This window comes from Clupea harengus, unplaced genomic scaffold (assembly GCF_900700415.2).
Source record: "Clupea harengus unplaced genomic scaffold, Ch_v2.0.2, whole genome shotgun sequence".
NCBI lineage: Eukaryota > Metazoa > Chordata > Actinopteri > Clupeiformes > Clupeidae > Clupea > Clupea harengus.
Genome location: NW_024879837.1, coordinates 1,297 through 63,487, shown reverse-complemented (window position 1 = coordinate 63,487; position 62,191 = coordinate 1,297). Strand labels below are relative to the sequence as shown.

The window sequence follows — 62,191 nt, the reverse complement described above, 5'->3', positions numbered from 1 at the left end:
ACGCTGTAGCAGTTTTGGTTGCCGGTGACTGTCGGCCCATAGTTGAAGACGGTGGGCTGACTGAGGTGTTCCGAAGTGATTACTCGTTAATTTATAAAATGTAGTCTTTAGAAGAAAAACAAACTTTTAATCGCGATTAATGAATTTCAAAATGTGAGATTAATTAGTTAATTTTTGTTTATCTATTGACAGCCATAATAATAATAGAAAAGGAATAATAAATACAAATTTAGACAAGTTTATCAAATATGCAACAAATAATATAACAACCACACACTCACCTCTCCGGTTGGCAGACTCGGTTCAGACTCGGGGAGTGCAGTCACACAACCTGCTGATAGCGACGATACCGGAGTCAGGGCAGTGAAGAGTATAAGTAGGGTGTGAAACAGGTGCGTGAAATGACGTGCAGCTGGGAAGAGTGGACGTGACTGATGATTGGGATGATGTGCAGCTGGGCGAGTGCGAGTGTGCTGAAGGGGCCGGAGAGGGAGTTAAATCTCTCAATGCTGGATGAAAGTCTCCGTGCGGGAGTTTAAAGTCGCTCCAGGGTTTTCATTATGTCAGGTAAGAATACCTTGAGTTTGCAAGGTTTATTTTTGTGGTACATTGTAATACCTGCACTGTAATACTAGTACTCTGCACCATATGTAACAGAGTTCAAAATGTAGTGTATGGTTTTATTAGCCTGGATACCAGACCGAATTTAGCCCCGCCCACACATTTTTTGGTTGGGAAGTTCGGTCTGGCATTACTCCATTGAGGAGAAATTATCTGCGGACAGACATTGCCGTACCAATCAAATTGTCAAGGCGGGCTTTATACGATGATGGACAGATGATCAACAGTAACGTAACCAACCACGTCACCAACACACGAGTTGAATTCGTTTTCAACAAACATGGCTGCCGCTGGAGAGCTGAAATGTATAGATTCGAGTCCATTTAGACATTGACAGTGCATTAATTTTGAAAGAGGAACGGAGAAACGCGATTAAGGCATTTGTCAATCGAAAAGATGTTTTTGCCTTCCTTCCTACGGGATCCGGTAAAAGTTTAATTTATCAGCTGGCCCTGGTCACATACTACGTTGTTCTGATTGGTTGTAGGTAACCAATTGAGCGAAGAGGCATTTTTTTCTCCTGGTTCGGTTGAAACACGCCCCATAATCACAGCCCAATGGCGCGATATCAGACTCATATTCTTACTAGAATTATGAGTATGACATCGTCAGGCTATGGTTTTATATGATTTTCGCCTAAATTAAACTGCCTTGTTTGAATGGGAGCCACCTTTGGCCATATGGTGTACTGCAGATCTGATGCGTGTAGTCCAGTGCTGCATCCCTACCCGATCAGAGAAGCCTATGCTTTTGATCGGGTAGGTTGACTGTACAAAGCACTGTACCTGATATGTTCCCGACTAGCCGTAAACTCCGCTAGCCACGTCCATGCTTTAAATGTACTGTTCAATATAGCATGCATGGATTTAACTGTTTAGTTAAACATGCATTGAAAGTATTATTACGTATTAAGTATTATTATTATTATGACAGCGAATGTTAGCGAGTTTTACCGAACGTTAATTAGCTATCGTTCCATGTGTTCAGACATTCTGTCTGGCGCATTGCTGGCTAGCAAGCGCTGATAGTGTACAATAGGATATTGACGTAGATGTTGCCTATATGTAACGCTTTATATTTTGCTTGTGCAGATGCTGTACGTTCACACCAAAGCCTGAAGGCAATGTTTTGATTTATTTTCTAAAGGTATGTGGCTCCATAATGTAAATAGGTTTGAATGAAGTGCTGTAACTCTGTGCACTTAGGCTACAGTTATGCCCATTCCACTGTGTATGGGAAGTTAAAAGTTTTGTACATATTTTCTATTACTGAAGTAATCAGCAGAGAAGCCTATGCTTTTGATCGGATGCTGTACGTTCACACCAAAGCCTGAAGGCAATGTTTTGATTTATTTTCTAAAGGAAAATAAAAGAAAGTTCAACAGTTTCGCCTCCGTCTCCCCGTTGCTTGACCATCGTAGTATATCAGTTTTCTAAAAGTAAATTGATGTTTAAGTTGATAACTTTGACGAATCCCATGTGTTATGTTATTTTCCATGCACTGTAGTGATCGTACAGCAGTTTGCATGTTTTACAGAACGTTTGTTAATGTTTTCCTTTTCACCGTGAGTTTCTACATTCTTAGATTAACGTGACTAGGCGTACACTCCGCTAGCCACGTCCATGCTTTTAATGTACTGTTTGATCTAGCGTGCATGGATTGAACTGTTAAGGTAAACATGCATTGAAAGTAATATTACTCTACGACTATCATGTGTGTATGTTTAATCTCATTGCTTCGGTATGTGTTTAAGACGAGAGCGAATGTTAGCGAGTTTTCCCGAACGTTAATTAGCTGCACTAATACAACGTTTGTGCAGGTACATGTTTTGAGTTTACCTCAGATGAAGAACTCGGAGGTTATTGTGTGCGGGTAAATTGATTTCTAATTTTGGTGTGTATTTGTGGTTTGTCTGTTGTATAGATACCTCACCCCTCACTCCTGAAATGGTAGTAGGGCAACCCACTCCAGAAGTTGTCAGGAGTTTTGTTCCGGACAAATCTAGGTGGAGCAAGCCACTGAGTTTGTCCCAGCATGAACAGGTATCAATATATACACCTGGTGAAGGGTTGCTGATGACTACATTGATGTGGTCTTGTACTTGTATATAGTTAATGTTGAACTTGTATAAAATGTTTAAAATATATTTGATTATGCTTCTAACAGCTCCAAAACACTCTTGGCATGAGTGATGAGGAGGAGGTGGCATACACTGATGGCATTGCATTAAGGAGAAAGGACTTCATTACACTTGCTAATCCTGTAGAAGTTGACGGAAATTTAAGAATATCATGACATACTAACAGTTTAACAGTGAAGTACAGTGCTTTGTGGTATAATGTCCCTTTTTTCCAATAGGTGCTGAATTTTGGGTTTCCAGCTTCTACAAAGAATAGCTAGTCAACAGGTAGCAAAGATCTTTTTAACAGTTTTGGAACACTCAAGTCAGCATATTTTGCTTACATCCACACTGATACCTAAATACTTTTTAGAACATTGACATCTTTGCTGCTGATTGCCATGTGACTCTCACCTGGTTGCCCCCATATTCAGCAGACCCCATGGATCACCTCCCTGTATGTACCAATATAATGATTTATAGTTATTCTTCATACTAAAGTGTTATCTATATACCATATGCCATGCTGTCTTCATCCTAAAATGCCCCCCCACCCAGTGTTTGTCATGACTTGTGACATGAAAGGAATTCTGCATCAGAGAATCATAATTTTCCACCTGCTGAAATGGAAACACCCAAGCAAGTGCTCATGGCATATGGTAGTTAATATGGTTCCATAATCATTACTCTGTCATTTCTTTTTTTCTTTGGATCTTTTCTCTGGGGTAGTTCCTGTTCAAAACCCCAAGTTACATTTCCCAGCAGTTATCAAATCTGAAGGACCTGCATTGTAGTACAGTGCACATCTGTGATTATAATACTCCGTTTTTCTCCATTATCCATTTTTTGTTTTCAGAGAACTTTCTCAGGAGATAAGTGAGTGTCTGGACAGATTTTTCATGTGACAACCTTGAGGTATGTGAGTGTGTGTGAGTGGAATTGTAACAATTCACAGCTTACCTCTTCTTAAACCTTTTTTGATGTATTTTTCTAACCTTTAACCCGAACACAGGGCATTCCCAAGCAGAGAGGCTCTAATAGTTGTGGGGTGTTCATCCTAATGGTAAGAAATATTGCCATCCTGTGTATAAGGATCCTTGCATAATTCCTTCCTGTAATCTTGTGGTTTGTTCATGGATACTTCAATTTGTTTGTTTACAGTATGCTGTCTACATCGTCTTTGGCCTCTCTTTTGACTTCACAGAGGTGTGTTTTTCAAACGCTTTTTAACATTTCATCTTATAAGGTCTATGTTTCAATTAAAATGTGTGCTTTTCCACAAACTAGTCGGACATGAGCATTGCAAGGCGATGGTGGTCAATTCTGTTGCTGGACAACTTTCCACCAAGGTAACTCCTATTAACTAGGGTTTTTCCAACTGTTTTTAACTTATGAAAAACTTGGACATTTGAACCCTTCTATATGTTGCCATCCATAAGATTTACTTATGTCAAACCTCTGCTGAAGGCTGTCATCTGACAAAAGCAGAAAAAGGAGGCAGATAACCAACACAGCAGGACAGTGTGGTAATATTTTCTTTCTTAAGTTTTTGGACATGTTTCTCTGGACAATTCATGACTTTATAGAGACTGATCTGTTCTACAACATACTTGACATATGTGCATGGCAAGGTTGTGTTAGACGATTTCATAGTATAGTGATTGTTCAATGAAACTCATTTTTGCCTTGATGCAGCAGTGGAGGCCCTGACTGTGGAGGAGTGTCCCCCCTCCTTGTAAAAGACCAACTGTGGAGGTAAGGTAACCTGTCAGGGTGTGGTGTAATATGGGAGCTCCCTTGAATAATGTCAAATCTACTAAACCCTTTTTTTTTTTTTTTTTTTATCTTTCCCTTACTAACCCTATCTTTCCCTTTCCCTAACCCAGACCACAAACATCATGTCAGACCTGACAACTGCAGTGGAGTGGACAAGGCGCCATATGACGCGGTTCCAGGGACGTGTCTCCTTGCCCACAATTATTTATATGACAGAGGTGGAAAAAGAGGATGCAGTGCGCACGCTGAGAACCAGCGATGACCTGGAGGCTAAAGACCCCTTCTTGTTCATATTCACACAACAAGAGGACATGGAGGTGTTTCTCCAAGATTGTGCGGATCAACAGGACCTCGAAGTTCATGCTATGTTCTATGGTGAACTGTAGTGCCTCTGTTACTCTTTAAGTTCTATTTTAAAATGTTATGCGTTTCTGTGCATCAATGTTTCTTGTTTTGATGTACCTTTGTTTACTCTATAAAAACTGCCATATGTTTGTGTGTGTGGTGTGTGGAATACGTTGTTTTTTTGATAAAGCACTATTTTTTTTTATTGTTTCGTCCTGATTAAATGTTCTTACGATAAAAAGTGATTTGTGGTTTTGTTTATGTAGAGCACAGTCTTATTGATTGACACTTTTACACACACAGTCTAGTAACAATATAGGCTAAATCACAATCTGGAGAAAATCACAGAAAATATGGTAAGCACTGAGGCAAAGATCTGATTGTGATGTCAAATATTTAGCTTTTCATAAAATAAATAAATACAGTTTTCGACGCACAGTCGGCATCGAGAATATTTTTGTCTTTAATACCACACACTGGAGTGGAGTTAACATACCCGTAATGTAATTATGCCGGATTGCTCTGTTGTATTATAAATATAAAGGCTGAAATTATCTTTACCACGGTAAAAGCAATAGCCTATTTGACTTTAAAAGGAGCTTGTTCCTTATCGCAGTTCACTGCGATATAACAGTATGGTACATGACACTAGTCATGGGCCTAAATCGAAGCATTTATCCATTCACGCCTGAAAGGCAGCGAGATCTGTCAGCGCGCACTCCTGAGCCCGTCCCTCAGGAGTCTATATCTTGAATCGCGCACCACAGATCAGTCTCTTTGAAAACTTCGCAAGAACGAAGTGCCAGCTCCGAGTATATCCTCTACGCTACCAAAAGTCAAAGAGTTTAGACACTACCCCGACTGCGGGCACACCCGTGTTAAGGGTGACCGCCACCGTCGGTGCATGACCTGCCTCGGCAGGGACCACGCAGAGGTCGCGCTCTCAGGCGCTGACCCTGTCTGTGCCATCTGTGCTAGCCTCATGCTAGCTAAGGCTACCAGGCGCCTTGCGCTATGGGAACCGAGGGGGCTGCACCGGCTCCATCCGGGTGTTGACATTAATTTGGCCTCTGACCCACTCTCCTTTGGCTTATCTCCTTGCATATCTGCTGAGCTGACAGCCATGTCAAAGATAGGTAAATGGGCACATCAGCATGTATTTACTTGTGAAGCTGCTCTGAGACCAAGACAAAGAAAAATGATGTGTAAGCTGACATGTACAAAAGCTCTTAAAGCACATTGCTACGTCTGGACTGCGTCCTGTTACTGTTTCAAGAGATAAAGTCACCTCTGAGCAGCAGGGATAGGAACTGCTCCACTCAAGCTTGTGAAATGAACCAGTCATGTGTATTTGTAGAAAGTGAACTCAAAACCACACAGGAGTGCATTTCATTCTTTAATTGGCTTTGATTCATCACACAACAGAGCACAATAATTCAATATGAAATATCCAACACTCCCTGGAGAAATGGAAATCATTACACTTAGACTATGTACCTACAGGTAGGAGAGCGAGAGACAGAGAAAGAGATAGGCATAACCTTCACTTTGTTAATCAGACACCCAATCATTGCTGAGGACTTTCATATGACAGATATAAAATGTTATGCCAAAATATACAGCTACAAGAATATTGGTGTACAGATGGCTTGTCTCCTCCTGTGCCGTTTCCCTGGGCTTTAGTCCAGCGGTGATCCATATACCTCCACCTCACAGAGAGTCAGGTACTCTGCACGTCCAGGAATCACCACGGTAACATAGCGTCCCTCCATCCCATTACACTCAAAGGTCTCGGAAACTCCACCAGGAATAGAGGAGATTACGGCACACCTGAAAAGGATATAGTTCAAAATAACCTCACATTAATACAGGATCCTTGAGCATAAACTATACCATCCTGTCATTGTTTTAGTAAGTATTCCAAATAGTCTAGTCCTTTGTAGAGGGTAACGGATGTCATAGGGTGCAGTTACAGAAAAATGATGCATGCCAAGGACAATACAAAGAACGGCATGTCAACTGAGAGCTACTGGTGTCAACATGGTGTTGAGATACCAATTATTACCTGGGGTTGTTGATGCCGTTGTTGTCCAAAGAATTTCCAATTCGGATTTCAGCTCCATTCAGTCTACTGGGAGCAGAATCCTTCCTGTTGGTGATTATCACAGAGAAGACTTTATATTTTTGGAGCAAATCCACTCTCCACCAAGGGTTGAGATGAGCTTCTGTGTGAGTACAGGAACCATGGCGATACATGCCGTCACGATTCCCATCAATGGCATTGTATGCGAATCCATTTCCATAAAGGTCTGACTGAGTTGCTTTCCCTCTTAAAGCCACATTCTCACCTGAATGGAAACAATGAAAGAACAATGACAAATGAGCAACTAGGCTAACAATTATGTACAGTTAAGAACCATGCCCTGTCTGAAGTGGTTGAGTATGCTTTTTGGCAATTCAATTGTTTTCAACAAGGTTATCTACTGCTCATATGCTTACATCACATCAGATCAGATTAGCTTTGCTTGTTTTCTGAACAGCTTTGACCATGTGCAGAAAAGTATACTGTATGCGTCATGTGACATCAGAACTCAGATGAAGGTTTTCGGATGAAAGAGTTTATTAATGAATACAGCCAGGGAACAGGACACAAACAGGGCGTACTAAGAAACAAATAGGAGACACTCAGAAGTATGCAAGACAACCTTAAGACAGGACTAGAAAAGAGACAGAACTAGACTAAACAGAATCGCCCTCTGGAACACGTAAACAAGACACTACACTTAACCAAGTGTTTAACAGGACTCAGGAATGTAACTAGAAAGGCAAAATAAAACGGAACCAAGATACACGGTGTCTAACTCCGGAAGACAAACTTTGGGTGTATGGGGAGTAACTATTGAATTTACAGGGGATTGTAAACAAACAAACCAAGACAGAGACTATAATTAAGAATACGAACTTAGGATCACAGAAACAGTCTAACTCTGGCTCAAAACCGCGAGGGCGCAGAACAGAAATACACGGCACGAAGCCAGAAAAGAAACTCACAGAAGACCTGGGGTCGTGAGGCACGGAACTCTGGGAAACGTATGCCTGGGAGCCAGGAGGCACGGAACTCGCTGATGTGGAAGACAGTGGACAGGGAGCTCGTTGGGATAAGCCAGCGGACAAGGAAATCACAAAATCAGAACAGGAGGCAGAATCCTGTAAACCATGGATGAGTCGCGGAGATGGCGACTCGGGCAGTAGATTTGCCCATATAGCGACGAGACCAGACACCGGAGTCAGGGGAGTGAAGAGTATAAGTAGGGTGTGAAACAGGTGCGTGTGATTGTGATCTGGAGAAGTGAAAAGACGTGCAGCTGAGGAGAGTGGACGTGACTGATGATTGGGATGATGTGCAGCTGGGCGAGTGCGAGTGTGCTGAAGGGGCCGTGACCGGAGCGGATGTCAGCACAGACGTGACAGTATGTGTTTAATTGACAGGAAGTAAAATGCCTCTTGAACAAGAAATTTACTTAGATCCCTCTTCCATTTAATTTACCGAAAAATCCGAGCAAGTGTGGGGATACTGAAAACAATTAATAATTGTAATTGTTCTAAAGCTGTTCAGTCTTGACAGACATTTGCAAAGTTGTTTTAATATTGCAACATTTTTACATGCTTTTATTCTAAAAAAAAACTAAATATTTTGTGTATGTTGTGATGTGTGATATATTTACAAGAACAATGCTTACCGTTTGGGGCCAGATAGCCATACACCTCCACCTCACAAAGTGTCAAAATCTTGTTGTTTCCAGGCAAAACGACATTAACATAGCGGCCCTCCAACCCTTTATCCCAGCTGAAGGTGTGGGTTTTCCCAGCTGGGATAGAGGATATAACCTCTGCCCTGAAAGTGAAGTCAAGAGTTAGTGTTGTGTACAAATGTCAAATATTCAGCACAAATATATGAAAACAATGACCTTGTCCGAGTTTGCCTTATGATTAATCACTTTGACAAACATGCCAGGACAGAATATCTACTTATTCATTAATTGGTTGATTAATTACTGAATACAGTGCACTCCTTGTATAACATTGCAACATGTTACAAAATGAACATGTAGTTTGAGTCAAGAGTTTATGGTACATTGTACCTAAAAAAAATAAACTGTTGCCTCAGTGAAGCGGTTCTCTGCCATTCACTTTACAAACCACCTACTGCAATACAGTGATATCAGGGGAAGGAGGCGGAAGAGTAAACAATATTCACTTTTGCATTTGCAGCTGCTCATTGAAATGGACCGTGGGTCTATGCATTAGAAATTCTGAAATAACCTTTCTACCCAGTCACTTTCAATCAGTTAACAACTAGAGCAAATGATAATCTTACAGTGGATTGCCATTGCCATTGTCCAGCAGGGAGCTGCCAATGTGAATCTCAGCTCCGTTCATTCTCTCAGAGCAGCAGTCTCCTCTGTTGGTGATGACCACTGAAGTAATAGTGTACTGCCTCAGTAGATCAACCCTCCACCAGGGATTAGTCTGTGTATCAGTAGCAGTGCAAGATCCATGATGATAATGTGGGTCACGATTTCCATCTATGGCATTTTGGGCATGACCTTCCCCTGCCCAGGGGTTTCCAATCAGGTCTGACTGGGTGGCCTTTCCATACAATGCTACATTTCTACCTGTAAAAAAAAATATTTTTCACATCAATATGACTTGAACAACAACAACAGCGTATCTTATTTTCTTTTCTTTGTTAAGGCAAATCCCAAAGAACAAAGGCTTGACTGTGTAGCCACCCCCCTCAAAGCCATGTTCTATAAGAGGGAATACAGTACATTGATGAATTAGTTAAAAGCAAGACATTGCATATGGATCAACAGTGTATTTTGAAACATTCAATTTTGTAAGATGAAAAAAGGCCATCTGCAGTAGATCACCGGAGAAAGATTCATGGTTTGATCATGGGATAATATTGATTATTAATTATTTTAAATGGATAATGGCTCCACCAATTGGGGAATTAGAGAAATTGGTCAGCAAAACTAAATGTACAGTGTCTAAGAAGTTTTACAGGTGATAGTTGAGTCAAACTATAATATAGTTTATAGTTCCAATATGAAAAATACACTAACATCTCTACATTATATCCACTACATGTGGCTTAATCAGTGTAATCTGAGATGACATGCTATAAAGAAATGAATGCAAAAATAGTCTTCATTATGTATTTATTCTTCATTTTATTTTTGTCTTTACCATATAGAATTTTACATTGTACATACAGTGAATCAAATAAGTATCAGATGTGAAATGCAGACATCCGGTAATGAGAAGATATGTTTTTACCAGTTCCATTGTAACATGGCACTCACCTTTCTCACCCAGCTGAACTCTATGTATTCTGTATACAAAACAGATGTCATGTGTAATGTGGCATCTCACAACCAATAAAAGCTATGGTTTACCTTGATATTCAGCCAGAACTGTCAGTCCAAGTAAATGAAGAAAGCAAAGAGACAAAATCACCCTCATCCTGGCTGTAAAGAAAACAATAATGTATTGTAAGTGTAGTATCGCTACTGAATCTGATATTCGCTATCGCTCAGTCGATACGCCAAAACCCCAGTTTGATATTTGACCTGACCTCACTCGATTAGTAGCCTAAGTAGTTATTATTGCTACAGTATGATGTTAAAATTACAGGGTAAATGCCAAAAATGCCAAACACTGTTCTGGTGAACCCAACAGCCAGAGCTTTTTTATTTTGCTAAAATACAAGAAATTAGCTGTGGCACAATACATATTTACAGTGTCTTTATACATTCAGAAACCGCAATAAATCCCTTCAGTACGAAAGGGATTTATTTTTGGATAATGACGGACAGTACATTATCCCTGACAAAATATGTTAACGCAGTTAACGCAACTTTGATTACTTCCGGTGTGCGTTGACCCGACACGAAACCGCCGTGTGCCTGCAGTCAGATAGGAGAGACCGAGACAGTAGTGGAATATGGTGAGCTGAGGGATTGTTGGGCGGAAAGTTTCTGTTAAAGAGGCAAAATGACGGAACAAACGAAAAAACTAAAGTTGTAGGCTATGTAGCATTTGTCAAGCTGAATTTAGCCATCACGGAAGCAGCTCGTCTTCAAATTATCACTTTAATGCAAAGCACCTGACAAAAAGCAGTCCCAGGTTAGATGGTCGCCAACCCACACCCAACGACTTATAAAAATAACTAGACCAGTCCTTGAAAAGGTTATCAACGCTGTAGCAGTTTTGGTTGCCGGTGACTGTCGGCCCATCAACAACATAGTTGAAGACGGTGGGCTGACTGAGGTGTTCCGAAGTGATTACTCGTTAATTTATAAAATGTAGTCTTTGGAAGAAAAACAAACTTTTAATCGCGATTAATCTAGATTAATGAATTTCAAAATGTGAGATTAATTAGTTAATTTTTGTTCATCTATTGACAGCCATAATAATAATAGAAAAGGAATAATAAATACAAATTTAGACAAGTTTATCAAATATGCAACAAATAATATAACAACCACACACTCACCTCTCCGGTTGGCAGACTCGGTTCAGACTCGGGGAGTGCAGTCACACAACCTGCTGATAGCGACGATACCGGAGTCAGGGCAGTGAAGAGTATATAGGGTGTGAAACAGGTGCGTGAAATGACGTGCAGCTGGGAAGAGTGGACGTGACTGATGATTGGGATGATGTGCAGCTGGGCGAGTGCGAGTGTGCTGAAGGGGCCGGAGAGGGAGTTAAATCTCTCAATGCTGGATGAAAGTCTCCGTGCGGGAGTTTAAAGTCGCTCCAGGGTTTTCATTATGTCAGGTAAGAATACCTTGAGTTTGCAAGGTTTATTTTTGTGGTACATTGTAATACCTGCACTGTAATACTAGTACTCTGCACCATATGTAACAGAGTTCAAAATGTAGTGTATGGTTTTATATGATTTTCGCCAAAATTAAACTGCCTTGTTTGAATGGGAGCTACCTTTGGCCATATGGTGTACTGCAGATCTGATGCGTGTAGTCCAGTGCTGCTTCCCTACCCGATCAGAGAAGCCTATGCTTTTGATCGGGTAGGTTGACTGTACAAAGCACTGTACCTGATATGTTCCCGACTAGCCGTAAACTCCGCTAGCCACGTCCATGCTTTAAATCAGGGGTGCAAACTCGTCACCTTTCGGCGAAATTCGCCGTTTTTGATCCAAAATAGGTCATTTGTGTGATTCGTGTAGATCTGCAATACAAATATTTTTAGGGGGGGGGTCCTCCAAGTAATCTGCGAACGCAAGCTGTCATGAATATTTTTTTCAAACTTGTTCGTTTGGCCAACTCCATGTCACCATGACAGGCACGCTTTTTATTTCGGGTCTTCTGCCTCGATGCCGTAATAGACACGTGTATTACAAGACATGTCTTTCGGGTGAAAGCGTTGGTTTCGAGCGGCCTTTTTAATATGGCATTTACGGTAACGTGTGACGTTGGTACGCTGCAAGAACGTTATACTATCTAACGTAGGCTAACGTGCTAATGTCAGACAGTTGGCTGACAGACGCCTCGCAAATCACATCAACTATTTTTGTTGGTTACAATAACGGTGTTATCGGATAGTACAGTGTCTTTTTCTCGGTAACTTTTGAAAAATCTAAGCGTGAAAACGCCGAAAAATTTACATTTACTTAAAAGACATGGCCGTCAGCCGAGTTTGGTCCGGAGTTTAGCTGCTAAAGTTATCTTCTGTCCTGTCGTTTGAAGCAAACCCTTTAGCTCTGGCATTGGTCTCCCATTATGTATTTATCTATCACTTCACTGGATTGGAAGTCTATTTTCCAGGCTATCGCACGCCCCCTTCATTGAGGCAGAGGTTAGGTTTGCCTCCCCTATGTGCTTTTTCACTGTGGTTTTATGACAGATCAGCAAGACTAAATAGCTTCTTCACATACGTGAAATACATTACATTACCTATTATATGGATACAAACGACATATAATAAAAGTGTCTACAAATATTTCAGTGATGACAAACAATGAGAAAGCAAAAGTCATGCGCTCAACCCAGTGTGTAAGGGATTACACAATCTGAGATGAGGCGCAGCTCGTCGCTGCCTCACCTCGCGAGTCGCCTCTGTTTGAACAGGACATGGTCAAATTCAGCGATTTTGATTATAAAAATGATCGGAATCATACAAAAAAAATTAATTTAAAGCAAAGATCAGTAGATACATATTAATATTTATTTGATCATTATTTGTTTTTTACTTTTCATGAGGTATGTGTATGACCCGTTTTCTACTGCCGGGCGCTTCACTGCAACTGAACAAACTTACCACTCTCCTATTTCAGTTTGGTTTCAGAATGAGAGAATTTTAGGAGGAGGATGCCATTACTGTGGCTCAACTAGGAGTCAGGTGCAAATGGGCCTTGTCCTGACAAGCTAGACTCAAAGAGTAATGTAAAGGGAAAAGAATATGTGTTCCCACTGTCACAGTTTTTCAAGAACACGGAGAAGCTAGGCCATGCCAGCCTCTGTTTATTTTCGGTTCCTATAGTTGGCCCCTTTTTTTTGCTTAATACCTGATGGAGATCTGTGACCTAATGTGCTTTGGTGAAGTAGACTGGAGTGGGTGGTCGGGAGGGTATTGGGGTGGGTGGTTGGGTTGGCCTGTGCCCGTGCAACATTCAACACAGGAATGTTTATGATGAAACTGTAACCAGAGCACAAAATTGTTTACAACAAAGTTATTCATAGATCTAGCCTCATCATTTTGTTGTCAAAGTGCACCAGATTGATGCATTGAACTTTAAAATGTGCAAAATGTTCCTATATATAAAATATATTCCCCCGGGGAGCATGCCCCGGACCCTCCTAGGGGGTTCGCATCGTTGTCACCTTTTTCATCCCTGATGAGTTTGCACCCCTGTTAAATGTACTGTTCAATATAGCATGCATGGATTTAACTGTTTAGTTAAACATGCATTGAAAGTATTATTACGTATTAAGTATTAAGTATTATTATTATTATGACAGCGAATGTTAGCAAGTTTTACCGAACGTTAATTAGCTATCGTTCCATGTGTTCAGACATTCTGTCTGGCGCATTGCTGGCTAGCAAGCGCTGATAGTGTACAATAGGATATTGACGTAGATGTTGCCTATATGTAACGCTTTATATTTTGCTTGTGCAGATGCTGTACGTTCACACCAAAGCCTGAAGGCAATGTTTTGATTTATTTTCTAAATGTATGTGGCTCCATAATGTAAATAGGTTTGAATGAAGTGCTGTAACTCTGTGCACTTAGGCTACAGTTATGCCCATTCCACTGTGTATGGGAAGTTAAAAGTTTTGTACATATTTTCTATTACTGAAGTAATCAGCAGAGAAGCCTATGCTTTTGATCGGATGCTGTACGTTCACACCAAAGCCTGAAGGCAATGTTTTGATTTATTTTCTAAAGGAAAATAAAAGAAAGTTCAACAGTTTCGCCTCCGTCTCCCCGTTGCTTGACCATCGTAGTATATCAGTTTTCTAAAAGTAAATTGATGTTTAAGTTGATAACTTTGACGAATCCCATGTGTTATGTTATTTTCCATGCACTGTAGTGATCGTACAGCAGTTTGCATGTTTTACAGAAAGTTTGTTAATGTTTTCCTTTTCACCGTGAGTTTCTACATTCTTAGATTAACGTGACTAGGCGTACACTCCGCTAGCCACGTCCATGCTTTTAATGTACTGTTTGATCTAGCGTGCATGGATTGAACTGTTAAGGTAAACATGCATTGAAAGTAATATTACTCTACGACTATCATGTGTGTATGTTTAATCTCATTGCTTCGGTATGTGTTTGAGACGACAGCGAATGTTAGAATAAATACTTATAAAGACACTCCGCTTATTCTTTCACGCCAAGTTAATTCCTGCGCAAGTCAGTTAACTTAACAGGTTATGGGCCCAGAGTTGAAGATAAGCGAGCGAGAATAAGTTTAACGCGACGTATAACGCGATAGCTAGCAGAAGAAGAAGCTAGAAGAAATTGGCGGGATGGCTAACCGAGCAACAGGAGTTCCAGCACCCCAGCTTGTATTCGATGGGTCTGAGGAGAAATTTGACCTTTGGGAAACACGGTTCCTAGGATGCTTACACATTCTGAAGTTAAAGGAGACTGTCTTACGAGAACCAGATGAAGCAAGCGATGAAGACAGAAGGAAGAATGCCGACTGCTATGCCGAGCTGGTAAGGCTAATAGATGATAAAAGCCTATCGCTAATCAGACACGAGGCTGCTTATGATGGCAGGAAAGCCCTGCGTATACTCAAAGAACATTATTCAGGGAAGAGCAAGCCACGGATAATAAATATGTACACATCATTAACCAAGCTTCGTATGGCAGACAGCGAGACTGTTACTGACTATTTAATAAGAGCAGAGAACATCATTACAGCATTAAGAGAGGCAGGAGAGACCATGAGTGATGGACTGATCGTAGCCATGACGCTAGGTGGACTACCTGACTCGTTCAAGCCGCTAGCCGTCCATGTGACGCAAAATGAAGATAGCGTTACATTTGCAGACTTCAAAAGAAGACTACGAGTCTATGAGGAATCAGAGAAAATGAAAATGACAGACTCAACTACAGATAATGTGATGAAAACGTATACAAGACAGGGCAGAGGCCACAGCAAGCCACACAGTCACAGAAAAGAAGAAGATGCCAACATTACTTGCTACAAGTGTGGAATAAAGGGACACATGGCGAGAATGTGTTACAGAAAAGTGTGGTGCAGTTACTGTAAGAACAACACGCATGCAGAATCACTTTGTAAGAAAAAGGGGGGACAAGATGGCGTCAGAAAAGTTGCAGAGGGACAAGATGGCGTCAGAAAAGTTGCAGAGGAGCAAGATGGCGGCCAAGACCACTTCTTCAGGCCAAATATGTGAAGAGTGATAGACCACCAGGTAACGTGAAAATGGAAGGCATCATGGTGGATGCGGGGGCGACTTCCCACATCGTGAATGACATCAACAAGTTCAAGAGCTTCGACAACTCGTTCCAGTCAGAGACCCACTCAGTGGAGTTAGCAGACGGAAGCAAGTGCAGTGGAATAGCACAACAGAGAGGAACGGCGGTGATACATCTTCTAGACAACGCAGGACGGCAACACACAGCGCAGCTACGAGATACGCTCTACATGCCATCACGACATCTTCTCAGTGGCAAGAGGAACAAATGGAGGAGCGACAATCACTTTCAAAAAGGGGGACAGTCGCATGGTCACCAAGGGTGGTAGCAGGTTTGACATCCATGAGGATGGAAATTTGTATTACTTACCAACTGTTGAGAAGGATGTTGCTCAATGTAAAGTATGTCATGATATGCAAACGTGGCATGAAATATTGGGTCATTGTAATTATGAAGATGTGAAAAGGTTGCAAGGTGTTGTGAAGGGCATGGAGATTAAGGGAGGTGCAGTAGGGTTGAATCAGTCATGTGATGTGTGTACACAGGGAAAGTTCACCCAGACAAGAAATAGGGAGCCAGATAGGAAGGCAAAGAAGCCCCTAGAACTAGTCCACACTGACTTAGCCGGTCCCATGCGGACACCAAGCATAGAAGGACACAGATATGCACAGTCCTTTACAGACGACTACTCAGGCACTATGCTTGTATACTTCCTAAAATCCAAGAGTGATACAGTGCAGGCTACAGAAAGATTCTTAGCAGACATAGCTCCTTATGGAGAAGTCAAGTGTATCCGTTCAGATAATGGCACTGAGTTTACAAGTCGAGACTTCCAGACACTGTTAACAAAAAATAGGATTAGACATGAGAGGTCTGCGCCTTACTCACCCCACCAAAATGGCACTGCAGAGAGAGGGTGGAGAACACTCTATGATATGAGCAGATGCCTACTGATAGAAAGCGGGTTACCAGATAAGCTATGGAACTACGCTGTACAGACCTCAGCTTATGTGAGAAACAGATGCTACAGCAGGCGTACAAAGAAAACGCCTTACGAGCTATTCACAGGCAAGGTACCAAACATATCCAAATTGCAAAAATTCGGATCGATGTGTTTTGCCTACAAGCAAGAGAAAAGCAAATTGGACTCCAGATGTGAGCAAGGTGTTTTCATAGGCTATGATAAAAACAGCCCAGCCTCTCTAGTATACTATCCAGACACAGAGAGGGTCCAAAAACACAGGTTGGTGAAATTCACCACTAAAACAACCAAAGAAAGGGAGACACAAACATCTGAGTCACACACAGAATATGGGGATGTACACTCTACTGTTGACAACAGTGAAGAGAATGTTGTTGATGAGAATGTGGAAAATGTACCAGGTCAGGGTGTTCAAAGTGGTGCTAGTGGGACTTCACCTGAAAAGACTGAGTACACACAGCCAGGTGAGGCCACAGAGACTGTGATCAGAAGGTACCCACCGAGAACCAAAAAGAGACCAGCTCATCTACAGGATTTTGAGACAGATGACAAACTGCACACATGCATGGACTCTTGTTACAGAGCAGTGTGTGACATACCTCAAACCTACCAGGACGCCATTGCATCAAGCAAAGCAAGGCAGTGGACGAATGCCATGAGAGAGGAGATGCAATCTCTGGAGGAGAATGAGACTTTCAGCCTTACTCAGTTGCCACCAGGCAAACAGACAGTAGGGGGCAGATGGGTTTATGCACTTAAGACAGAAATTGATGGATCTGACAAGTACAAAGCCAGAGCTTTGTAGCAAAAGGCTACAGTCAGAAACCAGGCACTGACTACGAGGAGACCTTCTCACCCACAGCTGATATGACAAGTGTGAGAGTGAGTGGTCATGCAAAAGGCTGTACAAGATAACCTAGTCCTACACCAGATGGACGTTAAAACAGCTTATTTGCATGCCCCAATTGATCGTGAGATTTATATGGAGCAACCTGAGGGTTATGAGAAAAAGTCTGAAACAGGCGAAAAACTAGTGTGTAAATTACAAAAATCTCTCTATGGTCTAAAACAGTCAGGGAGGAATTGGAATGCTATGTTGCATACATGTTTAATTGAGAATGATTTTGTACAGAACCCAGCTGATACCTGTGTGTATACGAAAGAAAAGCACAACGAGAAAGTAATCCTAATCATATGGGTTGATGATCTGATCATAGCAGCTAGCAATGAGAATGTTCTGAAACATGTAAAGGGAATGCTCACTGAAAGGTTCAAAATGAAAGACTTGGGAAAGCTGAGATATTTCTTGGGCATAGATTTCGAACAAACAGATGGTGTAGTCAAAATGTCACAGGAGAGATATGTGAGCAAAATTCTAGATCGATTCGGAATGCAGGATTGCAAACCTAGAGAAACTCCATGTGAACCAAAACTTGAATACACAGAAGCTGCAGAAAAAATGAAAGACCCAAGAAAGTACAGGGAGGCAGTAGGAAGTTTAATTTACTTGTCCACATGTACCCGACCAGACATAACTTTTGTGGTCAGTAAACTCTCCCAGCACTTTGCTGAACCAACAGTAGAACACTGGAACACATTAAAACAGGTGTTCAGGTACCTCAAAGGTACAACAGAACAGGGATTATGTTTCAGGAGAAATGACACAGAAAAACTAGGCCTAAGAGTCTACAGTGATGCTGACTGGGCATCAGATCCAGCGGATAGGCGTAGTACATCAGGATATTGTGTCAGTCTAAATGAGGAAAGCTCTTTGATATCCTGGAAAACAAGAAAACAACCGACAGTAGCTTTATCCACTTGTGAGGCTGAGTACATGTCCTTAGCATCAGCCATACAGGAATGCATCTACTTAGAACAGCTACTCAGGGGTGTAGACACATACCAATACGCACAAACAAAGGTGTATGAAGACAACCAAGGTGCCATAGCACTAGCCAAAAATCCAGTCAATAGACAACGGTGCAAGCACATTGACATCAAGTATCATTTTATTAGGGAAAATGTGAACAATGGAAAGTTTATTTTGGAATATTGTCCTACTGAGCAAATGATTGCTGATGTCTTGACAAAGTGTTGAATTCCGTTCTCCTAGATCCATGTTGATATGGAATATGTTACCGTCATTCATTAATAATTAATGAAAGGTCACTCAAAGTAGAAACGTACAGTTTTGTTTATTAGCTTACTAAACTTCTCACAGTACTGTCAGGACATCGGTAACTGTGGCATGGCTCAAAGCCGTATAAGCTACACAGGAAACTAACAGTGGTTTATATAGATTTATCAGGGAACAAATTAAGAGTCCCATTAGTGCATTTCCCCTTAACTTACATAACACATAACAGTATAAAAGTATATAACACATAACAGTATAATCGACACAATAAGAATACAAATCAGCAATATAAAGTAATACTAATTACAATTGATGAGAACACATAACTCAACACCCCCACTTGTTCTCATTATCTCAAGCCATGTACAGTGTGACATATATACAATTAATTTCCAAACAGAAAACTTTTAAACTTGACAATTTTAACTTTTGATACAGGCTTTGTTAGTATGTCTGCAACCATGTCTTCTGTTGGACAGTACTCAACATGTATTCTTCCCTCACTGAGTGCATCACGAATGAAGTGGTATTTAATATCAATGGCCCTCATTCTCGAACATTTTCTGAAGTTTCTTCTGAAATGTTTCTTACGGGCTTCGGAAAAACAACGTAAGCAAAAGACATCCGCCAAATTCATGCACGCTTGAAAATGCGGTCCTACGCAGCAGAAGTTTTCTGGGCTGTGCTCCCCCGGAAGAGTTTTCTTAAATTGAAAGCGCGTTCTCGTGCGCCTGAATTTGCATACATACACGCCCTGCCAGCTCCTTATAAGGGCACGCAACCGTAGTGACGTGTGCAGTCGGAATCGACCGAATCTACACGAAAGCAACTCGTAAACGAGTCATGTCAAAGCGGTTTCGTGTACATTACATTTAGTCATTTAGCAGACACTTTTGTCCAAAGCGACGTACAAGGGATAGAACAGTCAAGCTACGAGCAATAGAGACCTAGTGTAACAATAAATACTACTTTACATAAGAAATAGAAAAACGAAATAGGAAATAAAAACGAAGTGCAGGAATGTAACTGCTATAAGTGCAAGTTAAGCACTAGTCGAAGTGCCAGTTAGGAAGGGAGGTGCTCTCTGAAGAGTTGGGTCTTCAAAAGCTTCTTAAAGGTAGAGAGGGACGCGCCTGCTCTGGTAGTGCTAGGCAGTTCGTTCCACCAACGTGGAACTACTTGAAAATTCTGGATTGCCGTACTTGCACAGACGGCAGTGCCAAACGACGCTCACTAGACGAGCGCAGCATTCCGGTGTAGTCCTTTTATTTATTTTATGACTTCACGGTGCCTCGTAGAATCATGACTATAGGCCTACATGTGAAACGTAATTGTTAATGATACTTTAATCCGAGGATCTGTAGAGTTGATGTGAACGCAATCACCAACGATTTCTCACAAATTAATTAACACGGAGAGTTTTCTTAAATGCGATTCCTCAAAAAACCACAAGATGGCCCACGGGGCCCATGGTTTTTTAAGGAATCGCATTTGAGAAAACTCTGGCCGAGTTACGACTGCTATTTCGAGTTCGGAAAGTCTTCTGAAGTTCAGAGCAAATCCCAGATGAGAGAACTTTCATGAATGCCGAATGTTGTCCTAAATCCAATTCCTCTTAAATTCCTCTTAAATTCCTCTTAAATTCTTCTTAACTGCGTTCGAGAATGAGGCCCAATGTGTTTGGACCTCGATCTATTCACTGGGTTTTTACTCAGTGCAATAGCCCCCTGATTGTCACCATAGATCTTGGTACAAGTGTAAGCACTGTTGTCCATACCATTTAGCAGTTGAGTGAGGTACATGCTTTCTTGAGTAGTGTTTGCTAGACCAATATATTCAGCCTCACAGGTAGATAGTGCCACTGTTGGCTGTTTCCTAGACTTCCAGGAAATTGCAGGGCCTTGTGGTGTCAGGCTGAAACAGTACCCTGTTGTGCTGCGTCTATCCTCTACAGAGGATGCCCAGTCAGAATCACTGAATGCTATTAGACTCAAAACCTCATCTGTTTTCCTAAAACACAACTCGTAATCAACTGTGCCCTTAAGGTATCTCAGGACATGTTTAGCAGCCACTAAGTCCTGTGTTTTAGGTTTTGCCAGGTTTTGTGACAGTTTACTCACTATCCAGCTGATGTCTGGTCTGGTACAGGTCATTGCATAGATCAGGCTACCAACAATTTCACGATAATCTTTGGGGTTTTCAATCTTATTGTTGTTTTCTTCTTCATATCTGTTCGACTCCACTTTTAGTTCACTTGGGGTAGCCCTTGGTTTACAGTTAGACATTCCAAACTTTTCAAGCATTTTGAGGATGTACTTTTTCTGATTCATTTTAATTTCTCCCTCCTTCTGCTCAAACTGAATTCCCAAGAAGTATGATATTTTGCCGAGATCTTTCATGCTAAATTGGGACTTCATTGTGTCTTTAAATCTGATGAGGCAATCCTCACTGCTGGCTGCGATTATCAAATCATCTACCCAGATGATTACTATAATTGTGTCATTTTCAATCTGCTTCCTATACACACAGTGATCAGACTGATTTTTCTCAAATCCATTTTGTTCCAGGTGGTCATTTAAGAGTTTGTACCAGTTCCTCCCAGACTGCTTTAGACCATACAAAGATTTTTTTCAATTTGCATACCCACTTAACCCCTGTCTCTGATGTCTGTTCAAAACCCTCTGGTTGTTCTAAGTATATGTCTTCCTCAATCGGAGCATGTAAATAAGCTGTTTTCACATCCATCTGATGAACAAGGAAGTTGTCCTGGGCAGCTATCTGAATTAATGCACGCACTGAGGTAAGATTTGCCGTGGGAGCAAAAGTTTCATGGTAATCTATGCCTTCAGTCTGGTTGTATCCCTTAGCAACATACCTAGCCTTGAAGATCTTTCCTGTTTCTGCATTTTCTTTTAAGGCATATACCCATCTTCCCCCCCACTGTCTTTCTGCCCTCTGGTAAAATTGTCAGTTCGAATGTGTCATTTTCTTTAAGTGAGTGGATCTCTTCCTTCATAGCACGTTCCCATCTAGGAGCCTCTGGTGAAATAAGGGCCTCTCTATAGGTTTGGGGAACTCCACATACTGCCCTGTAACAATAATCAACACTCACATTAGTTACATCCTCTTTGGAGCACGTCACATAGTCTTCTAAATATCTCGGGGCTTTCCTTTCCCTTTTTGAGTAGTCATGTTTTTGACTAATTGTTGTCAATGGCCCTGCATTGTTTTTCTCATCTTCTATGGCTACTTTTTCCATAGTTTCATCAGATCCGGACACCTCTGTGTTCTCAGCATTAACACTCTCCTTGTTTGCGTCTAGGACCTGGTCCTCTGTGTTTCCCTCACTGTTCTTGCTATCAGGTTTTCTGTTACTGTTGCTCTGGACTTCGAACTCATCTTCATCAGTTTGTGTCAGTTTTTCAGTACTGTTCTTCCTAACAAACTTCACTAATCTGTGTTTTGAAATCTTTCCTGTCTGTGCATTGTACACCAGATAAGCTGGGCTATTCTTACTATAGCCCACAAACATCCCTTTTTCACACCAAGGATCCAATTTCTTATGGTCGTGTTTGTATGCATAGCAGTCTGATCCAAAAATCCACATTTTGGAAAGGTTTGGCTTCCTTCCTGTCATCATGAAGTATGGTGTACTCTTAATTCTGTCATTATAGCATCTGTTTCGAATGTGAGCTGCAGCCTGGACAGCCAGCGGCCACAGAACCTTTGGCAATCCCTTCTCTATTAACAGGCACCTTCCCATTTCAAAGATGGTTCGCCATTGTCTCTCAGCAGTACCATTTTGATGAGGAGAGTAAGGGGATGATGTCTCATGTCTTATTACCTTTTCTCGTAAAAGTGACTGAAATGCATTGCCTGTGTATTCTGTGCCATTGTCTGATCTTATGCATTTGACTCTACCGTATGGGGCACTGTCTGCCAAGAACTTTTCTGTCGCTAATGTTGTGTCACTCTTGTTCTTAAGGAAGTAAACAGCTATTGCTCCTGAATAATCATCTGTAAATGAGATTGCATATTTATATCCTTCTTGAGAAGGTGGTTCAATGGGGCCTGCTAAGTCAGTATGTACTAACTCTAGAGTCTCACCAGCCTTTGTGTCAGTTTTCCTATTTCTGCTGTTGATGAACTTTCCCTCAGTACATACATTGCAGTCTAGTTTGGTATTACCGGTGATCTCCATACCCTCTACCAGTTTAGGCAATTTCAACACATCACCAACATTACAGTGCCCCATGATCTCATGCCATGTTTTGATGTCACAAGCTAAGCTCACTTTGTCTCGGGACATTATGTCATTAACTAATGCATCAACACATTGATTATGGTTAATTACCGTTTTCAAATAGTACAGTCTCTCGTGCTCCTCTATGCGAAACACAGTCCCATCCTTGTATATCAGTTCATTCTGTCCCTCTTGGAAGATGAACTTGACCCCGTTGCTTGTGGCTGCTTTCACGGATATGATGCTCTGTGGGTATGATGGAATGAACAAAGCCTTCTTCAGTATCACCTTGGCGCTTCTCCCCTCCACATCCTGCAGTAGCACCTCTGCGTCGCCTCGCTTTAATGCTACGTTGTTCATCCTGGTTCCGTCCGCCAGTTCCATGTAGTGTGACTTTGGGTTGAAGCTCTCGTCGAATTTTGTGAAGCTGTTTCGCTCAGTTATGTGGGATGTAGCTCCACAGTCTACCATTAATCCATTTATTTTAATGTTGTCTGTGAGGAACGTTTGACTGACCTTGAACACAAAAGTTTCATCATTTTTATGTTCTTCTTGTCGTTCTGCTGTTTGTTTCGCCTCATCTTTGTGGTTGTCCTTTCTCCGGCATGTCTCGTCACTGTGCGTTGAACTCCTATGGTAGCTGCACCACTTGGTCACCCCTTTTTGGCGGCAATTTCGCGCAATATGGCCGCGGTTTCCACAAACATAGCATGTCACAGATGATATGTCCACTTTCATCACATTGTCTGATTTCGTTTTACTGTCGAATTTTTCAGTCTCTTCATAGCTTCGTAGTCTGCCTTTAAAATTGGTAAACGTCAAATCTTCACTGCTTTGTGTCGTATGAATTTTAAACGGTTTGTAGGATTCTGGCAAGCCCTTTAGAATCATGGCTATAATCAGTCCATCACTTATCACTTCTTTTGCATTTCTTAAAGAGGTCACTGCCTTCTCAGCTCGAATAATGTAGTCTGTTACGGTCTCGTCAGATTCTTTCTGTAGTGATGTTACTTCGGTATACAGCGCGATAATTCTGGGCTTACCCTGACTCGCGTAGTGACTTCGAAGTATTTGTAAAGCTTTCCTGCCGTCATCCGTTGCCTCTCGCATCACCAGCGAAAGGCATTTGTCATCGAGAAACTGGATAAGTTCTGCGTAGCACTCCTCATTCTTTTCTTCGTCGACATTCTCCTCAGTTGACACTATAGCCTCTTTTAATCCCATTAGCCTCAGATGTCCGAGAAATTTTACTTCCCAAAGTTCGAAGTTATTTTCGTCTCCATCGAAAACTAGCCGTTGCCATCTCCCGCCAGAGACGTTAGCGCGCCTGGGCCCATAACCTGTTGAATTCCGTTCTCCTAGATCCATGTTGATATGGAATATGTTACCGTCATTCATTAATAATTAATGAAAGGTCACTCAAAGTAGAAACGTACAGTTTTGTTTATTAGCTTACTAAACTTCTCACAGTACTGTCAGGACATCGGTAACTGTGGCATGGCTCAAAGCCGTATAAGCTACACAGGAAACTAACAGTGGTTTATATAGATTTATCAGGGAACAAATTAAGAGTCCCATTAGTGCATTTCCCCTTAACTTACATAACACATAACAGTATAAAAGTATATAACACATAACAGTATAATCGACACAATAAGAATACAAATCAGCAATATAAAGTAATACTAATTACAATTGATGAGAACACATAACTCAACACAAAGCCACCTACAAAGCTAAAGTTACAAAGATTTGCAAGAAACATGTTTGGTACTTAAGAGTGCAAATAGTATTTTGTTTCTTTAAGATAACGAGGTTATCATATTCTGTTACTTTTGTTTTCATGCAACCTAATGAGATAAGAGCGAGTGGGGGTGTTAAACTATCATAATGAATGACGCTCTTAATGTATTACGATAATACCATTGGCTGTTATATGTAAGGTATTACGATTTCTCATATGATATGACATGCATGTCGTTAAGTTCACTTGTATGTTATGCTGCACAGAGACGGATGGATAAAGCCGGTGCACTTGTAAAGAATAAATACTTATAAAGACGCTCCGCTTATTCTTTCACGCCAAGTTAATTCCTGCGCAAGTCAGTTAACTTAACAGTTAGCGAGTTTTCCCGAACGTTAATTAGCTGCACTAATACAACGTTTGTGCAGGTACATGTTTTGAGTTTACCTCAGATGAAGAACTCGGAGGTTATTGTGTGCGGGTAAATTGATTTCTAATTTTGGTGTGTATTTGTGGTTTGTCTGTTGTATAGATACCTCACCCCTCACTCCTGAAATGGTAGTAGGGCAACCCACTCCAGAAGTTGTCAGGAGTTTTGTTCCGGACAAATCTAGGTGGAGCAAGCCACTGAGTTTGTCCCACCATGAACAGGTATCAATATATACACCTGGTGAAGGGTTGCTGATGACTACATTGATGTGGTCTTGTACTTGTATATAGTTAATGTTGAACTTGCATAAAATGTTTAAAATATATTTGATTATGCTTCTGACAGCTCCAAAACACTCTTGGCATGAGTGATGAGGAGGAGGTGGCATACACTGATGGCATTGCATTAAGGAGAAAGGACTTCATTACACTTGCTAATAAGAATATCATGACATACTAACAGTTTAACAGTGAAGTACAGTGCTTTGTGGTATAGTGTCCCTTTTTTCCAATAGGTGCTGAATTTTGGGTTTCCAGCTTCTACAAAGAATAGCTAGTCAACAGGTAGCAAAGATCTTTTTAACAGTTTTGGAACACTCAAGTCAGCATATTTTGCTTACATCCACACTGATACCTAAAATACTTTTTAGAACATTGACATCTTTGCTGCTGATTGCCATGTGACTCTCACCTGGTTGCCCCCATATTCAGCAGACCCCATGGATCACCTCCCTGTATGTACCAATATAATGATTTATAGTTATTCTTCATACTAAAGTGTTATCTATATACCATATGCCATGCTGTCTTCATCCTAAAATGCCCCCCCACCCAGTGTTTGTCATGACTTGTGACATGAAAGGAATTCTGCATCAGAGAATCATAATTTTCCACCTGCTGAAATGGAAACACCCAAGCAAGTGCTCATGGCATATGGTAGTTAATATGGTTCCATAATCATTACTCTGTCATTTCTTTTTTTTCTTTGGATCTTTTCTCTATGGGGTAGTTCCTGTTCAAAACCCCAAGTTACATTTCCCAGCAGTTATCAAATCTGAAGGACCTGCATTGTAGTACAGTGCACATCTGTGATTATAATACTCCGTTTTTCTCCATTATCCATTTTTTGTTTTCAGAGAACTTTCTCAGGAGATAAGTGAGTGTCTGGACAGATTTTTCATGTGACAACCTTGAAGTATGTGAGTGTGTGTGAGTGGAATTGTAACAATTCACAGCTTACCTCTTCTTAAACCTTTTTTGATGTATTTTTCTAACCTTTAACCCGAACACAGGGCATTCCCAAGCAGAGAGGCTCTAATAGTTGTGGGGTGTTCATCCTAATGGTAAGAAATATTGCCATCCTGTGTTCCTTGCATAATTCCTTCCTGTAATCTTGTGGTTTGTTCATGGATACTTCAATTTGTTTGTTTACAGTATGCTGTCTACATCGTCTTTGGCCTCTCTTTTGACTTCACAGAGGTGTGTTTTTCAAACGCTTTTTAACATTTCATCTTATAAGGTCTATGTTTCAATTAAAATGTGTGCTTTTCCACAAACTAGTCGGACATGAGCATTGCAAGGCGATGGTGGTCAATTCTGTTGCTGGACAACTTTCCACCAAGGTAACTCCTATTAACTAGGGTTTTTCCAACTGTTTTTAACTTATGAAAAACTTGGACATTTGAACCCTTCTATATGTTGCCATCCATAAGATTTACTTATGTCAAACCTCTGCTGAAGGCTGTCATCTGACAAAAGCAGAAAAAGGAGGCAGATAACCAACACAGCAGGACAGTGTGGTAATATTTTCTTTCTTAAGTTTTTGGACATGTTTCTCTGGACAATTCATGACTTTATAGAGACTGATCTGTTCTACAACATACTTGACATATGTGCATGGCAAGGTTGTGTTAGACGATTTCATAGTATAGTGATTGTTCAATGAAACTCATTTTTGCCTTGATGCAGCAGTGGAGGCCCTGACTGTGGAGGAGTCCCCCCCCTCCTTGTAAAAGACCAACTGTGGAGGTAAGGTAACCTGTCAGGGTGTGGTGTAATATGGGAGCTCCCTTGAATAATGTCAAATCTACTAAACCCTTTTTTTTTTTTTTTTATCTTTCCCTTACTAACCCTATCTTTCCCTTTCCCTAACCCAGACCACAAACATCATGTCAGACCTGACAACTGCAGTGGAGTGGACAAGGCGCCATATGACGCGGTTCCAGGTACGTGTCTCCTTGCCCACAATTATTTATATGACAGAGGTGGAAAAAGAGGATGCAGTGCGCACGCTGAGAACCAGCGATGACCTGGAGGCTAAAGACCCCTTCTTGTTCATATTCACACAACAAGAGGACATGGAGGTGTTTCTCCAAGATTGTGCGGATCAACAGGACCTCGAAGTTCATGCTATGTTCTATGGTGAACTGTAGTGCCTCTGTTACTCTTTAAGTTCTATTTTAAAATGTTATGCGTTTCTGTGCATCAATGTTTCTGGTTTTGATGTACCTTTGTTTACTCTATAAAAACTGCCATATGTTTGTGTGTGTGGTGTGTGTAATACGTTGTTTTTTTGATAAAGCACTATTTTTTTTATTGTTTCGTCCTGATTAAATGTTCTTACGATAAAAAGTGATTTGTGGTTTTGTTTATGTAGAGCACAGTCTTATTGATTGACACTTTTACACACACAGTCTAGTAACAATATAGGCTAAATCACAATCTGGAGAAAATCACAGAAAATATGGTAAGCACTGAGGCAAATATCTGATTGTGGTGTCAAATATTTAGCTTTTCATAAAATAAATAAATACAGTTTTCGACGCACAGTCGGCATCGAGAATATTTTTGTCTTTAATACCACACACTGGAGTGGAGTTAACATACCCGTAATGTAATTATGCCGGATTGCTCTGTTGTATTATAAATATAAAGGCTGAAATTATCTTTACCACGGTAAAAGCAATAGCCTATTTGACTTTAAAAGGAGCTTGTTCCTTATCGCAGTTCACTGCGATATAACAGTATGGTACATGACACTAGTCATGGGCCTAAATCGAAGCATTTATCCATTCACGCCTGAAAGGCAGCGAGATCTGTCAGCGCGCACTCCTGAGCCCGTCCCTCAGGAGTCTATATCTTGAATCGCGCACCACAGATCAGTCTCTTTGAAAACTTCGCAAGAACGAAGTGCCAGCTCCGAGTATATCCTCTACGCTACCAAAAGTCAAAGAGTTTAGACACTACCCCGACTGCGGGCACACCCGTGTTAAGGGTGACCGCCACCGTCGGTGCATGACCTGCCTCGGCAGGGACCACGCAGAGGTCGCGCTCTCAGGCGCTGACCCTGTCTGTGCCATCTGTGCTAGCCTCATGCTAGCTAAGGCTACCAGGCGCCTTGCGCTATGGGAACCGAGGGGGCTGCACCGGCTCCATCCGGGTGTTGACATTAATTTGGCCTCTGACCCACTCTCCTTTGGCTTATCTCCTTGCATATCTGCTGAGCTGACAGCCATGTCAAAGATAGGTAAATGGGCACATCAGCATGTATTTACTTGTGAAGCTGCTCTGAGACCAAGACAAAGAAAAATGATGTGTAAGCTGACATGTACAAAAGCTCTTAAAGCACATTGCTACATCTGGACTGCGTCCTGTTACTGTTTCAAGAGATAAAGTCACCTCTGAGCAGCAGGGATAGGAACTGCTCCACTCAAGCTTGTGAAATGAACCAGTCATGTGTATTTGTAGAAAGTGAACTCAAAACCACACAGGAGTGCATTTCATTCTTTAATTGGCTTTGATTCATCACACAACAGAGCACAATAATTCAATATGAAATATCCAACACTCCCTGGAGAAATGGAAATCATTATTCATCATTACACTTAGACTATGTACCTACAGGTAGGAGAGCGAGAGACGCAGAGAAAGAGAGATAGGCATAACCTTCACTTTGTTAATCAGACACCCAATCATTGCTGAGGACTTTCATATGACAGATATAAAATGTTATGCCAAAATATACAGCTACAAGAATATTGGTGTACAGATGGCTTGTCTCCTCCTGTGCTGTTTCCCTGGGGTTTAGTCCAGCGGTGATCCATATACCTCCACCTCACAGAGAGTCAGGTACTCTGCACGTCCAGGAATCACTACGGTAACATAGCGTCCCTCCATCCCATTACACTCAAAGGTCTTGGAAACGCCACCAGGAATAGAGGAGATTACGGCACACCTGAAAAGGATATAGTTAAAAATAACCTCACATTAATACAGGATCCTTGAGCATAAACTATACCATCCTGTCATTGTTTTAGTAAGTAGTCCAAATAGTCGAGTCCTTTGTAGAGGGTAATGGATGTCATAGGGTGCAGTTACAGAAAAATGATGCATGCCAAGGACAATACAAAGAACGGCATGTCAACTGAGAGCTACTTTGGTGTCAACATGGTGTTGAGATACCAATTATTACCTGGGGTTGTTGATGCCGTTGTTGTCCAAAGAATTTCCAATTCGGATTTCAGCTCCATTCAGTCTACTGGGAGCAGAATCCTTCCTGTTGGTGATTATCACAGAGAAGACTTTATATTTTTGGAGCAAATCCACTCTCCACCAAGGGTTGAGATGAGCTTCTGTGTGAGTACAGGAACCATGGCGATACATGCCGTCACGATTCCCATCAATGGCATTGTATGCGAATCCATTTCCATAAAGGTCTGACTGAGTTGCTTTCCCTCTTAAAGCCACATTCTCACCTGAATGGAAACAATGAAAGAACAATGACAAATGAGCAACTAGGCTAACAATTATGTACAGTTAAGAACCATGCCCTGTCTGAAGTGGTTGAGTATTGAATTGCCAAAAAAGATTGTTTTCAACAAGGTTATCTACTGCTCCTATGCTTACATCACATCAGATCAGATTAGCTTTGCTTGTTTTCTGAACAGCTTTGACCATGTGCAGAAAAGTATACTGTATGCGTCATGTGACATCAGAACTCAGATGAAGGTTTTCGGATGAAAGAGTTTATTAATGAATACAGCCAGGGAACAGGACACAAACAGGGCGTACTAAGAAACAAATAGGAGACACTCAGAAGTATGCAAGACAAACTTAAGACAGGACTAGAAAAGAGACAGAACTAGACTAAACAGAGTCGCCCTCTGGAACACGTAAACAAGACACTACACTTAACCAAGTGTTTAACAGGACTCAGGAATGTAACTAGAAAGGCTAAATAAAACGGAACCAAGATACACGGTGTCTAACTCCGGAAGACAAACTTTGGGTGTATGGGGAGTAACTATTGAACTTACAGGGGATTGTAAACAAACAAACCAAGACAGAGATTATAATTAAGAATACGAACTTAGGATCACAGAAACAGTCTAACTCTGGCTCAAAACCGCGAGGGCGCAGAACAGAAATACACGGCACGAAGCCAGAAAAGAAACTCACGGAAGACCTGGGGTCGTGAGGCACGGAACTCTGGGAAACGTATGCCTGGGAGCCAGGAGGCACGGAACTCGCTGATGTGGAAGACAGTGGACAGGGAGCTCGTTGGGATAAGCCAGCGGACAAGGAAATCACAAAATCAGAACAGGAGGCAGAATCCTGTAAACCATGGATGAGTCGCGGAGATGGCGACTCGGGCAGTAGATTTGCCCATATAGCGACGAGACCAGACACCGGAGTCAGGGGAGTGAAGAGTATAAGTAGGGTGTGAAACAGGTGCGTGTGATTGTGATCTGGAGAAGTGAAAAGACGTGCAGCTGAGGAGAGTGGACGTGACTGATGATTGGGATGATGTGCAGCTGGGCGAGTGCGAGTGTGCTGAAGGGGCCGTGACCGGAGCGGATGTCAGCGCAGACGTGACAGTATGTGTTTAATTGACAGGAAGTAAAATGCCTCTTGAACAAGAAATTTACTTAGATCCCTCTTCCATTTACTTTACCGAAAAATCCGAGCAAGTGTGGGGATACTGAAAACAATTAATAATTGTAATTGTTCTAAAGCTGTTCAGTCTTGACAGACATTTGCAAAGTTTGCAACATTTTTACATGCTTTTATTTTTTAAAAAAACCTAAATATTTTGTGTATGTTGTGATGTGTGACATATTTACAAGAACAATGCTTACCGTTTGGGGCCAGATAGCCATACACCTCCACCTCACAAAGTGTCAAAATCTTGTTGTTTCCAGGCAAAACGACATTAACATAGCGGCCCTCCAACCCTTTATCCCAGCTGAAGGTGTGGGTTTTCCCAGCTGGGATAGAGGATATAACCTCTGCCCTGAAAGTGAAGTCAAGAGTTAGTGTTGTGTACAAATGTCAAATATTCAGCACAAATATATGAAAACAATGACCTTGTCCGAGTTTGCCTTATGATTAATCACTTTGACAAACATGCCAGGACAGAATCTCTCTACTTATTCATTAATTGGTTGGTTGATTAATTACTGAATACATTGCACTCCTTGTATAACATTGCAACATGTTACAAAATGAACATGTAGTTTGAGTCAAGAGTTTATGGTACATTGTACCTAAAAAAAATAAACTGTTGCCTCAGTGAAGCGGTTCTCTGCCATTCACTTTACAAACCACCTACTGCAATACAGTGATATCAGGGGAAGGAGGCGGAAGAGTAAACAATATTCATTATCACTTTCTTTTGCATTTGCAGCTGCTCATTGAAATGGACCGTGGGTCTATGCATTAGAAATTCTGAAATAACCTTTCTACCCAGTCACTTTCAATCAGTTAACAACTAGAGCAAATGATAATCTTACAGTGGATTGCCATTGTCCAGCAGGGAGCTGCCAATGTGAATCTCAGCTCCGTTCATTCTCTCAGAGCAGCAGTCTCCTCTGTTGGTGATGACCACTGAAGTAATAGTGTACTGCCTCAGTAGATCAACCCTCCACCAGGGATTAGTCTGTGTATCAGTAGCAGTGCAAGATCCATGATGATAATGTGGGTCACGATTTCCATCTATGGCATTTTGGGCATGACCTTCCCCTGCCCAGGGGTTTCCAATCAGGTCTGACTGGGTGGCCTTTCCATACAATGCTACATTTCTACCTGTAAAAAAAAATATTTTTCACATCAATATGACTTGAACAACAACAACAGCGTATCTTATTTTCTTTTCTTTGTTAAGGCAAATCCCAAAGAACAAAGGCTTGACTGTGTAGCCACCCCCCTCAAAGCCACGTTCTATAAGAGGGAATACAGTACATTGATGAATTAGTTAAAAGCAAGACATTGCATTGCATATGGATCAACAGTGTATTTTGAAACATTCAATTTTGTAAGATGAAAAAAGGCCATATGCAGTAGATCACCGGAGAAAGATTCATGGTTTGATCATGGGATAATATTGATTATTAATTATTTTAAATGGATAATGGCTCCACCAATTGGGGAATTAGAGAAATTGGTCAGCAAAACTAACTGTACAGTGTCTAAGAAGTTTTACAGGTGATAGTTGAGTCAAACTATAATATAGTTTATAGTTCCAATATGAAAAATACACTAACATCTCTACATTATATCCACTACATGTGGCTTAATCAGTGTAATCTGAGATGACATGCTATAAAGAAATGAACGCAAAAATAGTCTTCATATATTTATTCTTCATTTTATTTTTGTCTTTACCATATAGAATTTTACATTGTGTATACAGTGAATCAAATAAGTATCAGATGTGAAATGCAGACATCCGGTAATGAGAAGATATGTTTTTACCAGTTCCATTGTAACATGGCACTCACCTTTCTCACCCAGCTGAACTCTATGTATTCTGTATACAAAACAGATGTCATGTGGCATCTCACAACCAATAAAAGCTATGGTTTACCTTGATATTCAGCCAGAACTGTCAGTCCAAGTAAATGAAGAAAGCAAAGAGACAAAATCACCCTCATCCTGGCTGTAAAGAAAACAATAATGTATTGTAAGTGTAGTATCGCTACTGAATCTGATATTCGCTATCGCTCAGTCGATACGCCAAAACCCCAGTTTGATATTTGACATGACCTCACTCTCGATTAGTAGCCTAAGTAGGCTAGTTATTATTGCTACAGTATGATGTTAAAATTACAGGGCAAATGCCAAAAATGCCAAACACTGTTCTGGTGAACCCAACAGCCAGAGCTTTTTTATTTTGCTAAAATACAAGAAATTAGCTGTGGCACAATACATATTTACAGTGTCTTTATACATTCAGAAACCGCAATAAATCCCTTCAGTACGAAAGGGATTTCCCGTCGGGATTTATTTTTGGATAATGACGGACAGTACATTATCCCTGACAAAATATGTTAACGCAGTTAACGCAACTTTGATTACTTCCGGTGTGCGTTGACCCGACACGAAACCGCCGTGTGCCTGCAGTCAGATAGGAGAGACCGAGACAGTAGTGGGATATGGTGAGAGCTGAGGGATTGTTGGGCGGAAAGTTTCTGTTAAAGAGGCAAAATGACGGAACAAACGACAAAACTAAAGTTGTAGGCTATGTAGCATTTGTCAAGCTGAATTTAGCCATCACAGAAGCAGCTCGTCTTCAAATTATCACTTTAATGCAAAGCACCTGACAAAAAGCAGTCCCAGGTTAGATGGTCGCCAACCCACACCCAACGACTTATAAAAATAACTAGACCAGTCCGTGAAAAGGTTATCAACGCTGTAGCAGTTTTGGTTGCCGGTGACTGTCGGCCCATCAACAACATAGTTGAAGACGGTGGGCTGACTGAGGTGTTCCGAAGTGATTACTCGTTAATTTATAAAATGTAGTCTTTAGAAGAAAAACAAACTTTTAATCGCGATTAATCTAGATTAATGAATTTCAAAATGTGAGATTAATTAGTTAATTTTTGTTTATCTATTGACAGCCATAATAATAATAGAAAAGGAATAATAAATACAAATTTAGACAAGTTTATCAAATATGCAACAAATAATATAACAACCACACACTCACCTCTCCGGTTGGCAGACTCGGTTCAGACTCGGGGAGTGCAGTCACACAACCTGCTGATAGCGACGATACCGGAGTCAGGGCAGTGAAGAGTATAAGTAGGGTGTGAAACAGGTGCGTGAAATGATGTGCAGCTGGGAAGAGTGGACGTGACTGATGATTGGGATGATGTGCAGCTGGGCGAGTGCGAGTGTGCTGAAGGGGCCGGAGAGGGAGTTAAATCTCTCAATGCTGGATGAAAGTCTCCGTGCGGGAGTTTAAAGTCGCTCCAGGGTTTTCATTATGTCAGGTAAGAATACCTTGAGTTTGCAAGGTTTATTTTTGTGGTACATTGTAATACCTGCACTGTAATACTAGTACTCTGCACCATATGTAACATAGTTAAAAATGTAGTGTATGGTTTTATATGATTTTCGCCTAAATTAAACTGCCTAAGTGTGAATGGGAGCCTCCTTTGGCCATATGGTGTACTGCAGATCTGATGCGCTTAGTCCAGTGCTGCTTCCCTACCCGATCAGAGAAGCCTACAAGCCTACACGCTTCGCGTCGGGGTGCTGTTCGCCCTGTCGGGGCTTATTTTCCCGATAATGACCGGCGTTCTATACATTATCCCGCTTATTACACGGCTACTTGCCAAAACGAAAAAATAACTTAACACAGTGTGTCTTTTTATAATATTATTTTAATTACATTTTATTTGTTACCATTCGTGGTGTTAAAAAGCAGAGAAATAGTTCGCCAAAGACGTTGAACTTCAAAGACGTTGAACATTCTTTAGAACACAGCTGCTCAACTGTCAGCTGAAACTCAAGATCAGATCAGCTGACGTCGCTAAGCAACGGAATACACTGAGGTTGATAAATTACCGGACTACTTGCGGAGTGCTACGAAAGACGTGAATCCGAGGCAAAAAGGCCACTTCCCTTGACAGAGGTGAATTATGCATAGCAACGGTCAAATATGAAAAAATTGTTGACCACAGAACGTTGGGAAGCCCCATACAAGTGAATGGAGCATTCTACAGCATTAAGAAGAGCCGTGTAATAAGTAAGGGATAATGTATTGTCTGGAGGTCATTATCCAAAAATAAATCCCGACGGGGCGAACAACACCCCGACGCGCAGCGGAGGGGTGTTATTTCGTCCTGAAGGGATTTATTTTTGGATAATGACCGACGGACAATACATTATCCCGCTTATTATACGGTTACTTGCCAAAAACTATAGAAGACATTCCTCCAAAATACCTATTTTTAATGATTTAGTTGCCGTTTCGTGATTTCCGCTAAGAAATAAATAGTTCTTCAAGCAAATAGAACTTTTAAGTTTCAGGTGTTGCGTAGCAACCCATTACTTGCTTACTTCAAATTACAATGAGTCTGTTACGTTAAATGACCGGACTACTTGCGGAATGATATGAAAGATGTGAATTAGAAGCAAAAAAACCCGTTGCCAATGACAGCGGTCAATATCTTTTCGCAGCAGTGAATATCAGGAAATATTCACCGGCGAACGTTGGGATGGCCCATTCAAATCAACAGAACTTTTTGGAACATTCTGAAGAGCCGTATAATAATAAGTATTATTATTATTATGACAGCGAATGTTAGCGAGTTTTACCGAACGTTAATTAGCTATCCTTCCATGTGTTCAGATATTCTGTCTGGCGCATTGCTGGCTAGCAAGCGCTGATAGTGTACAATAGGATATTGACCAGGGGCGGCTCGTCCATAAGGGCGATTGGGGCCACGCACTGACTAGAAAAAAAAAAAAAAAAAAAACTCCTTATGTATAAACGCAATTTTCTTGTAAGTCGCGTAAATGACATGTACATTTAAATGTAATAATTTGTTTTCTGTCGGATTCTACCACTAGACCGTCTGATCTGCCTCTGTATGTCATTGTCGAATCAGGTAACAGTCGTTCAGTCAGCCTAAAGTCGTGCTTCAAATGGCCCCACCCCTTCTGGGGCGATTTGGGGCGAAATGAAAATCGCCCCAGACCTCTCCCATTGACTCCCATGTTAAATCCATTTTTTTCACAAAACAGAGCTCTCAATGCATTCTCTATGGCTTCCGGGAGGGCTCGCCCCTCCTGGTCTTGTCATAAGTAGTTGACGTAAAAGCCTATACGAACGTCATACAGCTTCGACGGAGGCATATTCTGTCAAGATGGCTGCCCTGTCCAGTGCAAGAACTCGATTCGCTCTTTGACAGAAACTCCTTTTTAGTCGGCGTACTAATGAAGATAAATCGACAACAAAACAATTAGGATTTCCTAGACCAAATGTATCCATTCAACAGGTTTCTACAAAGGGAGGGAAATCCTACATCCAAGAATTGGAACGAAAGAAAATCGCGGTCGTGAAGTGGCTAATGCGGTCTGTATTTCATATACCACTGTCACTTTTCACTTTGAGTTAATCACTTTGAGTTAATCAGCTAACTTAATGTACCTACTGAATGGGTCGCCTTAATCATTATAAAAAAAATTGCCCCCCCTGAGAATTTTTTCAGGAGCCGCCACTGAGTATGGGCATTGTTTACAAATCTGTTATGACTACTGTGGTAGGGTGATTATATGAAACTGATGTTGACAATGAATTGCAGTGGCCATAATCCACCGGGGAGCTGACAATAGTAGCTGTCTAAGTTAACAGTGAAGAGTGACATCAGTGAAGGCTGACTTGCCATGAAGACAGCAGCATTTGGCTGCTTTTCGGACACCAGCTCAACAAGAAATGGTTTTATTCCAGCGCAAACTGAACAATCCAACTTCGCATACCGAGGTACACGAGAGGAATCTTTCAACGTAGTCGCAGAGACTTACGTCTCTTATACAATACAATTAACATGTAAACAATATGGGAGGGGAAAAGATGTGTCTGGGGGTAGGTATCAGAACTGAAGGGATGACTGTTAATTAATCTGGTTAGGACTCTCACCCTAATTTAATAAATATGTCTGTCCCACACCAATCAATTAGTTGGCTTGATACAAAAGATCAGGATGCAAGCTTGATGGCCCTGGTTGGTTTCAGACAGATGGCAGGAACCAGACCTAATGGGTCTGGCTTTGAGACACCCAGGGATTAAGAGACAGCTTTGATGTCTCTGTAGGTGGACCATTTGTGCATACCAAATATCTATGACAAATATTGATTTCAATGAAATCTAACAATCGGAACGCTAACAGGTGAACATGATCAGAAACTCACGCAGGAGGAGCACGGCAACAAGACCAGCCAGCAGGCCGACGCTAAGAGCCCTAAAGAACAGAAGAAGTCCTGTGAATGAACCGCAAAATTGAATCTAATCAAATAATGTCTGAAACATTTGCTGAAAATGTGTTCCATTTTAATCCTCACTTGGCATATACACTGCATTTAAATCATGTTCAGCCACTTATTATGAGAATCGTCTGTGTGTTTTGTGTGGGGCATCTGTGATTTCTCCTGTGTGCATATTGCCAGGTGAAATTCTGTCTTGTTGCATCTGTGAATACTGTCTGCTCTGCTAATCATTGTTCTCATGTGATGCCTGTCTGATCACTGACATCATTGAACTGATCTTACCATGCTGTACCGAAAGCAAATTCCACTAATTCCACAAAACTCATTCAAAATTATTCTGATTCAGAAAATCTATATAATAAACATCATCAGCAAACAATGCATTAATTAATGTTGACCAACACCAGACATGCCAGAGAGGGAGAGCTTTCATGAGGTGATGAGGTCACGCTGGTTCTTTTTCAATAGAGCCATGTAGCCAAGTAGTTTTTGAAATCTGTAATTTTACTTTTACTTAAGTAGATTTTGACTGAAGTATTGTACTTCGCTACATTGGAAATGACATCCGTTACTGAGTAAAAAAAAAAACAAAGTTCAAGAAAGGAAACCGAAAGGCGGGAATCGCGCACGACAATTCTCATTGCAGTGGTGGATGCTGCATAGAGAGGATGATAGTCGATGCAAGCCGCCGGTGTCGAGTCACGAGAGATAGAGATGGAGGAAGATGATAGTGCGGACTACCAACAAGCTGCGGACGACCAACAAGCTGAAGCACCGAACTTTCCGCAAGTTAAAATTAAAGAAGATGAAGAAACCCCGTATCCACAACTCAGCAAGCAGTTTGCCTTCCAACCTAAAAGAGGCAACAGCTATATAATGCTGTGTAAGCTGTGCCTGCCCCGCCAGACAGAACTTTCTGCTTATAAAAATGAATCTTCAAATCTGCGCAAGCATGTGTTGGTAAGTACAGTATTTGTCCCTTTCCATTAGTAGTTCAGACAGCGTTTTTGTTGTTTATTAGCTTTGCTACAATAAGCAAAATATGCGTGTCATGGCACTTGTAGCCTCATTTTGGCTAGCACTTGCAACCACCCTGAGTATGCTAACGTCAACTAGCTAGCTAGCTAGGCTAGCTATACACTCATGTACCCATCCTTCTGTTAACAGCCGTTGTCGGTAGGAAAACTGTATGATCAGGGAAAGTGTATTAAAACCGGATGTCGTCACTTTAAGCCGGTCTCTGGTTGGATAAAGCTTTTCAGCAGAAATGGACAAGGACCTTTACTTTTTAGTTGAGAAGTTGTGTTGATCGCCTGGCATGCAAACGATCGGTTTTCTTTAAATTATTATTATTTTTGTGAAGTTATACGGCTTATGTGAATAAAGCTATCTACACAACTTTTTATATGTCTACATTGACTCGTTTAGTTGTTCATGTGGTACACGTAGGTCTTAACTGAAGCTAACGCTTAGACCAACAATCCATTGGAACACATAGTAGCTAGCTAGCCTCGCTGCTAATAAGTCTAACGTTAGCATGCTGATATGAATAGACCCATTATAGTCAGGTGGCTTAATGCTCAATTGACTTGTTAACCGAACTTTTACGAAGTCATACAACTAAACACACAAGTGACTTGTTAACCTATGTCTACATTGACTCGGTTAGTTGTCCATGTGGTACACGAATGTTGCAGAGTATTGTCCTATTGTAGGACTTAACTGAAGCTAACGCTTAGACCAACAATCCATTGGAACACATAGTAGCTAGCTAGCCTCGCTGCTAATAAGTCTAACGTTAACATGCTAATATGAATAGACCCATTATAGTCAGGTGGCTTAATGCTCAATTGACTTGTTAACCGAACTTTTACGAAGTCATACAACTAAACACACAAGTGACTTGTTAACCGAACTTTTACGAAGCTATATGACCAAACACAAAGCTAGCACTGTTAATTCCGCTATAGCTAGCCAGGTCAATTAGCTCGCCTAAGATACTGCAATTTAAGCTAACCAATTACCTCATTTCCCCCAAAACCCATCGATTACATGTGTTTGTGATGTGTAACATATATCCTTAATCAGTCATTCAAGTTATTAACGTTTATTTACCGCTAGCGATTACACGACACAAGGGTAATTCAATCGCTATTAATGTTGAACTTGAACTTCAACAACGTCACACAATATTAAAAGTCAGGCATCGGCATGGTTCCTACAGAATAAATCAAAGGTCCTTGTCCATTTCTGCTGAAAAGCTTTATCCAACCAGAGACCGGCTTAAAGTGACGACATCCGGTTTTAATACACTTTCCCTGATCATACAGTTTTCCTACCGACAGCCGTCATCCAATAGACTAATAATAATTCCATTCCTGTCTTCCATTCGTTTCAGTTCATAGCATTATTATGTTCAGTCTCTCATATTGTGTTAAAAACTGCAGATCAGTCATCAGCAATAAGATACACCGCACAAACTGATATTAGGCTAATCATTTGGCTGCCTCCCATGCCCTGAAACAGGAACGATGTGAATGCGCACACCATCGTTGTCAGACAGTTGGACAAGTCAATGTCAATGTGTATGTCGTTATCTCAAATTTATCACGATGTGGTGGCTTTGCAACGTGCACGTCTTTCATGTTCATGCTCAGGGGTCTCGGTTAGCAAGAATTTAGGATTATGAATTGTGATGCATGTAGAAATAGAAAATAATGTTATCATTCTGTATATATACTGTAGGTCTGTCATCTCAAGTAGCTATTTATAGCTATTTCTGTGTTAAGATGCACTCTTGATGGCAGCTCAATACTTAATTGTCAGAATTGTTGTTTGTCATTCTACAGGTTTAGTCTATGTCTATGTCTAGTCTATGTCAGACAACATCATCAGGGGCTGAAGCAAGTTGGACAACATTCATCAGATGAAGATGATTTATTTTCCTCAATGAAGTCCAGAAGGTACAGGGGTGTTAGAAGGGAACCTAGCCTGTGTCTCAGTCAATATGGATCTGCTGAACTCCTTTCAGAATATCAAAAAACTGTCCCTGAAACTCAATACTGGCCTACCTGCCTCGGCCGCCTGCGAGTGACTCTTCGGCTGTGCTGGATTGCCATTTACTGCAAAGCAAGCCCGGATGAACTCTACACACCTTGAAAATCAGCTACTGCTCAAACTCAACAAGAAGTTTGTAGACTAATGCTCTAAAGGTGGACACAAGTAAAGTAACCAAAGTTTTAATATAGTGGGGCAGCGGCATTTTAACTTTTTTATTTTAGCTGTCATGTGGTTCATGTCTTGACATGTCCTCCCAAAAGTTATTAAATGTTGTGTTGACAGTTTAATGTTTAATGTTTGACATGTTTAATGTCATTGCACTTATATTTCTAAAGATTTCCTTTAATTAAAAATAACTAGTTTTTGTATTGGATTTATGACCCCTTGTCCTTTTTTGCACTATATAGGAGCGGCCCCGATCAAGTTGTTGAAAGTAACTAAGTAACTTTTACTTAAAGTACATTTTAAATGGACTACTTTTTACTTTTACTTGAGTACATTTTTAGATGGGTAATTTTACTTGTACTTAAGTAAAATTTCATCAAAGTAATTGTACTTTTACTTGAGTACAACATTTCAGTACTTTTTACACCTCTGAGTGTACAAATGTAGCCAAAGGTAAAGCAACAGTAGAGAAGTTTAGTTTAAAACTAGAAAGCTAACTATCAAAATAGCACAGTTATAACTGATAAAAGCTTGCTAGCACACTAACTGGCATGTTTTGGAAACAGTTGGCAATGTTTGGTTTGGAAGTTTTTCTTAACATTTTAACATTCTTTTGTTTACTTGGGTTGGTGTTACTTCACCTGTTCTTCTTTGTTCACAATGGCCAGATGCCCCCCTAATGTGATGCAGTGATCTCGACTCTGTTTCCAGGTCTTTCCAGTGGAGGAGAAGAGGCAGCACACATGACAACACTGATCAGTGGGTAGTGCTGTCACCGATGCAGCCTTTTGAGTACTGTGTAGCCTTTTGAGTACTGTGTAACATCATGTCAAAGTCAGCAGTTTGTTAGTTTGTCTGACTTTTTTTGCTTAGATTTTTTAAAAAGTTACCAAGAAATAGACACGGTACAATGTAAAAACCCCATTATTGTAGCTGAGAAAAACCTCTGAGGTGAATAGCGTGGCGTCTGAGCCAACTATCTAATGTTAGCAAGGCAACTAACGACAAGGCAAACAGCTCGCTAGCGGCGTGTTTGGTTGTTGACCTGTCAATCGTGTCCGTTATCAACAAAATGACATGCCCGCCGTCTTTCGTCAACGCAACGCATACCGTCTGAATCGGGTAGCAATATAGCATTAAAAGAACAGGGTCTAAGGCTGAGATCCTAAATTTAGTGCAGTCAGATTAATTAAGTTTACCAAGATAGGGTCCTTTAATAAAATATTGCATTTCAGCAAAGCACAGAAAGAAGAGCACGCATAAACCTTTGTTGGTGGTATGTAGCAGCTGAATATTCAATCTAATCCAGTGTAATCAGTGGCTACCGTCTCACAGACATATGTATGCAGATTCTTGCAGGAGTTGTCTTCCCAGTGTCCAGCTTTGGAGACAAGTGCACAGTTCTCCCCAGAAGGATCTTCCCCCTTCCAGTTATCTGGTTGATCCTGCTAATTAGACCTTTTCTGCCAGAATCTGTGAACAAACTGGGTGGATGGAGTAAACACAATGCACCATGATGTAGACATGATCTCTATGGAAGATGATGAACAGTTATACTACATATCTGTCCGTCTCTAAATTCACTGAAGAAGGGGCAGCAGCACAAACACAATTCTGCTTCTGCAATGTCAGTAAGGCTGTTCTGTGTCAAACCTACAGCCATCATAGTATTTGTTCTGCATCTGACTGACAAGCACAAGTTTGCTGTGCTTACAAGTGTAACCATGAGAATAGCAGGACAGTAGCAGCGCCTCTATTCACTGCTAAACAGCACAACCAGATCGATACATTTGAATGTATCACTGCATGTTTACATCATTGTACATGGAACAGTATGTAGACTATTGATACATATAAGTAAGTGTAATGTGGTTGTGTTGAGAACGTATGAGGCATGTCTTACACGGCTCCAGTCTCACTGAGAGGTGTGCTGTCCACCCAAATCCACTGTCCCTCTGTCTCCAGGTCACTCAGTCCCATCCAGTAGAAATCCTCAATTGCCCTTTTGGATAGAAAATACTAATGGGAGACATCACAGATATTTATTCCTAACATATTCAGAATTATATCAAATTGACTAAAATAAATGAAAATAAGAGACTATACTTTCACTTAAGGATACTTTGAAATGTTAATCACGCTTTGGAAAGTTTATTCCAAGTTCGTCATAAAATCTACAACTTTAAACATTTGTTCTGAAAAAATGGATAGGATGCAATAACGGAAAAAAACACCCTTTTACTTCACCTGTTCCTCTTGACTGTTCACAATGGCCAGATGCCCCCCCAATGTGATGCAGTGATCTCGACTCTGACTCCAGGTCTTTCTAGTGGAGGAGACGAAGTAGCACTTCCCACTGTTGTGAGCCCACCCATCAGGACAGACCCTAGAGGTGGCTACAGTCTCACACACAAATGTATGCAGATTCTTGCAGGAGTTGTCACGCCATCGTCCAGATTTGGTGAAAAGTGCACAGTTCTCCCCAGAAGGGTCTTCCTCCTTTCAGTTATCTGGTTCATCCTGCCAATCAGACCTTTTCTGCCAGAATCTGTGAACAAAGGGTGGATGGAGTAAACACAATGCACCATGATGTAGACATGCTCCAGTGACGTGCGGTGAGGTTCGTGGCTGGTGAGGCACTGACTTTTTCAGAGTCAAATTTACAAATACATAAACCCAATTTAGGAGAAGAGGTAGCACTTCCCACTGTTGTGAGCCCACCCATCAGGACAGACCCTACAACCAGAGGTGGCTACAAACACACATGACAACACTGATCAGTGGGTAGTGCTGTCACTATGTTTTACCAATGCAGCCTTTTGAGTACTGTGTAACATCATGTCAAACAGCATGCTGTTTACATTAAATGAAAGTACAAGTCAGCAATTGTCGCTAAATGTTACCTTCTTAAACTTTCTGGGGGAGGTGGAAAGTTCTTTCTATGCTTGTTTCACATTTGACTAAATGCATAATCTTCATTTGAAACTTACCATGAAGAGACAATAGGAGGTTAGAAGCAGATTGATGTAGATTATTTGCAGCTGCAGTTAAATCCACTTCTACATAAATGGGAGAAATTGAATAATGTCTTAAACACTTCCTGAAAGTATGTTCCATTTTAATAATCAAAATGATGATTTCACAAATCCTATGATATAAGTGTAAATAAGAATACTTCAAAAATACATGGCTAAATCTCACACGTTTATCATTTCCAGTTTAGTAACTCTACATATTTCATCTGCCTCTGTGTCCTCCCCAAACAGAACACCTGATTTAGGTGGTGGCATGTTTCCTCAACTCAGACACACAACACCTTATAAAGCATCTCCATGGTAACTTATTTGTTCATCGTGTTCTAGTAGTGGACACATTTTCTATGATTAATATTTAATCTGGGAAGGCACCGGAACACTTTATATTTACACACTATGTATATTAACATATTTGTATCGCATTTCCGTAAATATTTTTTTTTTTCTAACTTAACATTGAAACTGAAGGTTTCAGGAAGTTTTGTCAGGAATTCCCCAGCAGCTCCAGTTATATTTGTTAATGAACAAAACATTAACCCTAACAAAACATGAACCCTAACAAAACATTGTGTGGTGCCAGGAATTCCCCAGCAGCCCCAGTACTGGTATTGGTTAAGTACCACCTCAACGCGATGCATGCGTTGGTCGGCGAGGGGAGTTAAAGTGGAATGCGCCAAACCACCCTCACTGAACAACGTAGGCCCCTCATTAAGTCTGCCTGTGACAAGTTGACTAGCTCAGTTGCTAAATGGCTTGCAAAAAACTGTAAACCGAATATTGTTGATGACAATGGGTTCACCGAAGTTGTGCGAGTGGCAACGGGGGACTCGAGCAACAAAGCACTGCAAAGACGCAGAATAATGACAAAAATCCACGAGCAGTAAAAAAAAAAAAAAGGAAAATGACTTGGCTGCTACGAAACATCAGGCGCTGACAGGGGATCACTGGACTTCTGTGAGTAACGATAACTACCTGGGTGTAACTGCACATCTGATCACCGACGAATGGAAGTTAAAGTCGTGTACACTAACGTGCATGAAAACAGAAGAGCGCCACTTTGCAGAGGCATGTGCACAACAGTTCCAAACTGTTGCAAGCAACTGGGCAATTGAAGACAAAACGACCACTATAGGGATAGACAGTGCACGTAATATGATAGCCGCGGCTAGACTACTGTAAAAGGGCATTTAGAGGCATTAGATTGTGTCATGGTGTGGTTAATGGTTGTTTGACAAAAAAGAGAAAAATGTTCAAACATCCTATAAAAACAATGGCTAAGAAGCCCAAATAATTTCTGTTTGATTTAAAAAGAAAAGAAAAATGTTTTATTCAACCATACAATGGCTAAGAAGCCCAAATTCTGTTTAGGATGAAGATTATATTAATGTTCCATATGGAATAGCAAAGATAACTGCTAAAGAACTGCTCAGTTGCAGCACCATTGTTTTTTTTATGAATAAAAAAAGAAAACATGTTGATGGTATATATCCGTCTTTTGTCATAAATCTTTTTGTTCTAAAAAATAAATACAGAGAAAATCGGTAATATGTGATTAATCTGATAAAAAATTTGAATCATTTCACAGCCCTAATTTATAGTGCATTCACATTTCATATTGAGGTATTTGCCAGTTTTTTTTAGATAGTTCTGGTATCATTTTTTATTAGAAACAAGGTCATGTGAAGGTCAGATAAACACACCTTTAGTTCCCACTAGCCACCCAAGCTGTGGTCCGGGACAGAGCCCTCCCCCAAGATGTAAGAAAAGCTTTCACAGCATGGCATCGCCAACTACACCTCCAACAGACACCTGTTAGCTTGCTAGCAAGCTTTTATCAGTGCAAACTGAGTGTTTGGTGTTTTTTCCATGCCTTTTAGGAAGTGAGCATGCTAGTTTTAGACCCAAACTCCTACTGTTGCTTCAAATGATCTGTTTTCAGATTCTGGCTTAGAGGCCTGTAGGACAGGATGAGCCAGACAACTGGAAGGTGGAACCGGCGGGGGAAGACTGTGTTTGCCTCTTTAAGGAGAATGGCACGACAACTCCTGCAGGAAAACATACAGATTTGTGTGTGAGACACTTGTCCCTGAATAAGACCCACAGAGTGTTTGAGAAGTGTTTGCATTTCGTTTCCATTGTATTTTGCTATGTGTAGTGCTACAGTCTTTGACAATGGGCTTTGCCACATATTGCAAAATAGATACTTGGATTTCCCCTTTTTTATGTAAAACTGTCGTGTACCTGCTGCTGAACTGATGAAGCAAGCTCTTAATAAACTTCATATGTACTAAGATGATGACTTTGAGAAGGCTCTCTGAAGTAGGTAGACTTACAATTTGACACGTTTTTGCTGTAAGAGACTAATGTAGTTTTAGAACTCACTTTGACTTCACGAGCTATGGAATGGCCCAGCCTCTTGCCTGGGCTGCTAAGACATGCTTATACCATATGAGGGCCTATGTTTGCAGAGCATGTGCCAACAACTACATTTAAAGATGGGTCTTTTCCCAAAATATCTCAGACCTGATTAGTTATATTTTAAATAAAAATCTCTTAAGATTCAGCTCTATATAGGATGATGGTGTGTAGAAGAAATGTCTTTGCAATGGCATGAGGTGACCTCGGAGTTGCACTTGTTTTCTCAATATGGATACATGCTGCCATCTAGTGTTAATAAAAATAACTACCTTAACCAAATGTCTTCAGTTATTATGGACTAATGTAAACAGCATAAATGGTTTCTACATCCACATTTGCCAGGTTCATCTCCATTTCTGTTGAAGAGGCTGAGCTCTCAAAGTCACTAAGGTGATATCTCCAGTTCCCATTCCAAAGCTTTGTGAACTGACAGAGTAAAGTCCCTATAGACATACTGTATGTGCAGAAGCTGCATGATTGAGCAATAAGGTTCAGAAGAAAAAAAGGTGTGAATAAAGCGCTGATGTGGTGAGACGTGTGAAAGGGCAGGGTTTCAGTCCCCTCTTAACTTCCTGTAGTCTGTAGAGGTCTTACTCAGTGTGTGATCGCTAAGCTAACATGTCTCTCATTAGTGCACATTAATCATTATTATTCTGGTGTCAGAATGGACCGTGTCAGGAAGGACTCCTCCGCTGATTATTCTCCTAATACGATGTGCTGTAAGTAACATCAGATTTTACTCTTGCAATTAAACATGGTACAAATACTGTTCATAGGCTGTATCTGTTATATGTCATATATTTTCGTCATATTTGTTACTGTATTTCAGCTGTAGGAAGCTGATTCATTAGTTGAGGTAATGATGTAGTTATTAATTTAATAATTGATGAGTTTTATTTCACACAGTGTCTAGCTCCAGGCTCCCTGAGGCCACAGATCCTCTGTGTGCCGGTGGCGGAGAAGGAGAAGTTTCCAAGTCCAGAAGGGTTACTCTGGCTCTTGGTATCGGCCTCGGCCTGCTTTTCACCCTTAAAGCTCTTGCTGCAGTGATACACCTCTGTGAGTTTAAAATTCAAATTCACTTGCCTTATTCACATGACAAATAGAACACTTGCATTGCCAAAGCAGTCATTATATACAAAGAACAACAAATTAAAACATAAACATAGATACAGAGGTAGGGAAGGCACAGGTGATTCGTTTAATAGAAGTATAATCATTTTCTGCTCACACTTTATTTCATGGTACATTATGGTAATTATCTAGTACTTATATCTGAGCTCCTCTTAGTGCTTGTACACATTTGGGTCACACTTTGTTTGGATGGTTTCCTACAGACAGTCTACAAAGGCTCGGATTAGAAACAAAGATTCTGCTGAAACTCTTTTAACGACAGTTTATGATTAAGGGGTTGGGTTTGGTTAAGGAGATGTTCAGTGAACAATTAGAAAGATTTAACTTGAATTTCAACAAACCATCTGTGAAGTCTCTTGAGGCGGACTGTACAAACCCAGTGGTGTGATTATCTCTGCCTGTTCAGCTCAGAGCTGTTTATTTCCGCTCCGGTCGATCTTATCTTGCACCTGTGCCTGGCATACTTCCTCACCTCAGTTCTTTTTCACATTACAGGAAGCGTTTAAATAAATGGCGAAAGAGATATGAAATACGTCTTCATATGTAATGTAATGATCCGTAATTAATACAACATTTCTGAATGAAAAGAATTCTGAATTCTGAATATGCCTGTGCCTTTATGACGTATAATGCATGGATTTCCTGTATGGTATAGTGTAACACACGCATGATTCTGACCCCTAAATGATTGCATTGTATGCATACTTTGGTAGATACCAATGAACAAGCAAAGCTTCAACTGATGGAAAAACTGCACAGGAATCTGTCAGCAACCTTGAATACCACCGGTGAGTTTGCTGGACACTACTGCTTTTCCTGTCTTTTGTGTATTATTATTTGGATGACAGTGACCTTGTATAACATGCCGTAAAGATAGAAGGTGAACTGAACTGAAAGTTTTGTCCGCTTCTGCAATGTCACACTCTCCAACTGCCATGGTCTTTTTGATAGACTTAATTGCAGGGGTAGAGGACCTACTTGTCAAGCACAAACATTTGTTGACCCTCCAGATGTCTTTTGATGGTAAGTTACAAATAACTTTCCACCTTGAACTTTCCTTGAATTTTACCAAACCATCTGTGAAGTCTCTTGAGGCGGACTGTACAAACCCAGTGGTGTGAGTTTCTCTGCCTGTTCACCTCAAAGCTATTTATTTTCGCCCTGGTTGATCTTATCTTGCCCCCGTGTCTGGCATACATCCTCCCCTATGCATACTTTGCTAGATACCAATGAACAAGCAAAGCTTGTACTTTCATTGAATGCAAACAGCATGGTGTTTGTCATGATGTTACACAGTACTCTAAAGGCTGCATCGGTGTAACATATTGACAGCACTACCCACTGATCAGTGTTGTCATGTGTGTTTGTAGCCACCTCTGGTTGTAGGGTCTGTCCTGATGGGTGGGCTCACAACAGTGGGAAGTGCTACCTCTTCTCCTCCACTAGAAAGACCTGGAGTCAGAGTCGAGATCACTGCATCACATTAGGGGGGCATCTGGCCATTGTGAACAGTCAAGAGGAACAGGTGAAGTAAAAGGGTGTTTTATTCCTTATAGCATCCTATGCATTTTTTCAGAACAAATGTTCAAGTTGTAGATTTTATGAAGAACTTGGAATAAACTTCCCATAGTGTGATTAACATATCAAAGTATCATATCATCAAACATTTCATCATTTCACTAAAGGTTTATTTGACTTAATTTGATATATTTCTGAATATGTTAGGAATAAATATCTGTGGTCTCCCATTAGTATTTTCTATCCAAAAGTGCCATTGAGAAAGTCTGGATGGGACTGAGTGACCTGGAGACAGAGGGACAGTGGATTTGGGTGGACAGCACACCTCTCAATGACACTAGAGCAGTGTAAGACATGCCTCATACGTTCTCAACACAACCACATTACACTTACTTATATGTGTCAATAGTCTACATACTGTTCCATGTACAATGATGTAAACATGCAGTGATGCATTCAAATGTATCGATCTGGTTGTGCTGTTCAGCAGTGAATAGAGGCGCTGCTACTGTCCTGCTATTCTCATGGTTACACTTGTAAGCACAGCAAACTTGTGCTTGTCAGTCAGACGCAGCACAAAGACTCTGGTGGCCGTAGGTTTGACACAGAACAGCCTCACTGCCATTGCAGATGCAGAATTGTGTTTGTGCTGCCGACCTTTCTTCAGTGAACTTAGAGACGGACAGATATGTAGTATAACTGTTCATCATCTTCCATAGAGAGCATGTCTACATCATGGTGCATTGTGTTTACTCCATCCACCCTGTTTGTTCACAGATTCTGGCTGAAAAGGTCTGATTGGCAGGATGAACCAGATAACTGGAAGGGGGAAGACCCTTCTGGGGAGAACTGTGCACTGTACACCAAACAAGGAGACTGGCTTGACCACTCCTGCAAGAAGCTGCATACATTTGTGTGTGAGACGGTAGCCACCTCTAGGGTCTGTCCTGATGGGTGGGCTCACAACAGTGGGAAGTGCTACCTCTTCTCCTCCACTAGAAAGACCTGGAATCAGAGTCGAGATCACTGCATCACATTAGGGGGGCATCTGGCCATTGTGACCAGTCAAGAGGAACAGGTGAAGTAAAAGGGTGTTTTTTTTTCGTTATTTGATCCTATCCATTTTTTCAGAACGAAATGTTTAAAGTTGTAGATTTTATGACGAACTTGGAATAAACTTTCCAAAGCGTGATTCACATTTCAAAGTATCCTTAAGTGAAAGTATAGTCTCTTATTTGTATTTATTTTAGTAAATTTGATATAATTCTGAATATGTTAAGATTAAATATCTGTGATGTCTCCCATTAGTATTTTCTATCCCAAAGTGCCATTGAGTATTTATACTGGATGGGACTGAGTGACCTGGAGACAGAGGGACAGTGGATTTGGGTGGACAGCACACCTCTCAATGAGACTGGAGTCGTGTAAGACATGCCTCATACGTTCTCAACACAACCACATTACACTATCTTATATGTGTCAATAGTCTACATACTGTTCCATGTACAATGATGTAAACATGCAGTGATGCATTCAAATGTATCGATCTGGTTGTGCTGTTCAGCAGTGAATAGAGGCGCTGCTACTGTCCTGCTATTCTCATGGTTACACTTGTAAGCACAGCAAACTTGTGCTTGTCAGTCAGATGCAGAACAAATACTATGATGGCTGTAGGTTTGACACAGAACAGCCTTACTGCCATTGCAGATGCAGAATTGTGTTTGTGCTGCTGCCCCTTCTTCAGTGAACTTAGAGACGGACAGATATGTAGTATAACTGTTCATCATCTTCCATACAGAGCATGTCTACATCATGGTGCATTGTGTTTACTCCATCCACCCTGTTTGTTCACAGATTCTGGAAGAAAGGGTCTGATGGACAGGATGAACCAGATAACTGGAAGGGGGAAGACCCTTCTGGGGAGAACTGTGCAGTTTTCACCAAATTTAAAGGCTGGCAGGACAACTCCTGCAAGAGGCTGCATACATTTGTTTGCGAGACAGTAGCCACCGAATAGACTGGATTAGATTGAATATTCAGCTGCTACATATGGAGGCTTTTAAAAAAATATATTTTCATTAAATTTAGTTATTGCTTCACTATGGTTATAAGGAACCACTTTCCAGACCAACAAAGGTTTATGTGTGTTCTTCTTTCTGTGCTTTGCTGAAATGCAATATTTTATTAAAGGACCGTATCTTGGTGAATGGAATTAATCCGACTCCACTCAATTTAGGAACTCAGCCTTAGTCCCTGTTCTTTTAATGCTTTTTCTGAGAACAGGGGCGGTTTGTCCATAAGGGCGATTTGGGCGACGCACTGCCAAACAGGAAAAGGACAGATTTTCTTTCTGTCCGATTCTACCACAAGACCGTCTCATCTGCCTCTGAATGTTATTGTCCAATCAGGCTTAAGTCGTGCTTCAGATGGTCCCGCCCCTTTTGGGGCGATTTTGGTCGAATTGAAAATCGCCCCAGACCTCTCTGATAGGCCCTCATGTAAAATCCATTTTTTTTTTTCACAAAACAGGGCTCTCAATGGAATCTCTATGGCTTCCGGGAGGGCTCGCCCCACCGTCCTTTCGTCATAACACTGAGTTATTTTCTATGTGATGACTTATTTTGCTTTTGTAAGCCAATACTTTCAAGATCAGTCAATAAATATTGTTGGTTTTGACTCATATGTTGCCCCCTTCTTTATGTTGTTACTAGACATATCATGTGTCCTGTTAGGCTATTTTACATCATACAACATTTGAGTAATGTGAATAATGAATAAGTGGGATCATTTATTGTGGAGCCACATCATGTTTGCTTATGAAGGCTCCTGGATGCAACTTTCTTCCATAGCTTTCCACCAGTAACTATAGCTACTGTATGTTTTAAAGGAAAACGCTGAATCTTTTGCCACTACAATTTTAAAGACGTTATTTATTTTGCTTGACACCATGATTTTTTCATCGAGGGCAAGGACAAGTGGTTAGGAAAAAACGATGGGACAGACTATCTGACTGCAGCCAACCCCCCCCCCCCCCCCCCCCCCCCCCACACACACACACACACACACACACACAGGGACAGGCAACCCATGAGCAAGAATGAAAACCTCTTGTCTACAGTGCCCCTAGTGGCCATGTTATGTAAGGGATGGTACTGGTCCCCTAATTCCTCATTCATCCGTAATCAAATTTATGTACATGGCATGATTGACATATTAGGCTTCAGTGCCCCACTATGCTACCCTCAAACATACGGGAGATGCTTGGGAGGACAGGATCCTGGTGGTGCAGTGGTAAGTTTGCAGTTTGCAGTTGATGGTCAGAGGTCACCCACTGTGGTGAAGTGAGTGAGTCATGCATCTGACCTGTCCAAACAGAGCCCTTGGGCAAGCATTCCAGTGCATATATACAGTGCTGTGTGTGTGTGTGTGTGTGTGTGTGTACGTACACAGAAGTATCTTATGGTGGGTTCAGAGTCATGGAGACAAGGAGCTTGTGTTCTGCATTGCAGTTGAGTCGGACCACTGAAAAAAGTCTATCATATCCCATATTTTCCCAAAATATTTTAGACCCGATTATTTATATTTTAGATTCCAATCTCTTAAGATTCAGCTCTCTATAGGATGATGGTGTGTAAAAGAAATGTCTTTGCAATGACAGGAGGTGACCTTGAAGTTCCACTTGTTTTCTTAATATGGATACGTGCTGCCATCTAGTGTTAGTTAAAAGAACTGCCTTAACAGCAGAAATGGTTTCTACATCCACATTTGACAGGTTGACCTAATCAAAGCCTCAGTTATGAAAGATATCATATAACAACCTCAGTCAATAATGATGAAGGTGGTCAATCAATTTTCTTCAAATGTCCATATACATTTTTTACTTTACACATCCTTGTGATCATGGTAATTATGCATTTGTGTTGAAGAGGCTGAGCTCTCAAAGTCACTAAGGTGATATCTCCAGTTCCCATTCCAAAGCTTTGAGAACTGACTGAGTAAAGATCCTATAGACATACTGTATGTGCAAAAGCTGCATGATTGAGCAATAAGGTTCAGAAGACATTTACAAAGAGAGTAAAACAAAGGTGTGAATAATGCGCTGATGTGGTGAGACGTTTGAAAGGGCAGGGTTTCAGTCCCTCTTTAACTTCCTCATGATACTAACAGTCTGTAGAGGTGAAGTCTAACTCAGTGTGTGACCGCTAAGCTAACACGTCTCTCATTAGCGTACATTAATCATTATTAAACTAGTGTCAGAATGGATCATGTCTATGGAAATTGTCATCGGCCTGCAGTCAGGAAGGATTATTCTCCTAATACGATGTGCTGTAAGTAACATCAGATTTGACTCTTGCAACCGGCTATTGATGATTAATCATGGTACAAATACTGTTCATAGGTTAGGTCGTGTTTATCTTGTAATACTTCATACTGTATTTCAGCTGTAGGAAGCAAAAATGATTCATTAGATGAGGTAAATATGTAGTTATTAATTCATTAATTTATGAGTTTTATTTCACCCAGTGTCTGACTCCAGGCTCCCTGAGGCCACAGATCCTCCGTGTGCCGGTGGCGGAGAAGGAGAAGTTTCCAAGTCCAGAAGGGTTGCGTTGCTTCCTCTGGCTCTTGGCCTCGGCCTCGGCCTGCTTTTTACCCTTCCAGCTCTTGCTGCAGTGGTACACCTCTGTGAGTTTCACATTCAAATTCAGTTCAGTTCCTTTTCACATTACAGGAAGCGTTTGAATAAATGGCGAAAGAGATATGAAATACATCTTCATATATAATGTGATGATTCGTATTTAATACAACATTTCTGAAAGAAATGAATTCTGTATTCTGAATATGCCTGTGCCTTTATGACGTATAATGCATGGATTTCCTGTATGGTATAGTGTAACACACGCATGATTCTGACCCCTAAATGATTGCATTGTATGCACCCTTTGGTAGATACCAATGAACAAGCAAAGCTTCAACTGATGGAAAAACTGCACAGGGATCTGTCAGCAACCTTGAATACCACCGGTGAGTTTGCTGGACACTACTGCTTTTCCTGTCTTTTTTGTATTATTATTTGGATGACAGTGACCTTGTATAACATGCCAGAAAGATAGAAGTTGAACTGAACTGAAAGTTCACTGTGAAGTCTCTTGAGGCGGACTGTCCAAACCCAGTGGTGTTTTTCTGCCTGTTCAGCTCAGAGCTGTTTAGTTTCGCTCTGATTGATCTTATCTCGCCTGATTGATAAAGTTGCAGCTGCATGCATTTGTGTTGTCGCCCCTGTGTCTGGCATACTTCCTCCCCTCAGTTCTTTTTAACATTACAGGAAGTGTTTCAATAAATGTCAAAAGAGATGTTAAATACATCTTCATATGTAATGTAATGATCCGTAATTAATACAACATTTCTGAATATCAGCAGAGTGGTAATATGCCAGTGCCTTTGGGATGTACAGTATAATGTATGGATTTCCTGTATGGTATAGTGTAACACATGCATTATTCTGACCCCTAAATTATTGCATTGTATGCATACTTTGGTAGATACCAATGAACAAGCAAAGCTTCATCTGATGGAAAAACTGCACAGGAATTTGTCAGCAACCTTGAATACCACTGGTGAGTTTGCTGGACACTACTGCTTTTCCTGTCTTTTTTGTATCATTATTTGGATGACATTGACCTTGTATAACATGCCATAAAGATAGAAGTTGACCTGAACTGAAAGTTTTGTCCACTTCTGCAATGTCACACTCTCCAACCGCCATGTTCTTTTAATAGACTTAATTGCAGGGGTAGAGGACCTGCTTGTCAAGCACGGGAATTTGTTGAACCTACAGATGTCTTTTGATAGTAAGTTTCAAATAAAGATAATGCATTTAGTGAAATGTGAAACAAGTATAAAAAGAATTTTAAACTTCACCCAGAAAGTTTAAGAAAGGTATTTTTAGCCACAATTGCTGACTTTCATTAAATGCGAACAACATGGTGTTTGACCAGGGGCGGCTTGTCCATAAGAGCGATTGGTGCGAAGCACTGCCTACGGGAAAAGGAAAAAAATAAAAAATAAAAAACTCCTGATGTATAAATGCAATTTCCTTGTAAGTCGCTTTGGATAAAACCGTCTGCTAAATGACTAAATGTAAATGTTATATTTTTTTTCTGTCGGATTCTACCACTAGACCGTCTGATCTGCCTTTGAATGTCATTGTCCAATCAGTTAACAGCTAAGCTGTCAGGCAAAAGTCGTGCTTCAAATGGCCCCGCCCCTTCTGGGCGATTTGGGGCGAAATGAAAATCGCCCCAGACCTCTCCCATTGACTCCCATGTTAAATCCATTTTTTTCACAAAACAGCGCTCTCAATGCATTCTCTATGGCTTCCGGGAGGGCTCGCCCCTCCATGCCGTGTCATAAGTAATGGACGTGAAAGCGTATGAAAACGTCATACAGCTTCGACAGAGGCATTGTCACTACCGGATGGTAGTCCGCTACCCGATGGTAGTCGCGCACATCGCGCATTGCTCAGAAACAAACGGTTTACGGCAGAAGGCTCAATGTAAACATATATCATAATGTGGGTATATTTAATGTAATATTTAATTATTAAAAGTGTGGAGACGGAGTAAGGGTAAAAGGCAAATAGTTTGTATTATGAAGAAGTAAGAAAATATAGCAGTAAGTAAAACAAATAAAGCATTGATGTGCTAGCCAATAGAACTTGACAGGGAGAACAAAAGAGGATATCCAGTATATCTTTAACTTCTATATTATACAAACGTTAAGAACTTACAGCTGTATACAATGACCAAACTTCTTAAAGTATACCGTCTTTCGCGAACTTCCACCAGCTGTAGCTAGCGATTGTATTCCGCTGTCGACAGTGTCGCAAAGTGACGCGTGCGCGACTACCATCGGGTAGCGACTGATCGGGTAGTGCGCATGCGCTCTTACTATCCTGTAGTTTTCTCTTTATTAATACCATGGTTCAACAAATAATGTAAAGGTTAAATAATAATCCACTTAAGCTGAGAAGTTAACAAAAAATATTCCACTATTCCACAAGGATAGGTTGATAAATTAACAAAAGCAGAAATAAATAAAGCATTTGAAACGTGTCCCACTCTTCAACAAAGAGGCATATTGAACTAATGTTTACAGTTCAACTCACAGTACAGAAGTTACATTGCGAATAGCACCAACAGCATCTACAGCATCAGTAACCGCCTAAGCAGTGCACTGGTTTCAGCCACTTTATCTATAATAACTGTGTCGTTGCTTATAGACATGAGGATTTCCTTCTCTGTGCACATTAACATGAAAGCCTCCAAATGGTCCTGACTCAATGAGCTTCGTACCCTATTCTTCACAAATTTTAAGGTTGAGAAGCTTCTCTCACATGCAACCTGTGTGATGAACACAGGTTGCATGTGAACAGAAACTTATATGCTAACTAGTGCTGTCAAACGATTAAAATATTTAATCGCGATTAATCGCATTTATGTCATAGTTAACTCAAAATGAATCGCGATTAATCGCAATTTTTTATCTATTCTAAATGTCCCTTCGTTTATTAATTTTTTCCATCATTTTATTTTTATTTTAATGCCCTTATCAACATGGAAAAGTGGATTGGCTTGCTTTATGCGAATGTTTTATTTTATTGAAAACCAACATTGCCAAACAGAGCGGTACAAAATAAAATTATAAAGTGCACATTTCAGGTAAACAAGGCCTATAGTGCAGTTAAATGATGGCTTAATATTTTCTTTTTTTCAAGTTTGCTGGGAACATAGCAGTCAGGCCTCTTATTTCAGAAACAATGAACCGTAACAGTTAGGTTACCAATAAAAGGTAAGCCTACTACTTATTTGCTTTCAGCCAGCTGCCTGTTGACATTTTCGGACAACAGTGAAACTTGCTTCTTTTACACAACACAACTTTTAAAAGTAAACTTTCCATTCAGAAGCTTTTTATCATCCATTTCGCCGTATCGCGCTCACCATTCACTCAAACCGTAACGTTAGCATACTACACAGTTTGCGAGGCCAAAAAGAACGTTAATCTAAAAAAAAAAAAAAAAAGAAAAAAAAATTCGCGTTAATCTCGCGATAAAAAAATTAACGGCGTTAAAATGGGTTTGCGTTAACGCCGTTAATAACGCGTTAAACTGACTGCACTAATGCTAACCCAATGACATGATAAGCATCTGTGAGGAGGTTGCACTGTGAGAGTAGCTATTAAATGGACACAAATGGCACAGTTTTTGCAGGAGGAACAGGTCCTGCTTTCAAGTTCCATCTCTGGTAATATTTTGCTTGCGAATAGGTTGACAACGCTACAACGATATTAACCAACGTTACAACGTTAGCCTAATAGTTACGTTGCTAATCATTAGGCCTATGTCTCTCTTTACCAGTCGCCACTTGTGTTTGTCCTCTTGAAAATAAATCGGTAAGCTTGGCACATTTGGCAGCATCCTCCTCCAATGCCTTTCTTTTTTTCAACCTGGCTTTTTCAGCCCCTCTTCCTCCCATCCATCCTCTCTGACGCATATCGTTGGGGTAGGGCCGGCCCAGCTATCGGTAGTCTGAGAAAACTTTTTGGAAAAGACGGGCTATGGACCCAACCAACTCTATTTGGGAGGGGAGAACTCCCTCGCATGGTACAACCCATGCAGAGGCTGCGGTGTCAGAATGCGGAACGTGTGTAGCCTACTTTAAGAGAAGATGGACTAATGTGACAAATGTCAAAAAATAAAATTCTCGACCGGCCCAGAAGTGAAGCGGCCCACCGGGAACTCTCCCGATTACCCACCCCGGGCCTGTGTTCAGTGCAACAACTCGATTCGCTCTTTGACAGAGACTCCTTTTTAGTCGGCGTACTAATGAAGGTAAATTGATAACAAAACAGTTAGGATTTCCTAGACCAAATGTATCCGTTCAACAGGTTTCTACACAGGGAGGGAAATCCTACATCCAAGAATTGGAACGAAAGAAAATCGCGGTCGTGAAGCGGCTAACGCGGTCTATATACCAGTCACTTTTCATAGGTTTCACAGTGTGTTTCACAGTTCGCTTCTTGCACTAACACTGAATTATTTTTTATGTGATGACTTATTTTGCTTCTGTAAGCCAATACTTTCAAGATCAGTCAATAAATATGGTTGGTTTTGACTTATATGTTGCCCCCTTCTTTATGTTGTTACTGGACATATCATGTGTCCTGTTAAGCTATGTTACATCATACAATATTTGAGACATGTGGATAATGAAAAAGTGGGATCATTTAATGTGGAGCCACATCATGTTTGCTTATGAAGGCTCCTGGATGCAACTTTCTTCCATAGCTTTCCACCTGTAACTTGCTACTCTAGCTTTGTAGCAACAGGGGAAATATTACTGTTGTGTGCTGCCAATAGTGGACAAAAAGGTATTGCTGTATGAGTTAATCAGCTAACTTAATGTACCTACTGAATGGGTCGCCTTTATTATCATTATCAAAAAAATTGCCCCTCTTGAGAATTTTTTCAGGAGCCGCCACTGTGTTTGATATGATGTTACACAGTACTCTAAAGGCTGCATCGGTGAAACATAGTGACACCACTACCCACTGATCAGTGTTGTCATGTGTGTGTTTGTAGCCACCTCTGGTTGTAGGGTCTGTCCTGATGGGTGGGCTCACAACAGTGGGAAGTGCTACCTCTTCTCCTCCACTGGAAAGACCTGGAAACAGAGTCGAGATCACTGCATCACATTAGGGGGGCATCTGGCCATTGTGAACAGTCAAGAGGAACAGGTGAAGTAACACTAACCCATGTAAACAAAAGAATGTTGAAATGTTAAGATTTGAACATGAAAGACTGTGGGAAAAATAACACTCATGGCAACAGTATTGTAGCAATGAGCGGGGCTAAAGCTTCTCCTGGCATTTACCATGCCATCTATTAAGACGGAGGACACAGACACAGGATGGGGGAATCCCTCGGGGCTTCACTAATGTACAGAACACACACGGCAGGGGTAGACATGCTAATACAGAGGGAAACTACACCAGGCATGTACATGCAGCACACCGATTCATAATCGCTAACAAAAAAGGCATGCTAGCACTGATCAGTGTCGCCATTGGTGTTAGTAGCCACCTCTGGTTGAAGGGTAGGGTGACCAGATTTCCCGGACCTAAAACCGGGACACTTTGCGCGTGACCGTAATGCTCGTGCACGCACACGCTTTTTATCCTGAACATGTGCCAGCCCAGGTCAGACATAGACAGATTTTGCCAACAGCACACGTAGGCCTACTGTTCACAACATAATGGGGTATCTCAGTTAATATTCATGCATTTTCTATGTAGCCTACATATTTAAGAAATAATATTAAAAGACATTGAGTGAGTTTTGTGTGGGAGCAACTTTATTTTTCAGAATTAAAGCATTCTTTTGGAAAATGCACCCACTGAACTTGTGAAAAAGTTTTTGAAAAGGTATTTTTCATTGCATGGCAATAGACAAACTATTTTGAACTGCTGCCACAGGCTTGAACTAAAGTTATGGTGACACTTTACAGTAAGGGTACATGAATTATTAATTATTATTGTGCTTTACTTCATTCCTTTTATATCTTATGAATCATCAGGAATTGACATGAGTTCATAGCCTCTCATTCATGACCTCATGCATGAACAACACATCAACTTAGGTGGGTACATTATTATGCACAAGTTGTGTTCAAATCAGAATTTGCGCAGTGATGACCACATTGTTTTGCATAAAAAGAAATAATCATTATCATACTTATTAAATCATAATTCATAATGATGTGCCGTACCTAATGCTTTAGTTGTGTTGTTCATTTATGAGGTCACGAATGACATACTATGAACAGGTCAATTCCTGATGATTCATGGGATATTAAGGAATGCAGTAATACATAAATCATTAATGACATAATGCATAATAATACATATACTACATCAATGAATTCATGCTTGAATTCATGATAAGTGTATCCTGTACCCTTAGCTTAAAGTGTTACCAGTGTTATTCTAACAACACACACAAACACCCTATTGGAAACATTCATTCCGTATATTTGTTAGAGGAGTGAATTTTAAAGTATCATTTTATTGGCTAAAAGCCTGCTGTGAAATTGCGCATGGACTTCGCGGAGGAAGGGGTAAGCCCTTTGCAAAATCTTTAGTGAATGCTGACTTTCTCTTCGGCATTGTCGTAGTGTAGCCAGGGATGGATTAACAAACGGGCCTACCGGGCCCAGGCCCAGGGGCCCATGAGCTCAGGGGGCCCCTAGGCCAGAGCCTCTGCGTGAAGTTGCTGTTATGTATCTCTTATTTGTGGTTGAAAAAGGTGTATTTTATTCATTTGCTAATGGCTTTAATTAAGTGTACCTGTGCTGTGTTAGAAAAAGCTAGATTAATGCGACAGTGATCAAGCATGACTTTTTGGGACTGCTTGGGATACCTTATGCTATATATGCCCTTAAAATGGCAAACCTGTCTCTGTCATGGTTTTCATCATTTTTAGGGGGAAATCGTCAGTAGCAATCTATAACAAAATTATACTGTATGCTTATCGTACATACACTATAGAAACTATTAAAAAAACGATTCAATTAAATGAATAATTTCTTATTATCTTTGTTATTTTTGTCCTATACAGATATGCAATTATGATTGCTGGGTAATATGTATCTTGTTGTCCAATGTCAAGTCTCTATTTGATCATGTGATGAGACGATACGATATTGCTAGTTTAGGCGCAGAATCTGAAAGTCAAGACCTACAAGCAGGCACAGTAGGCTACACCTGCCGGACGACACCTTTCAAACATAAAAGTGGTGATGCATGAATTGATTTTTCAATGGACTGGATAGCCAGCCCATTCAGCCTCTCCTGCCCCATGCTGCCCCTCAGGTAGGTCTTAATCAGTTTCAATTTGGAAAAGAATCACTCGGCTGTTGCCCTGTCACATGTAATGTCAGAAACAAGTAGCAGGGCAGTGCACACCTCACCGAAGATGGATGTACAGAACACAGAGTAAACTTTGACCTGTTTACTTTCCCAATACAATAGCCAAAGTATCTAATTTGACCGTAAAATCCAACACATTGGTTGTGTTTGTGTGTGTGCGTGTGCGTGCGTGTTTTGCGGAAGCACAATTATTTTTTTCGCGGAGGAGGGGGGGGCCTTCAACATGTCCAGGCCCAGGGGCCCGTGGTTTCTTAATCCGTCCATGAGTGTAGCCTAGCTAGTGATATACCGGTAGCCTGACCGTTAAAACGAGACATATAAGAAGAGGCTTTGCAACAATGTTTACAAATATACATTGTAACGCTGGCTGCACAGATTATGCAGACGCAGACCGCTACGATTGACTGACACACACACACACACACATTGTTCAAATCATAGGCTGGACGCTTTATTAGTCGTTCTACATGGGTTTAGTTAATGATCGGGCTATAATAAGACCACATCGGCAATGTAATCGCTGACAACCGGGACAATTTCATAGTGGTTGGTGTAAACCGGGACATTTTAGGGTCCCGACAGGTTTTTGTCGGGACTCGGGACAAGCAACTCAAAATCGGGACTGTCCCGGTCAAACCGGGACGTCTGGTCACCCTATTGACGGGTCATATAAACACACCTGTTAGTCCCACTCTCTACCCAGGCAATGTATTAGATGAAGGTCCAGCAAAAAACGCGCAAAAATTTAAGAAAAATGTTCACAACCCAACATCGCCAACTGTCTCCAAACACACCCGTTAGCATGCTAGCAAGCTTTTCTCAATTATAGCTGTGCTATTTCGATAGTTAGCATTCTGGTATTAAACCAAACTTCTCTACTGTTGCTTTTACTTGGGCTAAATTAGTTGTGTGACCCGACACTTGACACAATCCTTAAATACCTCTTTTTCAGAGGCACTAAAAATACACTACACTGACCTCTACCAGAGAGATAAACAAAAAAAGAATATATAATATTCTCAGGTCATCCCTTCATCAACATCAACTCATTTATGTAGCACACATGGCTCTATTGAAAAAGAACCAGCGTGACCTCATCACCTCATGAAAGCTCTCCCTCTCTGGCATGTCTGGTGTTGGTCAACATGGATTAATGCATTGTTTGCTTTATTATATAGATTTTCTGAATCAGAATAATTTTGAATGAGTTTTGTGAAATTAGTGGAATT

At 40.9% G+C, this 62,191-nt stretch overlaps 4 protein-coding genes and 2 long non-coding RNA genes across 7 annotated transcripts in view; 4 read left to right on the top strand and 2 right to left on the bottom strand.

Moving 5' to 3' along the window:
- Nucleotides 1–6,244: 6,244 nt before the first annotated feature.
- Nucleotides 6,245–11,513, bottom strand: LOC122130487 (fucolectin-6-like). The gene is made up of 6 exons (XM_042705204.1): nt 11,424–11,513; nt 10,324–10,395; nt 9,240–9,537; nt 8,602–8,756; nt 6,927–7,209; nt 6,245–6,691 (listed from the first exon to the last, which is right to left on the bottom strand). The coding sequence occupies exons 2-6, from the start codon at nt 10,388–10,390 to the stop codon at nt 6,541–6,543; spliced, it is 954 nt and encodes a 317-aa protein (XP_042561138.1). The 5' UTR covers nt 10,391–10,395; nt 11,424–11,513; the 3' UTR covers nt 6,245–6,540.
- Nucleotides 11,514–25,837: 14,324 nt separating this feature from the next.
- LOC122130490 lies at nt 25,838–26,567 on the top strand. Its single transcript, XR_006151902.1, has 3 exons — nt 25,838–25,938; nt 26,025–26,108; nt 26,511–26,567. It is a non-coding gene; the product is annotated as an uncharacterized LOC122130490 (long non-coding RNA).
- A 34-nt stretch (nt 26,568–26,601) lies between these two features.
- LOC122130489 lies at nt 26,602–27,599 on the top strand. Its single transcript, XR_006151901.1, has 6 exons — nt 26,602–26,717; nt 26,809–26,853; nt 26,935–26,996; nt 27,115–27,173; nt 27,343–27,402; nt 27,531–27,599. It is a non-coding gene; the product is annotated as an uncharacterized LOC122130489 (long non-coding RNA).
- Nucleotides 27,600–29,289: 1,690 nt separating this feature from the next.
- LOC122130488 (fucolectin-6-like) lies at nt 29,290–34,450 on the bottom strand. The gene is made up of 6 exons (XM_042705205.1): nt 34,361–34,450; nt 33,239–33,310; nt 32,166–32,457; nt 31,512–31,666; nt 29,846–30,128; nt 29,290–29,608 (listed from the first exon to the last, which is right to left on the bottom strand). Exons 2-6 carry the CDS (start codon nt 33,303–33,305, stop codon nt 29,458–29,460), a joined length of 948 nt encoding a protein of 315 aa, XP_042561139.1. The 5' UTR covers nt 33,306–33,310; nt 34,361–34,450; the 3' UTR covers nt 29,290–29,457.
- A 13,850-nt stretch (nt 34,451–48,300) lies between these two features.
- Nucleotides 48,301–62,191, top strand: part of LOC122130492 (asialoglycoprotein receptor 2-like) — a 15,153-nt gene continuing 1,262 nt past the window's right edge. The window contains exons 1-2 of one of the 2 annotated variants that reach the window (XM_042705207.1): nt 48,301–48,482; nt 58,618–58,772. In XM_042705207.1, the coding sequence (XP_042561141.1) occupies nt 48,374–48,482; nt 58,618–58,772 (264 nt within the window). In that variant the 5' untranslated portion in view covers nt 48,301–48,373. Of the gene's footprint in view, nt 48,483–54,485; nt 54,596–58,617; nt 58,773–62,191 lie in introns of those variants that run through there. The other variant, XM_042705208.1, reaches the window with a different exon arrangement.
- On the top strand, nt 49,689–51,084 carry LOC122130491 (CD209 antigen-like protein E). The gene is made up of 3 exons (XM_042705206.1): nt 49,689–50,055; nt 50,286–50,401; nt 50,832–51,084. The coding sequence occupies exons 1-3, from the start codon at nt 49,702–49,704 to the stop codon at nt 50,992–50,994; spliced, it is 633 nt and encodes a 210-aa protein (XP_042561140.1). The 5' UTR covers nt 49,689–49,701; the 3' UTR covers nt 50,995–51,084.

Coding starts and splice junctions, on each gene's coding strand:
- LOC122130487 (XM_042705204.1), bottom strand. CDS start 10,390: ATGAGGGTGATTTTGTCTCTTTGCTTTCTTCATTTACTTGGACTGACA. Junction 8,757..9,239: donor AATGGCAATGGCAATCCACT/GTAAGATTATCA, acceptor CTTCACTTTCAG/GGCAGAGGTTATATCCTCTA. Junction 7,210..8,601: donor TGGCTATCTGGCCCCAAACG/GTAAGCATTGTT, acceptor GTTTCCATTCAG/GTGAGAATGTGGCTTTAAGA.
- LOC122130488 (XM_042705205.1), bottom strand. CDS start 33,305: ATGAGGGTGATTTTGTCTCTTTGCTTTCTTCATTTACTTGGACTGACA. Junction 31,667..32,165: donor CTGGACAATGGCAATCCACT/GTAAGATTATCA, acceptor CTTCACTTTCAG/GGCAGAGGTTATATCCTCTA. Junction 30,129..31,511: donor TGGCTATCTGGCCCCAAACG/GTAAGCATTGTT, acceptor GTTTCCATTCAG/GTGAGAATGTGGCTTTAAGA.
- LOC122130491 (XM_042705206.1), top strand. CDS start 49,702: ATGTCTACATCATGGTGCATTGTGTTTACTCCATCCACCCTGTTTGTT. Junction 50,056..50,285: donor TGACCAGTCAAGAGGAACAG/GTGAAGTAAAAG, acceptor GTCTCCCATTAG/TATTTTCTATCCCAAAGTGC. Junction 50,402..50,831: donor CTCAATGAGACTGGAGTCGT/GTAAGACATGCC, acceptor GTTTGTTCACAG/ATTCTGGAAGAAAGGGTCTG.